Source organism: Rutidosis leptorrhynchoides, chromosome 4 (genome assembly GCF_046630445.1).
Source record: "Rutidosis leptorrhynchoides isolate AG116_Rl617_1_P2 chromosome 4, CSIRO_AGI_Rlap_v1, whole genome shotgun sequence".
Lineage (NCBI taxonomy): Eukaryota > Viridiplantae > Streptophyta > Magnoliopsida > Asterales > Asteraceae > Rutidosis > Rutidosis leptorrhynchoides.
Window position 1 is genome coordinate 540,710,707 of NC_092336.1, and position 72,089 is coordinate 540,782,795.

Sequence of the window (72,089 nt, forward strand, 5' to 3'; positions counted from 1 at the left end):
AAAGCCGATAAAATTTGTCGTGATTGTGAAATAAATCTAGCCGGAGAAACGTTTAAAATCGACTTAATACCCGTAGAATTAGGAGGTTTTGATGTAATAGTCGGCATGGACTGGATGTCCAAAATAGGAGCGGAAGTTGTTTGTGCTAAGAAGGCAATTCGTATTCCTGGTAAGGATAAAATGCCAGTGATGATTTATGGAGAGAAGGGTAATTCAAAGCTAAAACTCATTAGTTGTTTGAAGGCCAAGAAGTGTTTAGAAAAGGGATGTTACGCTATTTTAGCACATGTTAATAAAGTCGAAAAGAAAGAAAAGGGCATCAACGACGTGCCTGTGGCAAGAGATTTTCCTGAAGTTTTTCCGGAAGAGTTGCCGGGATTACCTCCATTTAGATCGGTAGAATTTCAAATAGATTTAGTACCAGGAGCTGCACCAGTGGCTCGTGCTCCATATAGACTTGCACCGTCCGAGTTAAAAGAACTTCAAAGTCAGTTAAAAGAATTACTGGACCGTGGATTCATACGACCGAGTACTTCACCGTGGGGAGCTCCAATTTTGTTTGTTAAGAAGAAAGATGGATCTTTTAGGATGTGTATAGACTATCGTGAATTAAATAAGTTAACTATCAAGAATCGGTATCCACTACCGAGAATTGATGACTTATTTGATCAATTGCAAGGATCATGTGTTTATTCAAAAATCGACTTAAGATCGGGCTATCATCAACTACGCGTCAAAGAAGAGGATATTCCGAAAACTGCTTTTCGGACACGTTATGGTCATTACGAATTTTTGGTTATGCCGTTTGGATTGACGAATGCGCCAGCTGTATTCATGGACCTCATGAATCGAGTTTGTAGTCCGTATTTAGATAAGTTTGTTATCGTTTTCATTGATGATATTCTTATCTATTCCAAGAGTGAGCAAGAGCATGAAGAGCATTTAAGGTTGATACTGGAGTTGTTGAGAAAAGAACAACTTTATGCTAAATTTTCTAAGTGTGCTTTCTGGTTGAAAGAAGTGCAATTTCTTGGTCACGTTGTTAATAGCGAAGGAATTCAGGTTGATCCAGCAAAAACTGAAGCTATTGAAAAATGGGAGACTCCTAAGACACCAACGCAGATACGTCAATTTTTGGGTTTAGCCGGTTATTATAGAAGGTTTATTCAAGATTTTTCCCGAATAGCTAAGCCGCTGACAACATTAACGCAAAAAGGGAAGAAATACGAATGGACCTCGGAGCAGGAGAACGCATTTCAATTACTGAAGAAGAAGTTAACTACAGCGCCTATTTTATCGTTACCTGAAGGAAATGATGATTTTGAAATATATTGTGACGCTTCGCGACAAGGTTTTGGTTGTGTTCTTATGCAACGAAAGAAAGTTATTGCATTCGCATCCCGACAATTGAAGATTCACGAGCGAAATTATACGACGCATGATCTAGAATTAGGAGCAGTCGTGTTTGCATTGAAGATGTGGAGACACTACTTGTATGGGGTTAAATTCACTGTGTTTACTGATCATAAAAGCCTTCAACATATTTTTGACCAGAAACAATTGAACATGAGGCAACGTAGGTGGGTCGAGTTAATAAACGACTATGATTGTGAAATTCGTTATCATCCCGGGAAGGCGAACGTGGTGGCCGATGCTCTAAGCAGAAAGGAACGAGAACCAATTCGAGTACGAGCGATGAACATAGAAATTCGCATGAATCTCAACTCACAAATCAAAGAAGTTCAACGAGAAGCACTTACTAAAGAAAATATAGGAAATGAAATAATGAAGAAGTATGAGAAGCAACTCGTTATGCGGGAAGATGGAATTCGATATTTTGCAAATCGTATTTGGGTACCGAAGTTGGGTGGATTAAGGAAGTTGATATTGAACGAGGCACATAAGACAAGATATTCGATACATCCTGGAGTTGGAAAGATGTACCAAGATCTTAAGACGCATTATTGGTGGCCTAATTTGAAGATAGACGTTGCAACATATGTTGGGGAGTGTTTAACTTGTTCTAAGGTCAAAGCAGAACACCAGAAGCCGTCAGGGTTACTTCAACAACCAGAAATCCCAGAATGGAAATGGGATGGTATTACCATGGATTTCATCACGAAGTTACCAAAGACTGCCTGGGGATACGACACCATTTGGGTGATTGTTGATCGTCTCACCAAGTCTGCACATTTCTTGCCTATAAAGGAAACGGATAGAATGGAGAAACTATTACGATTGTATATAAAGGAAGTTGTTTCAAGGCATGGGATACCTATTTCCATTATATCCGATCGTGATAGTAGATTTACCTCAAAGTTTTGGCAATCACTACAGGAGGCATTAGGAACTCGTTTGGATATGAGTACCGCATATCATCCGCAGACCGACGGGCAGAGTGAAAGAACAATTCAGACTCTTGAAGACATGCTCAGGGCATGTGTGATCGATTTTGGAAACGGTTGGGATAAATATCTACCGTTAGCAGAATTCTCGTATAATAATAGTTATCATGCGAGCATTGGAGCTGCGCCATTCGAAGCATTGTATGGAAGGAAGTGTAGATCTCCTATCTGTTGGAATGAAGTAGGAGATCGACAATTAACTGGTCCCGAGATCATACATGAAACGACTGAGAAGATAGTGCAAATCAAGGAGAGATTAAAAACAGCCCGCAGTCGCCAAAAGAGCTACGCCGATGTCCGAAGGAAACCATTAAAGTTTCAGGTCGGGGACATGGTTATGCTAAAGGTGTCACCTTGGAAAGGTGTAATACGTTTCGGCAAAAGGGGTAAACTGAACCCAAGATACGTAGGCCCGTTTAAGATCATCGAACGCATTGGACCGGTAGCTTATCGACTCGAGTTACCACAACAACTCGCCGGAGTACATAATACCTTTCACGTCTCAAACCTTAAGAAGTGTCTTGCAAAGGAAGACCTCACCATTCCTCTTGAGGAAATCCATGTCGACGAGAAACTACAATTCGTCGAAGAACCAATCGAAATCATGGACCGTGAAGTTAAACAGCTCAAACAGAGCAATATACCGATTGTTAAGGTTCGTTGGAATGCTAGAAGAGGTCCCGAGTTTACTTGGGAACGAGAGGATCAGATGAAGCAAAAGTATCCACACTTGTTTCTCGATGACGCAAAATAGGTACAATTTTAAAATTTCGGGACGAAATTTATTTAACGGGGAGGTAATGTAACGACCCGCACTTTTTCGATCATTCTATACTTATAAGATTAATATTTACATAAATTAAACCTTGCCAACATGATAAGCAATCCAAATTGTTGAGACTTATGTTTCCGAAAAGAGTTTTACACAACGTTTGACCGTCTAGTTTGACCGATGATATCACGAACTATACAATATATAATAATTATACGTTTGTGTATATATATGTATATATACATATTTAACATGATTAATGAATGTTTTAATACCTCATTTTATATTAATAACAACAAGTTATATGTGTATTTTGAAACTACTAACTTAAGTTTTCAAAACGATAACTATACGTAACGTTATTTGACATAAATACTTAAGACATATAATGTTTATACATATATTGTATAAGAAATGTATTTAATCACTTTTAAAGACTTAAATACATAAAACCATATAAGTGTATTCACAAAAGATAGTTATATTTGAATCCTCATTCCATTTTTCACAAAATTTCTATACGTATACCTAGAGTATTTGTACTCGTATCATACCAAGCTCCTATACGTATTTACTAATAGTAAATACACATCAAATCACCACCAAACCTACTCTTGTTACTGCCCTTAGAGCTAGGTAATTGAACTTGGATACAAATAAGGCTAGATACATGAAATTATAACTTGAAACTTTGTCCATACCCCCCCTTGTATCACGTTTTTAAGAGCATCAAGGGATCCATCATTTGATTCATTTTTACTTCCATTTTCTTAACAAAAACACACACTTGTTCTTACTCTTTAAACTCCATAACAATCCAGCAAGAAACCTTAAAGATCTAGCCATAAAAACCTTAGTTAAACACCATAAGAAAACCATACAAAAACACTTCAAGAAAACCCTCCAAGAACACCAACTTACTTCCAATCTTTCACCCACTTCCATCACCCTTTTGATTCTAGCTTCTTACTTCTCTTTTACAGCAACTTCATCCAAGGAACTTGAGGTAGAATATATGTTCATAACCTTATTCGATTCATATATATATAGCTATCATATTTTGTGGTATACAAGTTTAACAACAAGAACATAGTTTGAATGTTTTCAAACTTGTTTGCAAACTAAATAGATCCTTCTAACTTAACTTTTAAAATACTTCAAGACCTGTAATATAACTTATGTATATGCTAATTTAACAAGGTAAAACTTGGTTTTTCAAAGTATAGGTATTTTTAGAAAAATGGTCATTAAATGATTTTGTTGTAACGAAAATGATTAACTTCATAAGTTTCACTAAAGTTTGACCTATGCCGTGTGATTTTGAATACAAACTAAGGTATTTACAGTTCATAGTCTTAAAGAGGGACTCGATCCAAGGAGATGGCAAGTTGAATCAACGAAAACGGACTTGTAACGAAGAAACTATGACCGAAACAAAATTGGTTATCCAAGGCTTAAATGACTTCGGGATTCATTGGAAAAATTTACATAAAATCACATACTTCTAAGATAACATGATATTTTATATATATGTACTCATAATTCAATTTCATATGGTTCAGGATCACCCGTAAGCAACACGAGAAGATTAATCATAAGATCCCATGATTGTACGCAACACGTCATTTGACAACACCGGTACCATGGGTCAAGATTAATCTCGACCAATACATTTATGATGGGGTTTTACGGGAGTTTTATTTATTTCGTTGGGGGTTGTATTTATTCATTGCGGGTATATTAAACATCTAAAAATGAACCATTAAAAATTGAATTGCTAACCTCGGACTGCTAACTTCGGACTAAGGAAATATTCAAAGTATTAAAAGTATAACAAGTATATATATATAACGTTTGTTTAAAATGAAAACATATTGATATATTATATATGGATAGGTTCGTGATATCAACCGGAAGACCGAGTCAAATTATTTATATCATCAAGACAAAAGTGAGTATATAGTCCCACTTTTAAACTCTAAATATTTCGGGATGAGAATACATGTATTTTATGTTTTACGATATGGACACAAGTAACTGAAAAATATATTCTACGTTGAGTTGTACCACTGGCATACTTCCCTGTAGCTTGGTAACTAATATTTACAGCGGTATTGTAAACGCGAATCCTGTTGATAGATCTATCGGGCCTGACAACCCCAACCGGACTGGACGACCAGTATTCAACGGTTGCACAGTACTTCGTTTTGTGACTACACTTGGTACGGTGTAGTAAGATTTCATATTAAAGGGAATATGCGACGTGAAAATGTTAAGTATGGTTACCGAGTGCTCAACCACTTAGAATACTTTTATTAAACTGTTTATATACGAAATCTTGTGGTCTATATATATATATTGCTGCCGGCATTAAACCTATATCTCACCAACTTTATGTTGACCTTTTTAAAACATGTCTATTCTCAGGTGATTTCTAAAGCTTCCGCTGTATCATGTTGGATCTAACCAGGATCTTGCGTACGCATGTTTGTGTCAAAAATAAAACTGCATATCCAAGATGTTGTACTGTAAAATATGCTAGAAACCGTGTTGTTGTCATCATTTGTAAAGTTTGTAAGTCGAAGATTATCGCTAAACGTTAATCTTCTTTTTATTGTCTTAAGTTTGTAACGAAAATAATGGTTATGGTTTGTAATGTATAATATATGCAGTTTTCTTTCAAAAATGTCTCATATAGAGGTCAATACCTCGCAATGAAATCATACGTTATCTAACGCGTTCTTATGGTTAAGGACGGGTTATGACAAGTTAGAAGGATTAACTTTTGTTTGCGAACAAGTTTAGAATTAACTAAACTATGTTCTAGTGATTACAAGTTTAAACCTTCTAATAAGATAGCTTTATATGTATGAATCGAATGATGTTATGAACATCATTACTACCTTAAGTTCCTTGGATAAACCTACTGGAAAAGAGAAAAATGGATCTAGCTTCAATGGATCCTTGGATGGCTCGAAGTTCTTGAAGCAGAATCATGACACGAAAACAAGTTCAAGTAAGATCATCACTTGAAATAAGATTGTTATAGTTATAGAAATTGAACCAAAGTTTGAATATGATTATTACCTTGTATTAGAATGATAACCTACTGTAAGAAACAAAGATTTCTTGAGGTTGGATGATCACCTTACAAGATTGGAAGTGAGCTAGCAAACTTGAAAGTATTCTTGATTTTATGAAACTAGAACTTTTGGAATTTATGAAGAACACTTAGAACTTGAAGATAGAACTTGAGAGAGATCAATTAGATGAAGAAAATTGAAGAATGAAAGTGTTTGTAGGTGTTTTTGGTCGTTGGTGTATGGATTAGATATAAAGGATATGTAATTTTGTTTTCATGTAAATAAGTCATGAATGATTACTCATATTTTTGTAATTTTATGAGATATTTCATGCTAGTTGCCAAATGATGGTTCCCACATGTGTTAGGTGACTCACATGGGCTGCTAAGAGCTGATCATTGGAGTGTATATACCAATAGTACATACATCTAAAAGCTGTGTATTGTACGAGTACAAATACGGGTGCATACGAGTAGAATTGTTGATGAAACTAAACGAGGATGTAATTGTAAGCATTTTTGTTAAGTAGAAGTATTTTGATAAGTGTATTGAAGTCTTTCAAAAGTGTATAAATACATATTAAAACACTACATGTATATACATTTTAACTGAGTCGTTAAGTCATCGTTAGTCGTTACATGTAAGTGTTGTTTTGAAACCTTTAGGTTAACGATCTTGTTAAATGTTGTTAACCCAATGTTTATAATATCAAATGAGATTTTAAATTATTATATTATCATGATATTATCATGTATGAATATCTCTTAATATGATATATATACATTAAATGTATTTACAACGATAATCGTTACATATATGTCTCGTTTAAAAATCATTAAGTTAGTAGTCTTGTTTTTACATATGTAGTTCATTGTTAATATACTTAATGATATGTTTACTTATCATAGTATCATGTTAACTATATATATATCCATATATATGTCATCATATAGTTTTTACAAGTTTTAACGTTCGTGAATCACCGGTCAACTTGGGTGGTCAATTGTCTATATGAAACATATTTTAATTAATCAAGTCTTAACAAGTTTGATTGCTTAACATGTTGGAAACATTTAATCATGTAAATATCAATCTCAATTAATATATATAAACATGGAAAAGTTCGGGTCACTACAACAACTTCCTGACCTAAATCAAGAAGCGCGTTTCTTTTTCGGAAGACTTTACTTCCTTTTAATGATGGAATTGATTCATCGTGTAGATCCATCTCTTCTTTTCTTTCATCGGGTAAAACAGTTTAGTTTAGTCCAAAGCAAAAGTATTTTCAGTTATTTGTTACAGAAATATGTGACATATGTTTAAAATATCTTGGTAAATTTTCCCACACTTGGCTTTTATTTTCCTTTTTATTGTCCTCTATTCCATTTTAAATGAATTTTAACATTTTAGTTTGTTTCTCAATTTATGTCCTTTCCGAGGTAACAATAATTTCGGTGTTAAAACCTAGTTTTATTGTTCATAAATATGTATAAACATGATTTTGAGTTCATTTAATTGAAAATTTTGAAAAATTTTACTAGAATTGGGTAGTCAGTATATAAGACTAGGGCTGTTCTTTATTATTAGAGAGCACTAGATTCTAATACAACTACTACTTTACTAGTATTTCTAATGGTAACCAAGTGTATAAAGTAAAAATTTTAAAATCCGAAAGAATTTAACCCCTTCCCACACTTAAGATCTTGCAATGCCCTCATTTGCAAGAAATCAGTAACAATTTAAATTATTGAGGGTGATTTGTGTGAAAATGATTAAATTTTACCAAAGTTTCCAAACATATTGGCGTTTGTTTGTTGAATGATAAATGGTGCATATCATTTGTTCATTCCGTCTTGTTGTTATATCATATTTATTTTGCATCTTGTCATCAAAATTAGTTGCTTTTGCTGAACTTAATGCCAGTCTTTGAAAATGCGTTGTTTTACCCTGTTGTGTACATAAGATAAACTGCAAACATATATACATATTTTTGAAGTTTGGTATATTACCCCACATTCAAACATTATTAAAATCTAAAAATAAAAATTTGTAAATTATAAAAACTAATACAATTCCAACATAAGTATTAAATGTATCAACATTACAAATTATAAAACAAATAAAATTAAGTAGACTAGGGATGATACTGATACCAGTAGGGGTTCCATGCATAACCATATGTGTTATAAAATGCTTCGGCTGGGTTATACGTAGGATACGGTGGTTGGATCTCTATAGACCAGGGAGGAAATACGGGCGATGGAGTAGGAATATAGTTTCTACCTACATGTTGGCAATGAGCTATGATTTGGTTTTGAAGAACTTGCCAATCTTCAAATGCTCGATGTCTAGCATTTTCATACTCTTGTGAAGCTATAAACCTTTACATTTCTGTCATTTCATTTCCTCCTCCCACATTACCTGGCTGTTGGTTTCTCTCAACCTGTGGATGTCTACCATGGTATTGTACTGCGGCGTTATTTCGCCTCTTCAAAACTTTCGCACCATGGTATACATTTAATCCTATTGTATCGCGGGGTTCTGGTTCTTCGACTAATAATCCACCCCGACTTATATCCACACCGAGATATTCAGCAATCAAAGTAATAAATATACCACCTCCTATTATGCTATGCGGTCTCATCCCCCTAACCATAGCTGATAAATAATAACCCACACAATAAGGTATACTTACAGTGCTTTGTGGGTCTCGAATACACATGTGGTAAAACAAATCCTGTTCATTTACCTTTTCCTTATTCTTACCTCGTTGTGTAATCGAATTGGCTAAAAACCTATGAATTACTCTTAACTCTGCTCTATCTATATCCAAATAAGAGTAATTTCCCCCTTTAAATCGGGTATGGCTAGTCATTTGACTCCATACACCATGCGTATCAAAATTTTTGTCTATCTTTCTACCATTTAGTATCAACCCTCTACAATCGGCAGATGCTAACTCCTCAGGCGTATATATACGTAAAGCCTGAGCCATGTCTAGTAAAGACATGTGGCGCATCGAACCTCCTAACAAAAATCTAATAAAAGATCGATCGGTTAAACTAACTACCCGATCATTTATTTCTATACTACACAATAATTCTTCACACCATACTTTATATACAGGTCTACGCATGTTGAATAAACGCACCCAATCGTTAAAAGTAGAATTACCATACCTTGGTGTAAGTAATTCCCTAATTGGCCCGGCTAATTTTACAGCTTCTAACGGTGCCCATTCTATTACCCTAGGTACTTCAACAGCTTTAGAATGAAGAGTATGCAAACCCCTTTGGTATTTTGGATAATCTATCCAACGTCTGTCAAATCTCAAGTTCGGGTGCAAATCTTCCAAGTGCATATCTGAAAATGTCATGACTGGATGAGGTATATCTTGTTTGTAGTAGTTATCCACCTCCTGTTGTTCCGTATTCTCAGCAGGAGCATTGCGAGCTTGGGATGAAGATTCACCCCTTTCAGTCTGCAAAACACATCAGACACAATTTTTGTGCATCCAAATATGCATTAGTGTCAGCAAAATCATCAATCAAAATAATTACAATGACATGTTCAATTTATATCAAACATAAGCTCATTTTCATATTTTTATCAAATCTACACTTTTTCAAATAAGCATATACGAAAATGTTCACCAAGTTCATAAGCATTCAACTCAAATAACATGTCAAAATAATCATTACTAGCAATTAAACAAGTTTCAAATGGCATTATCTCTCAAAAATCAAGTTCATGAATTTTAGACTTGAAAAAGTCCACTTTAATTCTCAAAATCATGCTTAGGCTCAAAGTTTGGATCATTTAACTACCTAAACATGTTACACTACTTAATTTAGCAACAATTCATGACAAAAATTGGCCATAACCTGTTTATATCAAAAAGCCCCAAATTTGCTCAAGAACACAAACCCTAGATTACTTAAAATTTGAAGTTTAAGGCATCTAATCATGTTAAATAGCATCAATCTAGGTTATACAAGCATAATACATAAGCAATTTAAGCATAATTACACTAAAAAGTATCAAAATCGAATTGGGGAAAAAATTGCTCAAGAACACCAATTTTCGGATTAAATGGTGTTTAGGTGTAGAAATTTACCGTTTTTCTTGAGTAATTCCTTCTCAACATGATTTTAGTAAAAGATTTGATGAAAAACGGTGAAAAATTTCGATTTTTGGAGGTTTTAGTGTGTGTTTTTCGGGTGTTTTGTTCGCAGTTTTTGTGTGTGGTGTGTGGAATGATCAGTTCCAGCGATTTTATTTTTTTCTGTATTTTGGTCTCTCCGCGAGTCGCGGCGTTTGGCAGTTTCAAATACCGCGAGTCGCGGTGTTTGGTTTTTTTTTTTTATATATAAGCCTTAACTTATAAAACAAATATAAAATAAATTTAAAATTTTGTTTTCCTTTGTTTTAGGACGAGGTCGTTTCGGATCGATGTCCTAGTCCGTCCTTCGACAAAATTTTAAAATTTGTCTTTTTGTAGCGATTGTTTTAAAAGCTAAGATTTTTGGTTTTTTTTAATGTTTTTGGCATACTTTAATTCAATAAGTTTAAAAATAATGATAATAAAAGTTCTCGTCCCTCCCTCGGGTAAAGCAATTTCGGTTCAAAGACCTAGTCTTCAACTCACGACGAATTTTAAAAATTATATTTTTAACTTAGCAAAATAAAGTAAATTTTTGTTTTTAATTCACACCAAACTTAAATTTAAAATGCACAAAATTAAGAATTCATATAATAAAAATTAAAAATTCACACCAAACTTATATTATATTTTTGTTTTTAAACATACAAACTTATATTAAAAAGATTAATTTTTCAAATATTTACAATTTTAAATATATTAATTTTAAAAAGTTTACAATATTATTTTAATTTTTATATGTTAATTTTTTAAAACATGGTAAAATTAAAAATCTTTTTGGCTTTTATCCCACTTTAATCAATCAAATATTATCAAAAATATACGCCCCTCTTTTCGGTAAAGTAATTTCGGTTCCATGACCTAATTTAACTCATGACGAATTTTTGAAATATTTTGGGTTGATTGATTAAAGATATTTATAACTTAAGAATAAACGTTAAATTTTACAGTGATGTAATAAATTTTTGAATGATATCAATAATTTCGGTCGCCAAACCTAATTTTATTCAATACCAATTTAATACTTTATAGCGAACAAATTAGCGTTTATTATCAAAAGGTTAAAAATAAAAATAAAAAAATAAAAACTGTACAGACTTACCTGTGAGATAGTATTCTTAGTTATATGATCTATCCCATTCATAAGATAGTCGGTTTAATTGGTTTTCCATAGCTACATAGGCGTAACCTCGATCATTCAATGTTTTTTCTTCTAAACATATGAACGGTCCGTCTCTGCATAAAGTAACAAATTCGGTGTTTGAATAGGTTTGATTATTTGAACATTTACCTCCATGTGACCATTTTCCGCATTTGTGACATCTTTCTAGGTGTCGTGCTCTTCTTTTCGCTGCGGATTTTGATTTTCCTTTACCAAATTGTAACTTATTATCTTCGCATCTGGATTCTTTTCTTACTCCATCCAATCTTTCTCTGATTACTGATACTATTTCACTCAGAAGTGTGTCATTATTACGTTTAGTGATCAAAGCGTGTAGCATTAGACCATGGTTTAGTTCGCAGAAGTCTTCATTTCGTAAAAACCTAAAAAAAATAAAAATTCAGAATGGGGGGAGAAGACTAGTTCTTTAGGGTCTGCTAGGGAAAGACCATTCGGGTTCCATTTTCGAGAACTACACGAAAATAGACAATCTAACTCTAACAGAAATACATATTATCCTTTAAAGACTTGATTCTCCCCACACTTAGTTAGCTATGGTATCGAAATTGTGATTAACTTCATTGTCAACTTCCTTTGGACTATCTATGTACTGTTTAACTCTGTGACCATTAACCTTAAATTCAATCCCATTTGAATTTATTAATTCTATCATTCCGTATGGGAAAACTCTTTTGACTATGAATGGTCCAGACCATCTTGATTTCAATTTTCCAGGAAATAGCTTGAATCGTGAATTGAAAAGAAGAACTCTGTCTCCTTCTTTAAATTCTTTTAAACTTCTGATTCTTTTATCATGCCATTTCTTCGTTCTTTCCTTATAGATTAACAAATTTTCGTATGCTTCATGTCTTAATTCTTCTAATTCGTTTAGTTGACTTAATCGTAGACGTCCGGCTTCATGTAAATCAAGATTACATGTCTTCAAAGCCCAAAATGCTTTGTGTTCAATTTCTACTAGAAGATGACATGCTTTTCCGTAGACGAGTTTAAAAGGTGTGGTTCCAATTGGAGTTTTGTAGGCTGTTCTAAAAGCCCAGAGTGCATCCTCCAATTTAATGGACCATTCCTTCGGATTTGATCCTACGGTTTTTTCTAGAATACGTTTTAAAGCTCGGTTGGTATTTTCAACTTGTCCACTTGTTTGTGGATGATACGCGGTGGAGATTTTATGAGTTACTCCATATCTTTTGAGAACTTTCTCAAGTTGATTATTACAAAAATGAGTTCCCCGATCACTTATTAAAGCTTTCGGTGTTCCAAACCTTGCAAAAAGACGTTTTAAAAAGTTGACTACAACTCTTGCATCGTTAGTTGGGAGAGCTTATGCTTTCGCCCATTTAGATACATAATCAATGGCTACGAGAATATAGAGATTATTATGAGATTTTGGAAATTGACCCATAAAGTCAATACCTCAAATGTCAAATACTTCGCATACTTGAATGACATTTTGTGGCATTTCATCACGTTGACTTATTTTTCCGACCCTTTGACAAGCATCACAGGATTTGCAAAGAAGGTGTGCGTCTTTGTAAATTGTAGGCCAATAGAATCCAGCATCATAAACTTTTCTTGCTGTTAGTTGAGGCCCATAATGCCCTCCTGTTGGTCCTGTGTAACAATGGTTTAAAATTTTACTAGCTTCATCTCCGATTACACATCGGCGTATTATTCCATCTGGACAACTTTTAAATAGATGTGGATCTTCCCAGAAATAGTGTTTTATATCACTGAAGAATTTCTTTCATTTTTGGTACGATAATCCTTTTTCAAGGAATCCACATACTAAATAGTTTGCATAGTCTGCAAACCATGGAATTTCATTATAATCTATCTTCAATAGATATTCATCAGGAAAGTTGTCTTGTATGGCCGATTCATTTAGAACTTCTAATTCGGGATTTTCAAGACGAGAAAGATGATCAGCGGTGAGATTTTCTGCTCCTCTTTTTTCTCGAATTTCAATATCAAACTCTTGTAAGAGTAAGATCCAACGGATTAATCTTGGTTTGGCATCTTGTTTCGAAAATAGGTATCTAAGAGCAGAATGGTCGGTATAGACCACCGTTTTTGCTAGAACGAGATATGAACGAAATTTGTCAAAAGCAAAGACAATAGCAAGGAGTTCTTTTTCAGTAGTTGTATAGTTCATTTGTGCTCCTTGTAACGTCTTACTAGCATAATATATAGGTTGAAATCGTTTTTTAATCATTTGTCCTAAAACGGCTCCCATTGCAAAATCACTTGCATCGCACATTAGTTCAAACGGTAGATTCCAATTTGGTGTTATCATGATCGGCGCATTAGTAAGTTTCTCTTTAAGAATATTAAAAGATTTGATACATTCATCTGAAAAGATGAATGGAGCATCCTTTTCTAGGAGTTTATTCATAGGAGTGGCAATTTTAGAAAACTCTTTTATGAAACGTCGGTAAAAACCGGCATGCCCTAGAAAACTCCTAACTCCTCTAACATTGGTGGGATGTGGAAGTTTAGCAATTACATCTACTTTAGCTCTATCCACTTCAATTATTTCTTTTGAAATTTTATGTCCAAGAACGATGCCTTCTTTAACCATGAAATGGCATTTCTCCCAATTAAGTACTAGATTTGATTGTTCGCATCTAATCAGCATTCGTTCAAGATTAGCTAGACATGATTCAAATGTATCACCGAAGACTGAAAAGTCATCCATGAAAACTTCCATGCATTCTTCTATCATGTTGTGAAAAATCGCCATCATACACCTTTGAAAGGTTGCAGGGGCGTTGCAAAGTCCAAATCGCATGTGTTTGTAAGCAAAAGTACCATAAGGGCACGTGAACGTGGTTTTCTCTTAATCTTCGGGTGCTATTGGAATTTGAAAATATCCGGAAAATCCATCAAGAAAACAATAGAAACTATTTCCGGCTAGCCTTTCCAACATTTGATCAATGAAAGGTAAGGGAAAGTGATCTTTTCTGGTGACGTCATTTAATTTTCTATAATCAATACATACACGCCATCCTGTTACAGTCCTAGTAGGAATAAGCTCATTTTTTTCATTTGTAATGACAGTCATGCCACCCTTCTTAGGCACGCATTGAACTGGGCTTACCCATAGACTATCAGAAATTGGATAAATTAAACCTGCATCTAGCAGTTTAATTATTTCTTTTTTAACAACATCTTGCATATTCGGATTTAGTCTTCGTTGGCGTTGCACATACGTTTTATGACCTTCTTCCATAAGGATTTTATGTGTGCAATACGAAGGACTTATTCCTTTAATATCATGAATCTTCCATGCAATGGCTGGTTTATGAGCTTTCAACACAGAAATGAGTTGTGATTTCTCATTTGCAGTAAGAGAAGACGATATTATTACAGGTAATTCAGATTCACCATGTAAATAAGCGTATTCCAAATGGTTTGGAAGTGGCTTTAACTCTAATTTCGGTGGTTCTTCTATCGATGATTTATATCGATATCTGTCTTCTTCTTTTAGCATTTGAATTTCTTCTGTTGTTGGTTCATATCCATTAGCTATAAGTGTAGCTAACATTTCAACTTCATCAATTGGTTCAGTTCCTTCTCCTAAAGAACATTCTCCTGTTCCTTGTAATTCTGGAAATTCTTCTAACAATTCTGCATATGAATCTATAGTTTGAATATAATAACATGTATCATCTGCAGATTGCGGTTGTTGCATTGCTCTATCAACTGAAAAGGTAACACTCTCGTCCTCTATACTTAGGGTCAATTTCTTACCAAACACGTCTATCATTGCTTTAGCCGTGTTTAAGAATGGTCTTCCTAATATGAGAGGAACTTGAGAATCTTCTTCCATGTCCAGAACAACAAAATCTACTGGAAATACTAAAGTACCAACTTTAACTAGCATGTTCTCCATTATCCCTCTAGGATATTTTATTGATCGATCGGCTAGTTGTATGCTTATTCTTGTTGGTTTCAATTCTCCAAGGTCTAGTTTAGCGTATAGTGAATACGGCATTAAATTTATACTAGCACCTAAGTCTGCCAATGCTTCTATTGAACTAAGACTACCCAGAAAACATGGAATTGTGAAACTTCCTGGATCAGATAATTTTTCTGGTATCTTATTCAACAGCACTGCTGAACAATTAGCGTTCATAGTAACAGCCGAGAGTTCTTCCATTTTCTTTCTATTCGTGATCAGATCTTTCAAAAATTTAGCATATCTAGGCATTCCTGAAATCACATCAATGAAAGGAAGATTTACATTTATCTGTTTAAACATATCCAAGAATTTGGATTGCTCGGCTTCAAGTTTCTCTTTCTTCATTTTACTCGGGTAAGGAAGTGGTGGTTGGTATGGTTTAACATAAGGTTTAGCCTTAACTGTGTTATCTTCATTAACCTTTTCAACTACCGGTTCTTTTTACTTATCTTGATCAGGTTGTGGTTCTTGTGGAGTAGGAATAGCTTCATCAGAAGTTACAGGTATTTCAGGTGGTTTAAGTGTTGTACCACTTCTTGTGGTAATGGCTTTAGCTGTTTCATTCCGGGGGTTTGCATTTGTATCACTAGGTAAACTTCCCGGTATTCTTTCACCTATTAACCTTGCTAGGTTACTTACTTCTTGTTCCAAGTTTTGAATAGAAGCTTGTTGATTTCTAAATGCTTGAGCATTTTGTTCATTAGTTTGTTTTTGAGATGTGAAAAACTGCGTTTGAGTTTCAACTAGCTTCGTCATCATATCTTCTAAATTCGGCTTTTTATCATCGGTTTGTGGTGGTTTGTTTTGAAAATTAGGTCTTTGCTGGTTGTAAGTATTGTTAGATACTTGTTGATTGATAGGACCTTGTTGGTTGTTGTATGGAATATTTCGATTATAATTCTGGTTTTGATTGTAGATCGGTCTTGGCGGTTGATAATTATTCTGATAATTATTTCCAGGCCTTTGGTTTATGTATGAAATATTTTCTCTTTGTTCCATTATTAATTCAATACTGAGACAATCTTTTGTCAAATGTGGTCCTCCACACTGCTCACAACTAATTCGTATTGAGTGAATATCCTTAGTCATCTTTTCCATTCGTCTCTCGACAGCATCTATCTTTGCAGAAATGGAATCTAAGTCATAGCTAGAATCGGCTCTAGCTGCTTTAGATGATCTAACGATATCTTTTTCTTGGTGCCACTCATGTGAGTGGGAAGCAGTGTTATCAATAATTTTATAAGCATCAGTTTCGGTTTTCTTCATAATGGAACCACCAGCTGCTATATCGATGTCTTTTCTTGTAGTGATGTCGCATCCTTGGTAGAATATTTGTACTATTTGACAGGTGTCTAAACCATGTTGCAGACATCCTCTTAATAACTTTCCAAATCTTGTACATGCCTCATATAGAGTTTCATTCGGTTTCTGTGTGAACGTAACAATTTCTCCTTGAAGTCTTAAGGCTTTAGATGCCGGAAAGAATTGTTTAAGAAATTTTTCAACTAAAACGTCCCATGTATCAATCGCCCCTTCAGGTAACGATTCCAACCAATCTTTGGCTTCTCCCTTTAAAGTCCAGGGAAATAACATGAGATATATCTGTTCATCCTCAACTTCTCTTATTTTAAATAGAGTACAGATCCTATTAAAGGTACGAAGATGTTCATTTGGATCTTCCTTCGGCGCACCACTAAATTGGCATTGATTAGTCACCATGTGTAGAATTTGTCCTTTGATTTCATAATCTGGCGCATTAATGTCTAGATGAGTAATTGCATGACCTTGGCCAGTACGTTTAGCTCTCATTCGGTCTTCCATACTTAAAGGTTCTAGATTCTCCATAATTGAATTTGTTGAATCGGAATCACTAGAGGATTCTGATTTAATGGTTCGTTCCTCAACAATCTCTGTTTGAATGATTGGTGGTTCTGGAGGAAAATTTAATGGTTCAGGATCTATGAATCGTCCCTGAATATTCTCCGGATTCTCAATTGTGAGGTCGGGTTCAAAAAATGGATTATCGGAAATTTGAATTGGAGTACTTGGTCGACTGGATGACGATTCTAAAGAAAAATCAACGGCGGTAATATTTGCTAAATGTCTTGATCTAGTTACAGGTGGTGAACGTCTTGCTCGGTGCATTCACTAAATATCCTATTAGTTTTTAAAAAGGAAAGAAAAATTATATAAGTTATCCAATTAATAGACTTTTCTGATTTTGCCCACGTTTCGAATAGCCAAAAGATGCAGTAGAGGGGCAGGATTCGTTTGGTCTCAATATAATTGAGGACTGTTTGGCTCCAATAACCCGGTCCACGTACAAATCCAACTATTACTACGAACCAGAAAATTTTGATGTCTATCGATTTAACCACTTAAAATAAATTTTCGTAATTTTAAGAAATTTAGATAAGAAGTAGAAAAAAAAATCTATGTCCTAAAACTAGAATAGCGAGAAATAAGAAAGAAAAAGAGTGCGTCGAAAAAGAAAAAGAAAAGGGTTGAAAAATAAAAGGCGTCGGAAAATAAGAAATAAAAAGAAATGACTTATAGAACTTAAAAACACTCGACTAACCCAACCTTATTACTATCACTAACTTAAAATTATAATCGCAAATTGAGATTACTAATTGGAATGATAATTGATACATAGGTAAAAGGTGTCTAAAAATATTAAAGCTTACAAGTAAAACTATATCCCAAATGGCAATAACTTAAAAAAAAAGCACTAAAATTTAAAAAGGCGTCGCAAAATTCTAAAGCACCTAGATCTTAGTCTAAAGAAAAAGCACTTAAGGGATTTTACGACAAAGCCTAAAAATCTATAAATAAAAATAACTATGGCAAAAATTAAGTTTAAAACTAAAAACTATCGAAAAACACAAATATTACGCTAAAACAATTAAAAAGGGACAAAATATAAAAATATACTAAAAGTTGTAAAAAGTACAATTTTTATAAAAATATTATTTTTATATTATTTATTTTATAAAATTATTAATTTTATAATTTAATTAAACTAAATAAAATTAAATAAAACTAAATAAACTAATTAAAACTAAATATTATAATAAAAATGCCCTAATTAGGGTTTAGAATTAATAATAATAATAATTATCCCGTAATTATTGCTGTTAGGGTTCCTGTGTACCCGTGTCAGGGCTACTCCGCGACTTGCGGTGCCCGAGGCTGGAAAACTCCGCGAGTCGCGGGGTTTTAAATTTCAGATCAAGTTGCTTCGTTTGACAGGTTCAACGTAATTTTATTTATATATATTTTTTTATTTTTCTGTTTTTAATTTAATTAAAATATTTATATAATTTAAATAAAACTTATATTTTAAAAACTAGAATAGAAATAAAAATATGTTATAATTTTATAAATAAAAATCTTAAAACTAGATTTATATATAAATTTTTTTTCGGTTTTTGATTTTATATTTTAAATAAAAACAAAATATTTAAATAAAACTTATATTTTTATAAAATAAAAATAAAGAAACTTTATCAAACTTAAATATTTAATAAACTCTTAAAAATATTATATTTTTGTTTTTCTTTTTATGTTTTCGAATATTTAAAACGTATTTTTACAAAAGCTTCTTTTTATAAAAGTAAACTAAAAATAATTTTTTTTTTTTTTTAATATTTAGTGTTGCGCTTTCGGCGTTTAAGTTCTCCGGCAGCGGCGCAAAAAATACTTGATGTCAAAGCTAAGGGGTATAAAATACTATTAAATTTTACAAGGAAATACTATTAAATACGATACAATTTTACACAAGATATTTATTTATTTAGAGAATGGATATACTTAAACCTTGCTACAACACTTATAGGCAGTGTACCTAATCGTACAGTAGTGTAGTTTTTAGTAAGTCCGGTTCGTTCCACAGGGAAAATCTTTTAATCAAAGCTTAACGCTATATTAGTTTAATTTATAAAAATACAAATATATATATAAGTAATATTATTATTATAAAGGGGGGTTTTTACCGTTTAATGACCGGTTTGTCGATTTTAAAACTTTAGTCGCAGTTAAAACCAAATGTAAAATATTAAATAAATAAAAGACTTAATTTAAAGCGTAAAGTAAATAACGATAATGAAATTGCGAATAATAAAAGTGCGATAAAATAAACTTGCGATAATTAAAAAGTACGATAATTAAAAGTGCAATTAAATACAATAACAATAAATAAAAATGCGATAATTAGAAGTGCAATTAAATATAAAATAAAGAAAATTAAATATGAAATAAAAGAATTATGCTTATTTAAACTTCCGTAATCATGATGTTTGACGTGTTGATTTTAGTTTTATGCCCATGGGTTAATTGTCCTTTGTCCTGGATTATTTAATATGTCCGTCTGGTTTTTGTCCATAACAGTCCATCAGTCATAAATATAAAGTGCGAGTGTCCTCGTCAAATTATCCTTATACCCGAAGTCAAATATTCCAACTAATTGGGGACTTAAACTGTAACAAGATTTTAATACTTTGTTTAATAATTACACCAGGATGTCGACTGAGTGTAACCCAAGGTTTTAATACTTTGTTAACAATTATGACAAGTGTCCTTGTACATAATTTCAACCCTGTTTTAATAATTCTAGTGGCTATTAATCCATTCCCGTGTCCGGTTAAATGAACGATTATTCGTACATATAAATACCCCGCCCATCGTGTTTGATTGAGTGTATATGGTTATTTATAGGGACGTCCAATTGTAAATCTCTAAATTAAAATTAACAAACTATCATTTAGTTAAACAAATATAAAGCCCATTAATAGCCCATAGTCTAATTTCCACAAGTGTCATTCTTTTGTCCAAACCCCAATTATGGTACAAAGCCCAATTACCCAATTTTAATATTTTTAGCCCAACATCATGATTACTTCGGATTAAATAAGCATAATAATAACTTAGCTACGAGAAATTAATGTAAAAAGGTTGAACATAACTTACAATGATTAAAAATAGCGTAGCATTACACGGACAGAATTTTGACTTACACCCTCACAACATTCGCTAACATACCCTTATTATTAGAATTAAAATTAAAATTAAAATTAAAATATAAATATATATATATATATATATATATATATATATATATATATATATATATATATATATATATTACGTATATTGAGAGAGAGAGATAGATTATATCATATTAAAACTCGTCGAACTGCGTTGGCTTTTATAGGAATTTGAGTCCAGGTGAACTCCACGAGTCGCATAATTTTTTGCCTTCAAACTCCGCAACTCGCGGAGTTTGAAATTACAGCTCACCCAGCTTTGGCTCTTTGTTTGCCGACGGATTTTTAATATAAATATAATATATAAATAATTTTAAGAATTATTTAAATATTATATTATATTTATGTGCATAGTTGACTCGTAATTTTTAGTCCGTTGCGTCGAGCGTTGAGAGTTTACTCATGTCCCGGTTTCGGTTTTTCGAACGTCCTTGCGTACAATTTAATATCTTGTACTTTGCGTTTTGAATCTTGTACTCTTGTAATTTCGAGACGTTTCTTATCAATAATTGGAACCACTTTGATTGTTTTTTGTACTTTTGAGCTTTTTGGACCTTTACGTCTTCAATTCGTCGAATCTGTCTTTTGTCTTCACCTTTTATTATTTAAACGAATATCACTTTTAAATAGAACAATTGCAACTAAAAGCTTGTCTTTCTTGAGGAATAATGCTATGAAATATATGTTCGTTTTTAGCATTATCGGTGCTACTGGCTAGTGGTTCACACCATACGCTTTTGAGTCATACTCGTTTATAGTGCTACCGGCTCGTGGTTCACACTCGATGCTACCGGCTCGTGGTTCACATCTTAGTTTATAGTGCTACCGGCTCGTGGTTCACACTCGATGCTACCGGCTCGTGGTTCACATCTTAGTTTATAGTGCTACCGGCTCGTGGTTCACACTCCATCCCACACATGTTATGGCACTACCGGCACGTGGTTCATACCATAACATTCACAAATAAACACGCCATATACATGAACGCATAATTATTCCACTCACCTTGTCACAAGGATGATGATTTAGCACTTCCGAGCTTCAACGCAATGTACCTAAATCATTAAGTGCACATTCAATTTCACAACTAGTGGGATTAACCACAGTACTCCCACTTGAGCATTTAATGACCCAATTTGCATTAAATGACTCAACTACTCACAACCGCCCATAAATGGCCAAGACTCGACTTTAATCACTAAGACTAGTGAATTAAAGTCTATTAACTTCAATTAACACAAAACTTAGGGTAATCCATACCCATTTCATCTAATTAGGTCAACTAGTACATTTTGACCCATTTTATCTCACTTAAACTCACAATCAAGTCAAACTTGCCTATTAACACTTCTTTCATAATTCTTAAAGTGCATTAGTGACTAACAACATCAATTGACACTTACAACCTCAAATCACTAGGCCAAAACCCTAGATTGTGGCTATTAGGGTTTCATTACAACAACATAACCCAAACTCACCCATTTTACCACCAATTTGGGTCTTACAAATCTCTAGTAACCAAAACCCTAGCCATTAACCAATTAAAACTCAAAAACTTAGAGTTAGAACTTACCGAGACTATCAACGCGTAGCTAGAGACACAAGGAACAACTTTAATTCTTGCTCATAGGTTTGATTCACAAATCTTCACCTTCAAATCTCAAGATTAAACTAAGTGGGTTTTGTGTTTTGGGAGAGAAAATGGGAAGAAAAGAGAAAAGAAAAATGAATTAAATGGATATGTGGTGGAGAGTTAATGCCCCCATCAGATCCATATGTCAATTTACCATTTTGCCCCTTAAAATCCCTTAAAATGAGCTAAGTCCGACACCAGTTCAGCAGAACTGTCGCGGCGCGGCCTTAATCATCGAGGCGCGACACATAAAGGGAAAATAGGCCCTTCTTAACCCAATCTCTGATCCAGGTTTGCTTTGTTTGTCGCGGCACGGTCCCGCCCGTCGCGGCGCGGCGTTTGCCTGAGCCTGGTCACTTCGACCATTTAACACAAAACGTGGTTCAAACAACTAGCACACCTCATTCACTCTTCCTATGCACGCCTAAGCTTCAACCTTAAGTCCCGCACGACTCAACTCCATCGCGACACGTACATATACATGTCCACACATGTATTCTCAAATATATATATATATATATATATATATATATATATATATATATATATACATATATATATATACACTCACATACATGAACCCACTCATAAACTAACACTTTGGCTCATTTAATCACATAAACGAACAAGATATAATCGTGCTAATAATTAAGTTTGTACCTTTAAATATGTACGGAAAAAACGGGGTGTTACACTTCACGATCAATATTATCTTGAATGTTATTTTTGTCGATCGTTTTCCCGCCTAAATAATAACATTCATCACGAAGTGTCTTTTCTAAATGATCATATTTTCGTGTGATCTTGATGCCTGAAAAAAAATTTAAAAAAACGAAAAAGAAAAAAAAATTTGCTTCCCCCCGCTTTCCCCCCGCTTTCCCCCGATTGGTTACTTCCCATTGATCCTGCCTATATATATATATATACACACATACATGCATACATATATACATACATACATATTTGGTGTGAATATGAATGTTTAAAACCACCGATATAAGTATTTTTATAACTCAAATAATATTAAGATTTAATTTTTTTTCGGCTGTGTTTGGCACACCAACGATTAAACTTGTGTTTTTTTTTTCCTATATAAGTTGCAATTTCAAACAAATTTGTTTGATAGATAATACCTTTAAAGGATATGAAAAAATAAGTTACTTATATATGTTATTTTAAGTGACAAGCTTATGATTGCTTAAACTTATCTTTTTTATAAGATTAATTATTGTACAACTGATAAGATTTCACGAGCTTGTAAAGAAATAAATTATAAAATATAAACTTGTTGAAATAGCTTATAGAATAAGTTCATAAGCTACTAAATGAAAAATTAGATAATTATCCTTGATATAATCATTTATAAGTATCTTTATTTTTCTTTTTGATTAATTTACATTCGTAAGTTCTAACTACTACGTCAAACAATTATAAAATATAATTAGCGTCAGTCTCAACTAGTCTGTCAAATAATTATGAAAACCAATAAGCTTCAATTTTCAACTTAAAACAATAAACTCCAACTATGACCTCTAGCTAGAATCTCTAACTACTGACTCCGGCTACATGAATCAACCAATTTCGTCAAACATGCTCAAAATAGCTTTTAAAAATAAAGTAGCGGTTTTATGAAAGATGAAATTACATTATTACACCTCTTTTGTTATATCTGTCCTTCTTTTGATTTTACATCATTAAATTCCAACTAAATTATTAAAGATTTATAGTATAAGATAAGCTTATGCATCTCACTAAACATATAAGCACCTATAAGTATGAGTTTTCGAGTACATCTATGATTTATAAATTAGTTCTGGAAATTATACCCATATTCTCGTGAAGGGAATTTAAACCTGTAATTAATTACAAACTCGGGGTTGGATCAGACGACGATTTCTCTATTGGATATCTGGTTTCTACCCTGGAGGTTAGTGGGTGGTTTTGCGGACGGATTCATTTTCGTGACGGTTTGTTGTGGCATGCGGCGGACGAGCGGTATTTGTTGTTGATTTTTGGTGGCACTGCGGCATTTGCTGTTCTCCCGGAAGATCGGAGCTTGCCGCAAATTTTTTAGTTTACGTTTATTGGTTTGTTAGGTTAGCAAGCGGTGCTCTCTCATCCGTCACCATTGTTTCGTTATTTTTATCTTGTTAGTGTAATCAATTGTAGGTATCTTATGTTTATGTTTTTCTTGGTTAGTTTTGTTAGTAAATTTAGTTTTTTCCCACCATGTTGGTGAGATCGTTTATAAAGATTAATCTCAATAGTACAAAATACAAAGGATAATTACAACAAATAATCATATTCTTTTGGATCAAGTAATCTTATGTAACATTCGTGTTACATCCATCCCACATTCGTTGAAGAGGAGAACAAAGCATGCCTTATAAGGGTGTGGAGACCTTTCCTAGCATGACGCGTTTTGGGATCACAAGCGCAGCAGATCCCATGCGAGTTAAGCGTGCTCAGGCGAGAGTACTACCAGGATGGGTAACCTTCTGGGAAAGTTCTTGTCGTGTTTGGTCGCCAAGAAAAATACTTGCGCCTTCGGGCAAAGCGGACAATATCATGCTACGGGGAACGTGTTACCTGGGATGTTACAGATGGTATCAGAGCCAGGCCCCGGACCAAACGTGCACAGCGAGGACGTTGCGTCCCATTAGGGGGAGGATTGTAACATTCGTGTTACATCCATCCCACATCGGTTGGAGAGGGGAACGAAGCATGCCTTATAAGGGTGTGGAGACCTTTCCTAGCATGACGCGTTTTGGGACCACAAGCGCAGCAGATCCCATGAGAACTCTGCAGTTAAGCGTGCTCAGGCGAGGATACTACCAGGATGGGTGACCTTCTGGAAAAGTTCTAGTCGTGTTTGGTCGCCAAGAAAAATCTGTGCGCCTTCGGGCAAAGCAGACAATATCATGCTACGGGAAACGTGTTACCTGGGATGTTACATCTTATTTGTGAAAACATATCTACCATTATCTTTATTGTTAATACCCCCGCAAGCGTAGAGGTGGTGGACTAACACGGAGCTTGGAACGAAACTGTTCAAACAATGGTCTTGGAAGACTTATAGTGAAGATATCACCAAGTTGGAGAGTGGTTGGCACAAACTTCGTGTAGAGGCGACCAAAAGCAACAAGCTCTCGTACAAAATAATAGGCAATATCTATATGTTTATACTGTTTATGAGACACCGGATTTTGAATAAGAAATAAGGCACTCTTATTATCACGAGGAATAGTAGCACATTCTAGAGTCAAAACATAAAGCTCTCGAAGAAGATGCGTGATCTACACAATTTCCTCGACAGTATTTGCAAGTGCACGATAATCCGATTCACAACTATAACGAGCAATAGTAGGGAGAAAAAGAATAACCATAAGTAGAACGCTGTGTCTCAATGTAGCGAGCCCAATTAGCATCCGAATACCCAAGAACGGAAGGCTTAATAGCTTGATGAAAAGAAAGGTCGTAAGTAATAGTGCCTTTATCATATCGGAGGATGGGTTTGACAACTTGAAGCTGATCATATGTGAGAGCATGAAGAAATTGGTTGACCTAACATAAGAAAGATCATGACGAGTAATCGTAAGATATAGAAGGGCACCCACAAGAAATCGATAAAGAGTCGAACCATGAAACAATGCTCCTTGCGTGGTAAAACTTTCGACAGTAGATAAAGGAGTACCAACTGGCTTCGTCTCAAGAAGTTTCGCACATGTCAAAATTTCATGCGCATATTTCGTTTAACTCAAGAAAAGTCCAGAATCTGTGTATAAAACCTCAAGCAGGGGCGGAGGGAGGGGGGATCAAGTGGGGTCAGCCGCCCCCGACGATCGAAATTTTTTTAGTGTATTTTTGTGTTAAATTTGACATTTTTTTCAATTTTTTACGTTTTGCCCCCATCGAAAAAAGTTTCTGGATCCGCCCCTGACCTCAAGTCCAAGAAAGTAACTCAACTTACCAAGATCTTTGATTGCGAACTCGGTGTATAATATGGTAATAAATTTGTGATAGGTAGCCGCAGAGTTTCCAGTGAGAATGATATCATCAACATAGATGAGCAAATAAAGAAGACATGCACAATGTTTGTAAACAAATAAAGATGGATCAGCCAGAGGCGGAGGGACGTTATGCTCTATAATTGACCCCATTTAAATGTTAAAAATACCATTAATCTAGGGATCGTTAAATGGAGTAAATAATTTGTATGATTAGTGACTGCATTCACATCACTCGTTCTTTCGTTTGTTTATTGATAATATAACATACATATTGTGTGCTACCACGTATTTGAAAAGGTCCATTAGAAATTTAAGCTAAACTGTATAATTTACATTTTCTTGTTAAGTGAGGTGTAAGTACACATGAGTTAAAGTATTACGAGTAGTAAATTGCCATTGGATCCACCCGACTACACACAGACCTAAGGCGCACAAGGAATGAACTACGACGTTGAATTCAAGCTCGGGGAGCCTGCTAGAGGCCATAAAGAGTATGTTTCAACCGACAAACACGAGTAGGAAGACGTGCATCAAGAAAACGCGATGGTTTTTCCATAAGTACAATCTCAGGTAATTGACCGTTAAGAAACACATTTTCGACATCAAGGTGATGTAAAGGCCACCGATTAAGAGTAGCAGCGGAAAGTACTATGTGAACAGTGGATGCCTTGACAACGGGACTGAAAGTAGTAGAGTAGTCAGTACGCGGGACTTGAGTAAAACCTTGTGCAACTGAGCGAGCCTTTAAACGATCAACCGAGCCATCCACATTATATTTAGTTCGAAAGACCCAATTGAAAGCAACAACATTACCATTTTTTGGACGTAGAGCAAGATCTCAAGTTTTATTTTGAAGCAAGGCTGCCATTTTTTCACGCATTGCCAAATCAATTGTTATTCTTTAGGATTTAGTAATCTTATCCAATTCTATTACTGTAGTTTACCCTTTCACACTACATCTCCAGATCCCGATCTCTGTCACCATCATCGCCGGCGGGTTCAAACGCCGGTGATACCTCAACCTCGCCGACCTCCCTTTCAATTCAATTCGATCCTTCCTTGCAACTTTATGGCAATTCCCTTTTCAATTAGAACCTAAACTACAATTCCAATTTCAATTTGATCCGTCATCGACTAAACGGCGGAGGCACAAACCTTCGTTCATCAATCTGATCATCATGTCTCGGAAAGAAGATCACATAAACACAGCCAAACTGGCGACTACGATCTTCCTTTCTAACTTTCCACCAAACTTTGGCATTAACGACATCAGAAACCTCTGTAAACAATTCGGCACCATTCTAGATGTCTACATCGCTGGTAAACTCACGAAACAGGGTTGCCGTTTTGCTTTTGTTCGTTTCTTACGAGTTGAATCTGTGAAAAGCCTAGAATTGAAACTTTCTGCTCTTTGGATCGGAAACTACCATTTGTATGCGGCAAAAGCAAGACACGGTCGAGAGTACATAATCAAACGCAAAGGAAAATCATCTGCGACAACTGATCGACCTTCTACTCATGCTACCAAACTTCCGTCTGCACAAGACTTCCCACCATTGAAGGGTCAGTCATATGCCGCAACTTTATCAGGTAATCAACTTCATTCAAAATCTAATACTTCTACAAAAACATTAGAAATTAATGATGATGAAATAATACGGTCTAAAGATGTGCCGATTCTCTTGTTTGCCAAGATTCGTAACCCTTGTTTAATTCCGAATTTGAAACGAATCTGGAATATTGAGGGTTTTAAGGATTTAGAAATTCAACATATTGGCGGTGCGTGGATTGAAATCATCTTTCCGTGTATAGAGGCCAAAAAATCATTCGAGTCGAATGAGTCGATCCTCTCATATATTGTAGAATTAAAACAGTTTGAAGAGGAATTCTCTGTGACTGAACGGGCCATCTGTCTAGATATCATTGGTCTTCCGGCAGGTGCATGGACGGAAGACATATTCAAAAAAGTATCACTCTTGTTTGGAGACCAAGCATTCACTTTAAGTCAGGATGACGGAGAAAAGGTGTACGTAATCACTAAGACATTGGAATACATTCATGAGATAATATCTGTAAAAGTCAAGAATAAATGGTACAAGGTACTAGTACGTGAATCAGTAACTTGGAACCCAAACATTCTGAGCTTAGAGCAAGAAGAAAAATCGGATGAAACGATTAACTCAGGTGAGGAAAACATCTTTGATGACAAAATATCAGAGGAAAGTTTCATTGACGAAACACCATTACCAAAATCACCAGCTCATAATGGTGACGAACATGAGGACAATGCGGCATGTGAAGAAAACCCTCATGGCTCAGATAACATCGAGGCCACAGAACCAATCCAAAACCAAACAGAAAATGAGAACACCCCAATAATTACCACTAATGAAAGCAACAAAGAAACCTCTAAATCCTTTTCAAAACCACCAGGGTTCGGGAATAAAAGAATAGAATCGCCTATCAATAGCAGCGAATCATCCACGGCAAGAAAAACAACATACGAGGATTTCTTGAAGATGGGAGCGAAGTTAGGCTTTGATGTTTCGAAAACATCCGGTAATCTCAAGAATGTGATTCTAAGCATGCGAGGTTTCAAAACAATTTAATGAATCTCATGTCCATAAATATAGGAGGCGGCATCTCTTTTAGCATCAAACAAAGATGGCTTAGTAAGTTATGTAATGAACACAAAATAACTGTATTAGGGGTCCAGGAAACAAAATCCATAACTCCTAACTATTCGGCTCTCAAATCCCTTTGGGGAAATTTTCATTTCAAGTTTGCCTCTTCGAGTGCAGTGGGACGCTCAGGTGGTATTATTACGATGTGGGACCCAACTACTTTTAACAGCAAACGGGTCTTATCTTTTCCAAATTTTCTTATAGTCGAAGGTATTCTAAATGAAGATCCAATTCCATGCTTTCTTATCAATATCTATGCTCCTCAGTCTAGAACGGATAAGAAAAGAATTTGGGATTATTTATCAAATTTTCTATCTTCATACTCGGGCTACTTTGTTCTTTTTGGAGATTTCAACGCCGTAAGGTTTGCTCACGAAAGATATGGATCCCAATTCAACTCTTCAGTAGCTTCGGATCTAAACGATTTCATTATTGGCTCCGGGTTAATCGACGTCCCTCTGGGTGGTCGTGATTTTACAAGATTCAACAAATCGTTTACGAAACGTGCAAAAATCGATCGGTTCTTAATCTCGAGCGGCTTCTTAAATAAATTTCCAGATGTGGTCGGTACCATCCACTCAAAATTATGGTCGGATCATTGCCCTATAACACTGAAAAGCGATGTCTTGGATTACGGACCGATCCCTTTCAAACTATTCCATTCTTGGTTTCGTTCTAAAGGCTTCGATGAGATTGTCATTAAAGCATGGAGTGATACAGGCAGCCACCTTCATTCTAATCCGCAAATTAATTTCAAGAACAAGCTCAAGCATGTTAAAGACATCCTAAAGATTTGGAATAAGGATCAAAGGAGTAGAGCACAGGAAGATAAACGGATTCTAATGGATCGCATCTTGGCGATTGACGAACAGATTGATCAAGGCGTTTTCCTAGACTCTATGGCTGAAGAACGAACTACTATCCTGTTAAATCTCCAGAAGCTAGAAAAAGAGGAAATGGAGAATATGGCACAAAAAAACAGGAAACTTTATAATAGTCTAGGAGACGAAAACTCTTCCTTTTTCCATTCGGCTTTAAATAGGAAGCGAAAAAAGATGCAGGTTTCGGGTGTCATGAACCACGGCACATGGATAACAAATCCTGCAGAAGTCAAGGCAATATTCTTTGATTTTTTTGTCGATAAATTCAAGAAGACAGACCACATTCCAATAATCTCTCCGAGTAATAATATTCTCAAAATATCTGGAGAAGATGCGATGTTTTTGATCTCTGATTTTACCGATAACGAAATCAAAAGCGCAGCGTGGTCTTGTGGTAGTGAAAAATCTCCAGGTCCGGATGGACTCTCTTTTAAATTCGTCAAACATTTCTGGGATACCATCAACAGTGACATTTTTGAGATGGCCAGAAATTTCCATGAATCATGCGCAATCCCAACCGGATGTAATGCCTCATTTTTTTCTCTAATTCCTAAGAAGAATAATCCAATCTATGCTAACGATTATCGCCCGATCAGTCTGATTGGTCTACAATACAAGATCATCGCCAAAATATTAGCAAATCGTCTCGCATCGGTCATAAGCGAGATAATTAGTCCTGAGCAAACAGCTTTCATAAAAGGAAGACAAATCTTAGACGGCCCTTTAATCATCAATGAGGTACTTGATTGGTGCAAAAGAAAAAAGAAAAAAGCAATGATATTTAAAGTGGATTTTGAAAAAGCTTTTGACTCCATTCACTGGGACTTCATATTCTCTATGTTATATTTCATGGGATTTCACCCAAAATGGGTAGCTTGGATTCGAGCATGCCTTGTATCTTCTAGAGCATCGCTTCTAATAAATGGGAGCCCCTCGGAAGAATTTTCAATCGAAAGGGGCTTGCGACAGGGAGATCCTTTATCACCTTTACTATTCATTATTGGAATGGAAGGTCTTCAAGCGGCCATTAGAGACGCTTCTAATGCAGCTCTTTACTCGGGCATCAGAGTAGGCAACAACTCTAATCAGGTTACTATCACTAATTATTTATTCGCTGACGGTGTTCTCTTTGTTGGTGAATGGAATGATGAAAACGCTTCCAATCTACTAGCCATTCTAGCTTGTTTTTTTGCTGTTTCCGGCTTAAAGATCAACCTTCTTAAATCATCACTGTTTGGTTTTGGTGTTCCTTCCAATGAAGTCAACAGGCTGGCAAACATAATGGGCTGTTCATCGGCAGAAACCCCATTCAGTTTCCTTGGCATTCCGATTGGTCAAAATATGAATCTTTCTAAAGGTTGGTCCCCTATTATCGAGAAAGTGGAAAAGCGTCTAAATTCTTGGAAAGTAAATCTACTTTCTTTTGGAGGTAGATTAACTCTAATCAAGTCGGTTCTGGGATCTCTTGGGACATACTATATGTCACTTTTTAAAGCGCCTTCAATCGTCATCAACAAAATCGAATCTCTTCGTTCCTCTTTCTTTTGGGGGGGCAAAGAAAAAGCTCGTAAAGTCCATTGGGTAAGCTGGGACAAAATACAAAATCCTATTGATAAAGGAGGGTTATCAGTTGCAAGTTTAAAATCGGCGAACCTAGCTCTAATTTATAAATGGCGATGGCGTTTAGTAAACAACCAAGACGCATGTTGGGCAAAAGTTATCTATGCAATACATGGTAAGAGCAACGGTGGAGATCTACCATGTGCCAAAAATGCTACTAGTACATGGGCGAACATTGTTAGATGTATAGACTTGATTCACGCAAGAAACTATATTTCATCAAATCGTCTACGACTCAAATTGGGCGACGGCTCGAAAGCCCTATTTTGGCATGATCCATGGATTTTCGATTCATCTCTAGCTTCACGTTATCCTCGTTTATACTCCTTGGATATGAACCGCTCAAGTAATGTGGCTTCAAGATCTTCAAACGGTTCATGGTTATGGTTTTGGCGACGCCCCCTAGAGGAGGTGTTGAAGAGAGCCAACACGCGGATCTAAGAGAGGCTCTTTCATCGATAAGCCTATCTGCATCCACAGACTACTGGACATGGGAAAATCCTCCAAACAACGTATTCGAAGTTGCTCAAGCTAGACGCGCTATCGAGAGTTCTATCATGCATAATTCCCCTTCTTTCTCCATGTGGTGCAAAACGGCTCCAATTAAAGTGAACATCTTCATTTGGCGCCTTAATCTTGACCGCCTTCCAACGATTCCGAATCTGGAGCATAGAGATGTCACAGTGGACAGAGATTGTTGTGCCCTTTGCGACGTCTCTGAAGAATCTCGGGATCATCTTTTTATAAGGTCCGATACAAGCTATCAGATTTGGTGCAGGATTGGTATTTGGCTAGACATCTCTTTCCCAATTTTGGATTCAATAGAAGATCTTTGGTCTTGGATCAATTCCCTCCCCCAGATTGGCAATAGACGGTTCATTGTTAAAGTGGCGGCTATTTCAACTCTTTGGCATATCTGGAGTCTCAGGAACGGCATCATTTTCAAGGATCACAACATCAGAAAATCTTACGTTTTTGATTATATTGTATTGTCCGCTTTTAATTGGATCTATTCGAGGTACCACAAGTCTACTTTAAATTGGACTACGTGGTTACACTCGCCTCTCTATTCCTTGTAATTTCCTTGTTCTTTTCTTAGCTCCTTGCTAAGTTTTCTTTAATATATTTTGCCGTTCTAAAAAAAAAAAAAAAACATATATATATATATATTAATATATTTATCGTTAATACCGTTTGTTAGGTTACGGCTAGGTTTTGGATTCCTTGATGTATGGATTTTTATTTTTTTGATCTTCAAGATTTGATTTTGTTAATGTTATTAAGTTTTACTTTTTTTGAAAAAAAAAAAAAAAAGAAAGAAAGAAAACTACTCCGTAATTACAAATTCCAAGCCAAACACCCCGGTCTTTCAACAGCTAAATTCCATTTAGCAACATTTTATTCCTGCAATATAAAACATAATCTAAACCAAATTTACACCTTTTTCAGGAATCAGGATGCCAAAAATCCCAAAACCCAAGATTAGTTTACAAGTCTGTATGCACCCAGTACATTTCTTAAACAATAATGTACAACTCACTACAACATCAGTACTCTGCATTTGAAGATTCAAAGTTCAAACACATAAAACAGTGTCACTCACATTCTCTCTCTCACTTATTTTTGACAAGCCATTTTCAGAAGAAAAAAAACAACTTTACTATTTCTTCTGTCTTTTTTCTCTGAACCCACCTTCAAGCTCCTTCATTTTTCTTCAGTATATGTTTATGGTTACATGGGTTGCTCTTAATGTTCATCAAGCACGAATCTTGTTGGCTAAGACTCACTCAAATCTTCAAACTCAATGTGGGTTTTTTTTTTTCCCCCATTTTTAATCTAAACTTTTTTAAACACCTTTAAAAAAAGATTTCTTTTTTACACAAACCCAATTTTTTCTTACCAAAAATCTGTTAAACCCTTCATTAATTCCTTCTAAAAAGCATTTTTTATACAGTACTTTGTGTTTGCGCGGGAATAATTCAAAATGGGGTGTGTAGCTACAAAGATGGAAGAAGAAGAAGAGGTGGTGTCTATTTGTAGAGAAAGAAAGCATTTTTTGAAGTTAGCTGTTGAAAAAAGGTATGCACTTGCAGAAGCTCATTTTAGGTATTGTCAATCTGTTTATGGTGTTTCAGCAGCTATTAAATTGTTTGTTGCAAGACATTCATCATCTTCTTCACCATTTTTAATCACCCTTCCACCACCATCTCCTAAAGAAAACAAAGTTGTTTCAAACCCTCTGTTTCTTCAACAAAACCCTTCAGAAGAACCAACCCAAAAATCTAAAGAATCCAGTGCATGTTCTTGTTCATCTTCCTCAATTTCTTCAGAAGAAAATGAAGATAAGTTTGATGAAAAGTTTCAGAGAGAGATGGATGTTGAAAGAGAACAAGAACAACAACATCAAAATGGTGGTGGTGAGTATTACTATATGGGAATGGGTATGGGTTTTGGTATGGGTATGGGTATGGGTATGGGTATGGGTATGGGTATGGGTATGGGTATGGGTATGGGTATGGGAATGGGTATGGGTAGTCAAGCTTCAAGTAATAATATACCATCAATGCCATCACCACAAAGGGAGTTTGGGTGGGACTTTTTTGACCCATTTGTGACAATGAGGCCAGAGGTTATGAGTGGGTATAATCGTAATTTTGATGATGATTTGAGGGTAGTTAGGGAAGAAGAAGGGATACCAGATTTGGAAGAAGTTGAGAGGGTGGAACAAGTGAAAAAAAACAAGGTAGTGGTGATGAAGAACGAAGAACAAGAGAAAAAACAAGAAAGTTATGGAGTTGAAACGCAAAAGAGTGGTGGTGCAACAGTGGATTGTGCTAATGTGAGCCAGGGGGAGACACAAAAGGGTGTTGGTTTAACAGTTATAGATACACCTGAAAGAGGGAGAGAGTTGTTGGAAGCATTAAAAGATATTGAAGATTATTTTATCAGGATATATGATTCTGGGAAAGCTGTATCCAAGATGTTGGAATCTAACAGGATCCAGTTACAATCTGGTTTGGAAGAAATTAAAGGTAAGGGCTTTTTCGTCTTTTTACATTGTATATGCTCAAAAGTTCTCTAATCATATTTGTCCCAAAAACTTCTTCACAGCTTGGTTTGTTTTCTCATGTGTGTAGATCTTTCTATCTGATGAAAGCTTATGTGTTCAAAGTTTACAGCTTTTTGGGTCAAGTGAACCACTCTGTTATTTTTTCTTTATTTTCACATGATGTAAAATCATTAAGTATTTTTTCTTTTTGATGAAGGTTGCTTTATTATATATTTATATCCTTTCTTCGCCGTAAAAAAAAAAAAAAAAAAAAAAAAAAAAAAAAAAAAACTGTAGAATGGTATTTATTTATAGTTTGAGAACTGTTTGGTTTGACCGTTTGACTATGAAAAGTCAAATGTTTAAAGGTGAAGGCTTTTAGATATTTTACACATACAATGGTTGAATTCCCATACATAGAGATCAAAATGAAGTACTTTTAATTGTTACATGTAAGTACTTTCATGAGAAAACAAAATGACCAAACTATAAATTAATATAAAAGAACTCATCATGAAAGTACTTTTAAGATGATATTTGATAACTAAACTACTCCACAATTAGTAAAGGTTGGGGTAGAATGGTTAGCCTTTATTGAAGTCTGATTTGAGTAGTATTTGGTTTGACTATTTAGAGACAAATGTTAAGTTCTCATCTATTTGTATATCTTCCATTTTTTGTAGGACATGTTTCTGTCTGGCCTTTTTCCTTGCTATTTTTGTTATGCACAATTATGAATATAAAAGACTAAAAAGGGTACTAGATTATATTTAAGTCCACTTTTATCAATTTTTAAAATAAATTCTTTTTACAATATGGGTTGTATGAAGCTTAGGAGTTAGGACATTTAAGATCGGCAATTTAACAATTAATTATGCATGTTTACATGTTTACATGTCATCATCCTATCTGTAAAATACATACAATATATGTAATAATATTTTTTGAAATTTCTAAAAGGATTTGATGTAAAAGCTTTGTTTCTAACAAATTTAAAAGTTACAATTGTATTAGAATAACGAAGCATATTACACATTAGGTTTTACTTATTTGCTAGTTATGTTAGTGTTTTGTTATTTATGTTTTCTTGCTTGGTCTAATATTTTGTTATTGCACCCGTAAATTTCAACTTTTTCGGTATTGCATCAATTAAGTTTATGGTTTGTCATGCTTTATGAATCGTCATTGCTTCTGTCCAGTTGTGTTATTTTTTCTCTAGTTGCTCCCTCTTTTAATGTACTCCCTCCGTCCGATATTAATAATCCACGGATAAAAAACACACAATTTAACAAATCTCATTATTACATTACACTTTTTCTTACTTTACATGTATATCCTCTTACTTTTTACCTATCTTTTTGTCTTATATGCAAAAGTTAAGGGCATAAAAAACTTTACCTTATTATTCTTATCAATTTATAGAAGTGGACTATTAATTTGGGACAATCTAAAATGGAATAATGGACTATCAATATGAGACATAGCGAGTACTATTTATGCACTTTGATTTTCAAGAGTCAACCCTGATACTTCACGAATGTGAATATGGTGTGAACTTACCAAATTCACACGTGTAAACTTACCACATTCACACGCGTGAACTTACGTGTACGGTAAACAACTCGTGCGAGACTAATTTTTTTCTTTTATTGATGTAGAAAACTCAGCAAAACTTATTCAAGCAATCACAGTGCGATCAACTTCTTATCGGTCATCATCATGTAAAAGTCTTGTAGCATCAAATTCTAAAACGGCTTCAACGTGGACCGAATTCAATAACGATCTCTTTGATGATGGAGGAGGAATGAATTCAGGAAGCCATTCGTTAACCCTAGGAAGACTATATGCTTGGGAAAAAAAGCTATATGAAGAAGTAAAGGTAATATATTTCGTCTTTTGCACTTTATTTTGAGTGCACTCTAAATTAACTATTAGAATATTAAGCGTGGTCCAGCTTGATTGTGTAGACGGACTCGGTCCATTATGCACCATGCCTAATATTCTAATATTAACTATATTCTAATATTAACTTATAATTCGTGTGGCCCGTCGCTTAGTTGAAAAGTTATGTGCATTTGAGTGCACTCTAAATTGACTTTTAGTTTGTTTGACACATAGCTTAGTAGTTTATCTTTAACCTCACGAATCAACCAATTTAGCATATTTTTCTTGTTCATTTAGTTGTGACGTTTGCATGATTCTTAGGCTGGAGACAACATTCGTAAGTTATATGAGAGAAAATGCAGCCAATTAAGGAATCAAGATGTTAAGGGAGACGAAGGAGTCACTATCGACAAAACAAGGTCCGCAGTTAAAGACTTGTACAGTCGTATCTTGGTTGCTATTCGGAGTGCGGAATCAATCTCGGAAAAAATCGATAAACTCAGAGATGAAGAATTGCAGCCTCAAATCCTTGAACTTTTACATGGGTAAGTTTCGGATATTGTTGTAACCACTAGTACATTTCAGTATACTAATCATTCATGCATCATGCACTAGTACTAGATGAAATAGTAGTAGTACAACGTAAAGAAATGGGATTAGTGCGTGTGAATGCAGTTAACTTTGGCCAAATATGTATAATGTGTATCCAATTTCATTTTGGTTTATAGTGTATATCAAACTTTCATAAATCCCTGTTGCTCACGTGTCATTTGTGTAAGGTGCCACTTGGTATCCGTACAAGTTGACACATCATGAAAAGTACTACCTGATAAAATACAATGACGATATTTGAAAGTTGGATACATAACATACTACCTTAGATTGTGGGCTAAAGTTAAGTGTATTCATATTCATATTCATATTCATATTCATCTTCATATTCATATTCATATTCATATTCATATTCATCCACTGATCCACAATAAATGAAAAAAAAACTGCAGCTTCAAATCATTAAGTTTTTACTTGGGTAAGTACCAAATACTTCTATAATCACTTGTACATTTCTGTATACTCATGAAGTTTTGCATTGTACACTAGTACTAGATGCAATATATATAAGTATGACATCATTAAAGAAATGGAATTCAGCATCAAGTGATTTAACTGTTACATGTATAAGTACTATGTACTACAATAACTGATTTGTACTGAATTATATATACAATTCAGCATACACATGAATTAGCCATAATTGCCATGAAGATAGTACATCATTAGAGTAACACAGATGTATACAACCAAATACTTATTCAATAACTACTTTTATGGTCATGCATTAGATACTTGTATTGTGTGCAATAGCAGTGGTACTCTTATGTAGTTAAAGAAATGATCTTTTGACAATTAGCATCATATTATGTGCAGAATGATGAACATGTGGAAGGTTATGTTGGAAGCATACGAAATTCAAAACAAAATCATGTTCGAAGTCAAACTGTTCACGTGTCCCACGTACGGGAAATTCTCAAACAACAATCATCGTCTCGCAACGTTGCAACTTGAGGCCGAGCTTCAGAACTGGAGGACATGTTTTCGGGATTATATTACGGCACAAAAACAATACGTTGGAGCTCTTTACAGTTGGCTATCAAAGTTCATAGTACCCGAAGTTGAATTGTACTCAAAAAGTAGAAACACGTCTCAACCTTTGCAAACCGCAAATGGCCCACCGATGCTCATGATTTGCCAAGATTGGTTTAATTTAATGGATAAATTACCGGATAAATCGGTTTATTTTGCACTGAAAAGCTTCTCAAAAGATTTACATTCTTTATGGGTTCAACAAGGAAAAGAACAAGATCAAAAGCGAAAAGTTGATAGCTTGTCGAAAGAACTCGACCGCAAAATTCTTGCTTTTCAGAAGACCGAGAATCGCGGTTTTGAACTGAAGAGTGCTAGCCTCGAGCTTTGTGAACTCGATGTTGATCAACGAGCTGATTATATTAAAGAAAGGAAAGATTATTTAGATGATTTCAGAGCCAAAGTGGAATTAGAGAGGGGAAAACATCAAAGTTGTATGCAAGAAACTCAAAGGGTAACGTTAAATGGATTCCAAACAGGGTTTTGTAGGGTTTTTGAGGCTTCGATTGAATTTGCAAAAGGGTCGCAAAAGATGTACCATGATCTTGTTTTCGCTCGGGAGAACACTGAAAAAGTTGACAACTCATCTTATATCCAAGAAGATGGGAGCAGCAGATGACATAGAAGTTCTTGATTTTAAGTTTGTTGAGTTAATTTATTGGGATAATTAATGGCTAATTTGTTTGTGACTATTGTACATTAGATTTGTGATTCTGTTCGAAGCCGCCTGCTGAGACGCATTAGTTTAGATGATTAGTTGGATTTGATTCAGGTGATCAAGAAGTTATATTATCTTCTTGTGTGGTAGTAGATTTGATTAGGGTGTGGTGTTGCTCACAGTTTTGTTGGTTAGTACTGTAATTTTCAAATTTCTTGCAATCTTTATTGGTAACATAAGTTCCAATAAGTTGTATAGAAAAATGGAGGTTTGAGTGAGCAGTTGATTGGTAAGTAGCAGTCTGTTTTTTGAGTGGAACAGGGGTTCTATTATTCATTTGCTAAGCATTTTTTGCAATCTTGTTCTATTGAAAAGTAACCATTATCGTAGCATGTATGTTACAAGAGTTTTGGAGCTTCATCCTCATCGTATTAACCAACTAGTTTTTAGCTGGTGCGATGCACAACCGTTAAAAAATCAATCAAAAGATTTAGTTATGATCAATCGTGCTCATTAAATCGTTAAGCCGGTGCGATGTACACCCAGTAAAAGTGGTTCCACAATTAGCTCTAATTTATTTTAAAGTAATAGTCGTTATTCAAGTTTAAGAGTGTAAATACAGATGTAAATAAACTGAATAAGTGACAAAGTAAGCACGTTAAAGGTCTATTTCATCAAGTATTAATAAGACTTGATGTTTTTTTAATGGTCAAAATTTGTATATATAAAAAACGCGCTCTAGCAATAATGGTTAGTTTTCGATCAAGCTTAAACCCCCATGATGAATCCATACGCCTATCGTGTGTGGTAAAACCTCTTCATGTGAGGCTAAAACGCATAGACGTCTGAAACTTCTTAGGCCTATGAAATGGGCGGGTTACCGTAAAAGAAATAATTGTTACACTACACGAGAGTCAAACCCCCGACCTCCTTTATGAAAAGTCAGGTCATCAACAATGCACCAACACCTAGCGATTCATATATACATATATACGTATATTATTCGATTATTATTATTATTATTATTATTATTATTATTATTATTATAAATTTTATTTTTATATTATTATCTTAATTATAATAATAATTATTATTAATATTATTAATAAATATAATATAATAATCTCTACTATACTTAAAATAAAACCACAATTAAATGACAAATCAACTCAACAACCACATCATAACCATCCATTAAATAATATCATTCGTTCACATCCATCCATTTTGGTTAATCACCAAATGTCACGTGATAAAAGGAGTTGAAATTTTCTTAATACCCCTGCTAATAAAAAACAAACGGGAAACTAACAGGAAATTAGGGGTCTTTTAGTTAATTCACATTTTAGTTCAGAATAAAACCCTAAATCAAGCTTCATCTTCAACTTTACATTTATCTTTCAAACCTTAAATCAACCTTCATCTTCAACCTTACATCTTCAAAATTAATTTCCTCTCGGATTTAGGGTGAAAAAACTCATTCAAAGCTCAAAAATAAAGATGGTTGCTGGAAAATCGATTTTAAATCGGATCAAAATCATGAACAATAATCTCAATTCGTCAAAATAATTTAGGATAATTGAACACTCGGGATTAAAGGTTGATGATTTCATATTTAATTAGTTGCGTTTTGTTCGTAAGGTTATATCGAGTTGGATGATGATGACGGAAAAACCTAACTCGTGACGGAAAAAAAAAAAATTAAATCCCAACAAAAAAGTGAGTGAGTTTATTTAGTAGTTAAAATAATAAAGTTAACTTTTAACCTTTCAAGTTACAACTTTTACTGTTGAACAATTACATTTTTTAGTCTTGAAGAGTTAAAGCTCTTACCCCTTAAGTATTGCATTTTTGGCTCAAATTCTGTTGGAAATGATAAATTTCTGTTGGCAAAAATGCATCTTTCAGCAGGTAAATCTTTCAACAGTTAAAACGATCATAATGTAGGTACTATTTAGTAGATATGATAATAATAATGATAATGATAATAATTTAATTTCTTAGAACAATACTCATAAGCCAATGATCTAACGTGGAAGCCCAGTCCAAAAACAATAAAACTGTGTGAGATTGTAATCTGCTTGTCTAATTCCTCAAAAGTATTTTGTATTTATACAAGGTTTCCTAACTAACACCTACCTCTAAATAAATGGAGTGGATTTGGTTGTCTAAAGCCAAATCTTACAATTAATAGTCCAGCTAATATAGACAAATGACAACAGCTAATATTGACAAATGATAGTAAATATACACGCATATGTGTATATGTGCATGAGATTATATCCGGTAATAGAGCCCCTCAGTTTGAGCGGGAGGGCGGACGGACGTTCAAACTGTCACGAAAAGCCTCGAACAATATGCGTGGAAGTCCCTTAGTAAAGATGTCGGCTATCTGAAAACGAGTTGGAACGTGTAGGACCCGAACTTGACCCCGAGCGACCTTTTCTCTAACAAAATGAATATCCATTTCAATGTGCTTTGTTCGTTGATGTTGTACGGGATTACCGGAAAGAAAAATAGCACTTGCGTTATCACAAAAAACAACCGTAGCCGTGGAGATAGGACATTGTAGCTCGAGTAGAAGATTACTTAACCAACATGATTCAGACACTACATTTGCAATTCCGCGATATTCGACCTCGGCACTTGAACGAGAAACTGTTGGTTGACGTTTGGCAGACCAAGATACTAAATTGTTGCCGAAGAAAACACAATACCCTGACGTCGAGCGACGTGTATCGGGACATCCACCCCAATCAGCGTCAGTATAAGAGACAAGAGACGAAAGGGACGTAGGAGATAATTGCAGGCCGTGAGAAATAGTCCCTCGAATGTATCTCAATATTCGACGAAGAGCTTGCGTGTGACAGTCTCTAGGGTCGTGCATATGCAAACAAATTTGTTGTACCGCAAACGAAATATCAGGTCGAGTGAACGTTAAGTATTGCAAAGCACCGGCGAGACTACGAAATTCTGTTGGTTGCGAGTATGGAGCCCCTGAATTCGAACTCAATTTTCCGTTGGTATCAACCGGTGTTTTAACTGTGTTGCATGTACCCATACCTGCGCGGTTTAATATATCTTGTGCATAAGTAGCCTGACTTAAGAATAATCCATTCGTGGTTCGTGTGACAGCAATGCCCAAAAAATAATTAAGAGAGCCCAAGTCTTTCATTGCGAATTCCTTAGAAAAGAGAGACATGAGAGTGGTACGTAACTGGGTGGATGATGTCACCAGAATGATGTCGTCCACATATAGAAGTAGGTAAGCCGTGGTAGCCCCATGATGATAAACAAACAATGAATGGTCCGACTGACTGTGTTGAAAACCGATTGAGGATGCAAACGTGGCGAAACGTTGGTACCATGCGCGTGGAGCTTGTTTCAAACCATATAGTGACCGCTTGAGAAGGCATACATGACCCGGTTTAGTTGGATCACGAAAATCGTAAGGTTGATGCATATACACTGTTTCATTTAGGGATCCATGAAGAAATGCATTTTTAACGTCCAACTGATTAATGCTCCAAGATTTGGAAAGTGCAATGGAGAGGACTAAACGAATGGTTGCGGGTTTGAAAACGGGACTAAATGTTTCATTGCAGTCAATACCAATTGTTTGCGAGCGACCATCTCCCACTAATCGTGCTTTATAACGTTCAAGAGTCCCATCTGATTTTACTTTATGTCTAAAAATCCACATACTACGTATGACATGCATCTCAGGTGACCGTGGTACAAGCACCCACGTATGATTATCCATTAAGGCACGAAATTCGTCAGTCATGGCCATGTTCCAGTTAGGGTCAGAAAGAGCATCTTTGAGTGTTCTAGGAAGTGGAGAGATAGTGGTGGTGGTAGAGAGATTAAATTGGATTTTTGGTTTGTGAATACCGGAGACACTACGAGTTATTATTGTACGAGTAGGAATTGGGACAGTAGAAGTTGGTATGGTGGGCGTATGGGAGGAGTTAGAAGGAGACAAGGGGGATTGAGTAGTAGAATTATTAGTCAGAGATGGAGGATGTGAGGTAGGAACTCCATCAGTAGAATTCGAATTCGTTGGTGGGCTAGGGGTATTATTAGTGGACCGAGATGTAGGGCTAGGTGGCAGAGAAGGGCCAGGGGGTGCACTGGGCCGAGTGTGGGAGTCCAACGAAGGTAGTGTTGGGCTGATATGTGGATGTGGACTGATTTGTGCAGGTGGGCTATTTGGTGGAGAAGGTTGGTGGGCTTGGATTGGACAAGTGTAAAAAGGGTGAATGGTACTAGTAAGTGAAGAATAATTATGTGATGAGACAGATTTTTCTTTGGCATAAGGAAATTGTGTTTCGTCAAAAATGACATTACGAGAGATGATGAACTTTTTAGCGGTTAAGTCATAGCATTTATATCCGCGGTGATTTGGAGGATAACCGAGAAAAACACACGGGGTAGAACGAGGTTGTAGTTTGTGGATAGTGGCGGAAGGAATAAGTGGGTAACATAGACAACCAAAAATACGTAAGTGGGAATACGAAGGTGTGCGACCATAGAGTATTTGAGTGGGAGATTGGAAATGCAAGAGTTTGCTAGGCATGATATTGATGAGATAGGTTGCCATGTCTAATGCATGGTGCCAAAAAGAAAGTGGAAGAGAAGCATGAGAAAGAAGAGTACGAATAATATTGTTAATGGCTCGTATTTTTCGTTCGGATTTTCCGTTTTGTGAGGAAGAGTAGGGGCAAGAGAAACGAAATGTCATACCAGTTTGATCACAAAATTGATGAAATTGTTTGTTGTTATACTCAGTTCCATTATCGCATTGGAAGGATTTTATTTGAGTGCCAAATTGAGTACGGATGTAGTTATTATATTTTACAAAGGTGGAGAAAACTTCCGATTTATTGTGTAAAGGATAGGTCCACAAAAAATTAGTATAATTATCTAAAAAGAGCACGTAATATCGATGACCCGTGGTGCTAGTTATTGGAGAGGTCCACAAATCACTATGAATAATGTCAAATGGTAATATGCTACGTGATGAGGAAGAAAGAAAAGGTAATTTTATTTGCTTTCCAAACACACAAGATTGACAAATAGAATTTAAAACTGGTTTATTACATGGAATAAACTTTTTATTGCTAAGGGAACGTAAAACTTCAATGCCCGGGTGACCAAGGCGATGATGCCAAATAGTCGGCGATGTAGCAGTAAAAGCAGAAGATGGCTTTATTTGATTCAGCAAAGATTGGGAGAGAGGGTAAAGATCGCCAGTACTGTTACATCTCAGAACTGGTGTGCCCTGCGGGAAATTCTTCACAGTAAAACCAAAAGGATCAAAATCTAATGAGACATTATTATCAATGGTAAGTTTACGAACATAAATTAAGTTTTTGATAAGATTAGGAGCATGAAGAATATTACGTAAGTAAAGGGGACGAGAGGTATTAGGTAAGGTACAGTGACCAAAACCCTTAACTGGAATTCCATGACCGTTACCAACAATAATATTTTGAGAGTGCCTCAAGGGATAATAAGATGTGAGATTACCTGTGCTATTGGTCATATGAGATGTGGCTCCGGTGTCCATGTACCATGTATCCTCAGGTGGATTAAGAGTCATCGTGTGCATAGCCTGTTCGATGTCAGTAGGATACCAATGGTTGTTGCTGGATGATGCAGAGGACAAGTGAGCCTGGTTCGTGGGCCTTGTGCCCAAAATCCCGTGATGCATATTGTTTGGAGGAGTATGCCGGTTCCAATTCGCTGTTGGGTATGGACAAGGAGGTTGAGCCCATTGGGCCGAAGGTGGCTGCTGGTAATTATAAGGGGGATAATGGTTCCACACTGGATTGGGCCCATTGTTGGACCTGCCCTGTCCACGGTTGCTACGGCCCCGATAAGAATTTGGGCCACGACCTCGGCCTCTTGGGCTGCTACTATTATACCGAAACTGAGCTGGGCCACGAGTACTGGGCGGATGTTGTTCATTAGAGACAGGAGGTTTGGGTTGCGATGTAGAAGACAACATGGCCGATTCAGACGATGAATTGTGAATAACTTGTTTTTGTTTAGGCGACTCCTCCAAGATGAGTTTCGATCGCGCTTCGTAAAATGACGGCAGATCCGTCATCTGAGTGAAATATGTACCAACGGTGTCAAAAGTATCGTTTAGCCCCGCAATTAATTGAAGAACCATGCGAGGTTCCGAAACTTTATCGCCAACATTGCCTAGTTGATCTCGGCGAGAGCTTTGATTTCCTGATAGTATGAGGAGACATCTGGATAATCATCGAGCTTAATATTCGTGAATTGACGTTGTAGATACAACGCACGTGTGTTCTTGTTGTCCTGAAACACACTTTGAATACGGGTCCATGCTTGAACAGCCGTTTGATCATCTTCCATAATGGTACCCATCAATTCATTGGAGATTGTGCCATATATCCATTGAAGGACTATAGCATCTAAACGAGACCACGAGGGATCATCGTTTGAGGTGTCTGTGGTCGTGGAAGAAGAGTCTGCAGCAGAAACAGCGGGTATGATGTGATGAATCACATCATAAGCACGACAATGTATCTTAAACAATTGAGACCAAGAATTATATTGACCATTTTTGATGTCGAGGGTGATAGGAATAATGTTTTTGATGTTGGAGATTGAAAGTGCAGGGTGATATTTTGGTGTATTAGCCATGATATTTGATTGATACAGAAGGGTAGGGTTAGCTGTGGAAAAAAAATACAGAAGGTTTAGAATAGATCGATGGAGAGAAGAAGGGGGGGAATTAGGCCTGATACCATGTGTGAGATTGTAATCTGCTTGTCTAATTCCTCAAAAGTATTTTGTATTTATACAAGGTTTCCTAACTAACACCTACCTCTAAATAAATGGAGTGGATTTGGTTGTCTAAAGCCAAATCTTACAATTAATAGTCCAGCTAATATAGATAAATGACAACAGCTAATATTGACAAATGATAGTAAATATACACGTATATGTGTATATGTGCATGAGATTATATCCGGTAATAAAAACACTACGGAGTACTTTATTACTAAAAAGTTGGATCTCGGGAGGAACATCAACTACTTATTGCTATGCTAGGACTTACGACTTTATGAGTATTCTATTAGGGACGACAATGATTACCCGATCCAGTGGATAATCATCCGATCCACTCGGTTCATGATGAATATGGATACGGATATAGATGAACCTAAATAGATATGGATACGGACATGTATAAAAAGTTTCATCCATGAATATATCCATTAGCACCCGAAATACATGTATACATACTTAATATAGATATATGCTTAAATATTTACTATTACAAATGCATATGCAGTCAGATTTACATTTTGCTTTCAATTAGTGAAAAAATAATAATATATTACAATAAAATGTCTATATCTAGCGTAATAAACATACACATTACATATATTAATCTATTTTTAATTATAAATTCACATAACGGTGTCATATCTTCGACAAATATTACACATTTTTTGGATAGATTTTAATTATGTTATGTTATATTTATTTTTACTATACTACGTTTTTCATCGCATATTAAGAAAAATTATGACATTTTTTTTAATATCCAATGGATATTCATTAACCCGCTTAATCCACTGGATATAGATATGGATGAATGAACTGAAACTAAACGGATATGGATATGGATATGGATGAACAAAAACTAAATGGATATGGATGTGGATACGGCATCACCCGATCCATACGATCCATATCCGATCCATATCCGATCCATTGTCATCCCTAATTCTACTAGTTATAGGAGTTAAATTATTATTATTATTATTATTATTATTATTATTATTATTATTATTATTATTATTATTATTATTATTATTATTATTATTATTATTATTATTATTATTATTATTATTATTATTATTATTACTATATTTCATACTTTTCAAGTGCTAACAAATAGTTGATGACTCCCGTATTATATTCAGTTGGTTATTTAAATCTTAATCACGTTAAATGGCTATAGTAAAACACTAATTATTGACCTTCAAATTATATTTTAGTCCTGCACATTTGAGGGTAATAATCTAGTTAATATAATAAATATAAAAATAATACGGAGTAGTTATAACATTACTAATATTTTAATATATTTTTTAATTATCAATAGACTTAGAAACAAAAATATCCTGATAATATTTAAAATATAAATTTGACCAAATATTTAATTAAGATATTTAGCATTGGGAAATTGGCTCAAATACACTTTTTTTAAAGTTTTATTTCAAAATACACTTTTTGTAAAAAAATTGTCTTTTTACAATATTGGGTAGACCAAAGTGTTGGTCGACCACCATATACCTAGGTCGACCACCTCATTTTTCAAAATGGTCGACCAAACTTCATTGAGGTCTCGATCGACTACCGTGTAAACATGGTCGACTAACTCTCGTGTTTTCATGGTCGACTACCCCCACAAAAATAATGCGGGCGACCCAAATGGTGGTCGACTACCCAAATCCATGTGGAATCCTGACACACATCTGAAGATTTAAACTTGAATAAGAAAATATGAATATAAAACATGGCTTGATATATTTGACTTACTAATTGTTTAATTATTTAATGAAGATGTGGCAAACAATTGTTTTAGCATGTCCAGCAACGACCAGCAGCGGCATTTGTAAAAAGAAAAAATAAAGAAAATAGAAGAATACCACTACTTGTTTGTTTCAACATGGATTTGGGTAGTCGACCACCATTTGGGTCGCCCGCGTTATTTTTTGTTGGGGTAGTCGACCATGAAAACATGAGAGGTAGTCGACCATGTTTACACGGTAATCGACCGAGAACTCAATGAAGCTTGGTCGACCACCTTGAAAAATGAGGTGGTCGACCAAGGTATATGGTGGTCGACCAACACTTTGGTCTACCCAATGGTGTAAAAAGACAATTTTTTTACAAAAAGTGTATTTTGAAATAAAACTTAAAAAGAAAGTGTATTTGAGCGAATTACCCTTTAGCATTACTTTAGTACTGATAAAACATTGGTGCATAAATATTAGCTAATCGTTAAAACAAAAACTCGGGCCTATTCCATTATAGCTGCTTATTTTTGGGTTATGTGGCGGTTCCGGAATGACATGGTTTTTCAAGACGAGGTGTTAAACAAAGGAGATTTGTTTGACCTGATTCGCTCTACTTCTTATTTTTGGTTGTTTAATAGAAGTAGAGATAAAGAAAACTATAATAATTGACTATTAAAGCCGTTGTGAATTTTTATCTGTATGTTTTGCCTTTTGCCTCCTAGTGTCTTACTAGAGGTTTAATAAAATTACATTTGGCGTTAAAAAAATTGTTCATTAAGAATTAAGATTAATGGTAGTCGAATTTCAATTTGAACGTAATAAATGTTTTATTATTCCATGATAAATAATAAATAAATAAAAAATATATAGATAAATATCGACTATAGATATTGAAATAGATTATACATATAAATATAAATAGTAGATATACATATAAATATTGATATAGATATTGATACAGTTTTTTGCTAAACACAAATTTAAATTAAGGAGTTTTTTATTTGTAGTCTTAACTCTTAAGGCTATCTTTAGATTTTTTTCCTTAAATTAATAGGCAATGTTACTTTTTATTTTCTGCTTTTTTGTTATGATTTAATTCCCATATTTATTCAGTTTTTTTATTTTAGGAAAGTAAATATTCACGTCATCACGTGAGATGTTATTTCGATCCTCCGTCGTCGAGACAACAAGTCCTTTTATTTTTAATCACAAGAATTTGAAAGAAACTTGAGATAGTGTATTTCCTACGAGTCTATCCGGTTGAAGATGTATTTAGTTTCAAAAAAGATTTAACTACTACTCATGTTGTAAACCTCCTATATTTATAGTTATTATTAGTTTTTTTTTTTAATTTATTTATTAACAATTAGTTTATTAGGTATTTCTTCATTATAACAAGATTTGGATGATTGGTAATGTTTGACTAAAGCAATGCAATTTCATATTTTTTAATCTTATTTAATCATTGTTTTTCAATCATTTTGTATTCTGTGATTTGGTATGATCATAATCGTTTGTTAAATAGGTATGTTTTCCAAAGTATGTTAAAACTAGTTAAAGACCCGCGATTTCGCGGATTTTATGAAATGATAATATTTTAAGATAAACTTCAACCATGATAATACATATAAACAATTAAACATTCTAAAAGTTCAAACGTGTAAAAACATAAAAAAAAAGCCTTGTTAAAAATAAAAATAAAGTACTCGATTTAAATTCAAAAATAGTAGTAATCAACGATTCATACTGCTAATAGGTTTGACCTATAAAGTTCCAAGTGGCAATAATGCAACTTTTTTTTTTTTTTTTTTGTCTTTCTCAACTCTTCGGTGTAGTTTTTCACATGTTCGTTAACTTTATTAATCTTTTGAGGTGTCATTAATTGTGAATAATGTCATCGTTTCGTTTGTTATCTTGTGGCATTTTTTGGATCTCCGACAAAGCTTTATCATATAATTGGTCAGCCTATATGTGACGATCGCTCCAAATCCATATGGACGAACACGTCATTCATCGATTTCATTGCGAGGTATTTGACCTCTATATGATACGTTTTATAAACATTGTATTCTTTTGAAAAGGCAAACCATTTATGAATATTTAAATCAAAGGTTTTCGACATCTGATGATTTCTACATATAGACACTCACCGTAAATAATAGTTTACAACAGTACTTTCGTTGACAATGCAGTCAAAATAAGATACATGGTGATGATTTGGTGAATGCAACGTTTTCTTGAAAAATATGCCATGTAAGACTCCATGCACATAGCTTGTCTATCATATAAGCAAACAGCGGAAGACTTCTAGAAAACCTGAGAATAAACATGCTAACAAGTATCAACACAAAGGTTGGTGAGTTCATAGTTTTAGTGTTTCGCATAATCTGTATATAAAGGTGGATCACAAGATTTTAGTTGTTTCATCCGAAATGTTTATCAAAATATTCTACAAAATTGAGCACCCTGGTAACTAAGCTTTAACGTCTATATAATAAGTACCCTTATTTTAACATACATGCAACCAACATGTACAATACACGCAATCCAACGTATATTAACTCAAATAGCATACGTCTATTTTATAGTTCAGGCTAGGGTTTCTATACCTGGAACAGACGGGGATGTCAAGCCCTATGGATCCATATACTACTACTCGCGCCCACCAGTTCTTATAACCGGCAGTTACTAGTTACCAAAGCTAAGGGATTTTCGGTTCAAACTCGGTGTAGAATTTAGTATGTTCTTGTGTCCATTGCGTTTAAAATAAATTGCATGTATTCTCAGCTCAAAAATATTTAAAGTATTTAAAAAGGGAGACTATAAACTCACGCATATAAATATTGTATATCGGTTAATAAAGCATTTGCATGTATTCTCAGCCCAAAAATGTAGAGAGTAAAAGGGATCTTATGAAACTCACCTTAGCAGCACATAAAGTTGTTCATCGTAATGTGACCGAAACTCGGTATATCAAATAATTGTAGATCTCAACCTAGAGAACATATGTTGGTCAATAAATGTCTATCAAGCTAGGTCAGGTCATAGTGTATCACAATCCTAATGCTCGAAATTGACATACAAAAGTTATTCAAAGTTGTTTCAAAAAGTCAATTTTGACAATAGTTTAACAAACAAGACGTACCTTATATAAGGATTCATTTACTCGGTTGGTAATATTCAAAAATCCATTTTATCAATCTCGTAAACAAGTTGTTTAAGTATTAATTGCAGATTCAAAAAGCAATTCCAATTAATGTCAATTATAATTCAGTTGACCATATCTTTTGATTCGTTCCTCGAAACTATTCGATATCTAAATGAAAAGTTATTGATTTTTCGTCAGCTTTCCGAAAACATGTATATCATATACCTTTTACCCGTAATATATGTATTTAATTTGTGATTTATTATAAACTGTTTAACGACAAAATTTAGCATACAAGCATGTATAAATATATACACTCGAGCACTAGTATGTATACACTATTAATTTATAAAATATAAAATATAAATGCTTACGTATTAATATTGAGATTCAATATTGTAGAAAAGTACGTAGACGTAACGGAGATGATAAACACTAACTTTGATTCACAATTATACCCCCGAACATTACCCATAACCTCCTTGGCAATAACCCATAATTTTCTTAGCTTTAATTCACTCGAAAATCATTTTTGAAATCGTTTGAACATGACCTCGTAGTAGTATTTTATGTATAATACTAATAAAAATAATATTAATACTACTGATAATAATAAGATTAATATTAATATTAATCTTTAATAATAATAATAATAATAATAATAATAATAATAATAATAATAATAATAATAATAATAATAATAATAATAATAATAATAATAATAATATAAATAATATAAATATTACGGAGTATATATCTATATCTGTGTAAGTGTGTGTGATGTTCGAGCAAAATAATTGAATTTATAGTACCTTTTCTGAAAAAGCACCCCATGCGATCGCATGAGATTTGTGCTTCAAGGCCATGCGATCGCATGGCCCTCTGATCCAGCTCACAAACTTTTAACTTTTTGTTTGTCGACATAATTTTATATAATATATATAATATATTTAATTTATATAATTAATTATATATTATATTAAATTCACATGCATAGTTGACTTGTAATTTTTGTTCCGATAAGTCGTACGTCATCACTCGACTTATGTCCCGGTTCCGGTTTTTCAAATATCCTTTCGTACGCTGAGAAAACTTGTATTTTACATTTCGTGTCACGTACCTTTGTCAAAATATAGCCTTAAATTATCCCTAAACTATACCACTCAAAGTATATCTTAAACTTTCGAGTATTTTGATCATTTACTTCTATAAATCATCGTCTCGCTATTTGTTAATATATATATATATATATATATATATATATATATATATATATATATATATATATATATATATATATATATATATATATATAATAACAATTCGTTTTTATGACCAAGTTAATATTATATTTTATTGTATTGTTAAATATATATTTTCGATATTAATAAACACGTTTTAAAATACATATCGCAAGTTATTCATATATCTAATTCCAACAGTTGATATTCCTTATTATTGTATGTGTCCAAATTACGTTATTTAAACAAACACTTTAGCATTTATTCCGAATACCGTTAAGAATGAATGATTTCCCAAATCAACGTGGACCTTACAACAGAGACCCGTAATAATATCATAATCCTTAAGGGACTCAATAATTATCTTTTAATTCAATCGTTTGGCATAATCTTTTAACTCTGTATCTAAATATATCAATCAGATAATCAAACCAATAAGTTTAATGCACAGTATCATATACTCAACACTTTATTACGTTTTCAAGTTATGGTATATATATATGTATCTATTTACCTATAATTGTTCGCGAATCGTTGAGAACAATCGAAAGGTAATTGAATAGTTCAAAAATTTTGAGATTCAACTTTACAGACTTTGCTTATCGTGTCGGAAACGTTAATGATTAAGTTTAAATTTGGTCAAAAATTTCCGGGTCATCACACTATATTTTATTGCAAATATGTATATTATATTATTTAAAAATATTAAAAGCTTAAAATGTATCGATTGTTTTACCTGATCTATAAAATTGTGCATAATACTCATCTTTTCCACTAAACTTGACATACAATTCTCAAAATTACTCATCTTTCCCACTAAACTTTACATAAAATTCTCATAATTTGACATGGTAGATTCTATCATTTCATGAAGTGATAGAATTTGATAGAGTATTTGTTAGGTTGGTTAAAAAGCAAACAATATTAGATAAACCACAAAGGGTTGTGATATCTTCAATAACATAAATAGACTTCATAATACGTTGCACATATCTAACCAGCAAAGGGTTGTAATAAGAAATGCTTATAAGTAAAAATACATACGAAGCCGAAATTAAACGATTCTTTTTATCATGGATGGAAATACTAAATCGACATATATAACTATTTCATTAGCATGAGCGTTACAAGAATTGACCCATTATATAGACCCACGAATTCGCGGAAATTTTTGAGGGATGAATCACCATTGACTTGTATGAATCACTATATCTTGTATAGTATTTGCTAGGTTTATAATAAATTGATTCAGTTGCAATATTAGTGTTACCTGACTTATAATCAATGTAAGTGTTTTGAACCTTAAAACGATACATATAAAATAAAATTCGCTTAATTGCTTTCTTTGATTTAATTTTTAGATTCTTTTTCACCTTAAACTGTAATGGAGACTTGCTAGCTTCTTGAGATGATGTCTCTGATCCTGCAGATACACATACACAATGCTGAGCGTACATCAACGAATCACAACAAAGAATGTAAGCAAGTCAAACCAACTCGACTCATAAATAATTATAGTAAAAATACATAATAATATACAAAATATACAGATTACAGATTTAATTAGTAAAACTAATGTACAGATTACAGATCATGTAGTGATCCGAACTTTTCCATGTTTATATATATTAATTGAGATTGATATTTACATGACTAAATTTTTCCAACGTGTTAAGCAATCAAACTTGTTAAGACTTGATTAAATGAAATAAGTTTCATATAGACAATTGATCACCCAAGTTGACCGGTAATTCACGAACGTTAAAACTTATAAAAACTATATGATGACATATATATGGATATATATATATATATATATATATATATATATATATATATATATATATATATAGTTAACATGATATTATGATAAGTATGTATCTCATTAGGTATTTTAACAATGAGTTATATACATAAAAAATGAGCCTATTGAAATAAGAAACTCGAAAACGATATATATAACGATTATCGTTATATCAACGTCATACTAATTACATATGAATCATTTTAAGATATTGTTACAGTATATAATCATGATAAATGATAAGTAAATATATCATTAAATGTATTAACAATGAACTACATATGTAAAAATAAGACTACTAACTTAATGATTTCGAAACGAGACATATATGTAATGATTATCGTTGTAACGACATTTAACTGTATATATATCATACTAAGATATATTATATATCATAATATCATGATAATGTAACAATTTAGAATTTCTTTAGATATAATAAACATTGGGTTAACAACATTTAACAAGACCGTTAATCTAAAGGTTTCAAAATAACATTTACATGTAACCACTAACGAAGACTTAACGACTCCATTAGAATGTATATACATGTTGTGTTTTGATATGTATTCTTAAACTTTTGAAAGACTTCAAGACACATATCAAAGTACTTCTACTTAACAAAAATGCTTACAATTACATCCTCGTTCAGTTTCATCAACAATTCTACTCGTATGCTCCTGTATTCGTACTCGTACAATACACAGCTTTTAGGTGTATGTACTATTGGTATATACACTCCAATGATCAGTTCTTAGCAGCCCATGTGAGTCACCTAATACATTTGGGAACCATCATTTAGCAACTAGCATGAAATATCTCATAAAATTACAAAAATATTAGTAATCATTCATGACTTATTTACATGTAAACAAAATTACACATCCTTTATATCTAATCCATATACCAACGACCAGAAACACCTACAAACACTTTAATTCTTCAATTTTCTTCATCTAATTGATCTCTCTCAAGTTCTATCTTCAAGTTCTAAGTGTTCTTCATAAATTCTATAAGTTCTAGTTTCATAAAATCAAGAATACTTCCAAGTTTGCTAGCTTAGTTCCAATCTTGTTAAGTGATCATCCAACCTCAAGAAATCTTTCTTCTTTACAGTAAGATATCTTTCTAATACAAGGTAATACTCATATTCAAACTTTGATTCAATTTATATAACTATAACAATCTTATTTCGAGTGATGATCTTACTTGAACTTGTTTTCGTGTCATGATTCTGCTTCAAGAACTTTCATGCCATCCAAGAATCCTTTGAAGCTAGATCTATTTGTCTCTTTTCCGGTAGGTTTATCCACAAAACTTGAGGTAGTAATAATGTTCATAACATCATTCGATTCATACATATAAAGCTATCTTATTCGAAGGTTTAAACTTGAAATCACTAGAACATAGTTTAGTTAATTCTAAACTTGTTCGCAAAAAAAAGTTAATCCTTCTAACTTGACTTTTAAAATCAACTAAACACATGTTCTATCTCTATATGATATGCTAACTTAATGATTTAAAACCTGGAAACACGATGAACACCATAAAATCGGATATACGCCGTCGTAGTGAAACCGGGGGCTGTTTTGGTTTGGATAATTAAAAACTATGATAAACTTTGATTTAAAAGTTGTTCTTCTGGGAAAATGATTTTTCATATGAACATGAAACTATATCCAAAAATCAAGGTTAAACTCAAAGTGGAAGTATGTTTTCTAAAATGGTCATCTAGACGTCGTTCTTTCGACTGAAATGACTACCTCTTATAAAAAATACTTGTAACTTATATTTCCGACTATAAACCTATACTTTTTCTATTTAGATTCATAAAATATAGTTCAATATGAAACCATAGCAATTTGATTCACTCAAAACGGATTTAAAACGAAGAAGTTATGGGTAAAATAAGATTGAATTTTTTTTTTATTGTTGTAGCTACGGAAAATATTGTAACAAATCTATACAAATCATATCCTAGCTAACTTATATTGTATTATACATGTATTCTAATATATTATGTAATCTTGGGATACCATAGACACGTATGCAAATGTTTTGACATATCATATCGACCCATGTATATATATTATTTGGAACAACCATAGACACTCTATATGCAGTAATGTTGGAGTTAGCTATACAGGGTTGAGGTTGATTCCAAAAATATATATACTTTGAGTTGTGATCTAGCCTGAGACATGTATACACTGGGTCATGGATTGATTCAAGATAATATATCGATTTATTTCTGTACATCTAATTGTGGACAACTAGTTGTAGGTTACTAACGAGGACAGCTGACTTAATAAACTTAAAACATTAAAACGTATTAAAAATGTTGTAAGTATATTTTGAACATACTTTGATATATATGTACATATTTGTTATAGGTTCGTGAATCGACCAGTGGCCAAGTCTTACTTCCCGACAAAGTAAAAATATGTGAAAGTGAGTTATAGTCCCACTTTTAAAATCTAATATTTTTGGGATGAGAATACATGCAGGTTTTATAAATGATTTACAAAATAGACACAAGTACGTGAAACTACATTCTATGGTTGAATTATCAAAATCGAATATGCCCCTTTTTATTATGTCTGGTAATCTAAGAATTAGGGAACAGACACCCTAATTGACGCGAAAAATCACATTATGAAATCGGCGAAACCTCACATCCTGTTCCTGTTGCCTTAGACCAGGGAAGATTAGAGATAGATCTATTGGGCCTAACAAACCCCATCCAAAGTACCGGATGCTTTAGTACTTTGGAATTTATATCATATCCGAAGGGTGTCCCGGAATGATGGGGATATTCTTATATATGCATCTTGTTAATGTCGGTTACCAGGTATTCACCATATGAATGATTTTTATCTCTATGTATGGGATGTGTATTGAAATATGAAATCTTGTGGTCTATTGTTACGATTTGATATATATATAGGTTAAACCTATAACTCACCAACATTTTTGTTGACGTTTAAAGCATGTTTATTCTCAGGTGAATACTAAGAGCTTCTGATGTTGCATACTAAAATAAGGATAAGATTTGGAGTCCATGATTGTATGATATTGTGTAAAAACTGCATTCAAGAAACATATGTCGCCGTAATATATTTCTATTGTAAACCATTATGAAATGGTCGTGTGTAAACAGTATATTTTAGATTATCATTATTTGATAATCTACGTAATGTTTTTAAAACCTTTATTGATAAAGTAAAGGTTATGATTATTATAAAAATGAATGCAGTCTCTGAAAAACGTCTCATATAGAGGTCAAAACCTCGCAACGAAATCAATTAATATGGAACGTTTATAATCAATATGAACGGGACATTTCAGTTGGTATCAGAGCGTTGGTCTTAGAGAACTAGAAAATTTGCATTAATGTGTCTTACCAAGTTTGTTAGGATGCATTAGTGAGTCTGGACTTCGATCGTGTTTTCTTCAAAAACGATTGCTTAACATTTTTTGTTGGAAACTATATATTATTAACATGTAAATATTATGTGATATATTAATCTCTTAACGTGTTTGATATTGTGTGATAGATGTCTACCTCTAGTACAAATCCCATTAATTCACCTAATAATAATGAAGAGTCGAATATATTTTGGGAAGATTCACAAATTCCCGAAGAGGAACAGGAAGAGGAGGAACCGGAAGAAGAGGAACCAGAAGAGGAGGAATCGGAAGAGGAGGAACCAGAAAAAGAGGTTCCAGAGGAAGAAATATTGATACCTATAGTAAATAGATTAAATAAAAGAAAATCCTCAACCAACGGACCAAAGTTAATAATGGTCAATGGTGTTTCCGCCGAAGAAGCAAAATATTGGGAAGATTACCAATTTTCCGATGAATCGGATCCCGATGAGGATTTCGATGATGTTATAGAAATTACCTCGACCCAATTTAATAAAGCGAAAGAAAATAATAAGGGAAAAGGTATAAAAATAGAGAAACTCGATCCCAAACCCGATGAACTTTATATGTATCGAAAACATCCGTATTTCCTAAAATGTAACAATGACCCGGGAACCTCTAAACCACCAGGTTTCTCTAAACCATTGTGGAAAACGACGGCTCGTATTAGAGGAACACCATATATTCCTAGAAAATTAGGAAAACGAACCAAGTCCGAAGAAGAAGAAACCAGTGATTCAGATTAGAGGGTTGTAATCATGTTGTATATTATATGTATTGTAGTGTGCTTGTACTTTTATGTTCTATGTAAAAAAAATTGCTTGTATTGTTTGTTAATTATCTTTTACGAATCTAATCCTTGTCTATTTTACAGTATAAAAACAAAATGGACATTAAGGGTAGACAACCTAATATTTTAGAAGACCTACCAGAGGATATGATTGAGGAAATCTTGTCTAGAGTCTATTAGAATTCATCAGCACATTTAGTTATGGCGAAATTAACTTGTCAAACATTTGAAAGACTTTCCAGAAATGCCTTAATTTATAAAAGGCTTTCCTTTGATAAGTGGGGTATATCACATTGGGGAGACTTTAAGTTACGCCGTGTTCTCTTTAAAGGGTTAAATGCGGGAAACCCAAATGCAATTTTACGCTACGGGTTAAGAACCTATTTTGACTCAACATATCCCAACATAGGATTTCATGAATTAGAAAGAGCTTCTAACATGCAACATAAAAAAGCATGTTATGCTTACGGGTTAGTGATGTTCGCTTCTTACCAAAGTGAGAAAAAGAACATCGGATTGCAGCTTTTAAATAAAACTTTTCCACAAGTGACGGATTCAGTAGTTGGGGGTGAGAAACAAGGTTTTTAGATTATTACGGGGCTGTTGGACATTACGAAACCCTCGCCCTTTTGACGACATTACAACATGCTGTCTAGCCAATGGTCATAACGGTTATTTTCTACAAGACCAAGGATGGGAAGTCGTCTTAGTAAAACCAGAATGCATGACTTGTTTCTGGACTTATGAATTACGTGTCTTTATTTCTTTTGCTGAACAACTTGCGTATTAACTAGATTTATCTTCAAAACTGTCCTGTATCATAGTGTAATATATTTCATGTTATATGTAATATAGCGAAGTTGTAAGTTTGAAGAATATTTGTATGTGATATATTATTATAATCAGTTTTTCATATGGAATTGTAGTAGTTGAATTGTATATTAGCTACTAAGTATGAACTTAATGGGTAGATAGTACCCGAATTTAAACTTATAAAACGCTAATATGAAGAAAAAGCTTTTATAAATGAGTTCATATTATGCTACGAGATACTATTGACTACTCTTAATATTCTGTATGATTAAATTGCTTCATTTGACTATTTTGAAGGAAATGACACCGACTACTCGACACACCTTGAATATGAGCGAAGAGGAATTTCGTGCCTTTCTTGCTTCAAACATAGCCGCAGTACATGCCACGCTACATACCAACAATAACTCTGAATCTAGCAATACAGCTAACGGTGCAAGAAATCGTGTAGGATGCTCCTACAAGGAATTCACTGCCTGCAAACCTTCAGAATTTGATGGGACCGAAGGACCAATCGGATTGAAACGGTGGACCGAGAAAGTTGAATCGGTGTTTGCCATAAGTAAGTGTGCTGAAGGAGACAAAGTGAAGTACGCTACACATACCTTCACAAGTATTGCGTTAACATGGTGGAATACCTATCTAGAGCAAGTGGGACAAGATGCTGCTTACGCGCTACCGTGGTCAGCATTCAAGCACTTGATGAACGAGAAGTACCGTCCCAGAACCGAGGTCAATAAGCTCAAGTCAGAACTTAGAGGGTTACGAACACAGGGATTAGATATTACTTCGTACAAAAGACGATTCACAGAATTGTGCCTATTGTGTCCGAGAGTGTTCGAAGATGAGGAAGAGAAGATCGACGCGTTTGTGAAAGGGTTACCGGAGAGAATCCAAGAAGATATAAGTTCACACGAGCCTGCCTCCATACAAAAGGAATGTAGAATGGCTCACAAACTAGTGAACCAGATTGAGGGAAGAATTAAAGAACAGGCGGCCGAAGAGGCCAACGTGAAGCTAGTCAAAAGAAAGTGGGAGGAAAACGGTGATAAGAGTCACCAAAACAACAACAACTATCCCAACAATCGCAACATCAATCGCAACGACAACAAACGACACAACAACAACAACAACAACTAAAACAATCATCCTAACAACAATAACAACCGCAACAACAACAACAATCAGAAGCAGCTATGCTAAAGGTGTGAAAAGTATCACTCGGGGTTCTGCACCAAATTTTGCAACAAGTGTAAAAGAAATGGTCATAGCGCGGCGAAGTGTGAGGTCTACGGACCAGGGGTTAACAGAACGAAAGGAACGAATGGTGTCGGAACGATTAATGGCGGAGCAAGTAGTGTCGGAGAAAGTTATGCCAATGTAGTTTGTTATAAATGTGGAAAACCGGGCCACATTATTAGAAATTTCCCGAACCAGGAGAACACGAATGGACAAGGCCGAGGAAGAGTTTTCAATATTAATGCGGCAGAGGCACAGGAAGACCTGGAGCTTGTTACGGGTACGTTTCTTATTGACAATAAATCCGCTTACGTTTTATTTGATTCGGGTGCGGATAGAAGCTATATGAGTAGAGATTTTTGTGCTAAATTAAGTTGTCCATTGACGCCGTTGGATAGTAAATTTTTACTCGAATTAGCAAACGGTAAATTAATTTCAGCAGATTATATATGCCGGAATCGAGAAATTAAACTGGGTAGCGAAATATTTAAGATTGATTTGATACCATTAGAGTTAGGGAGTTTTGATGTAATAGTTGGCATGGACTGGCTGAAGGAGATGAAAGCAGAGATCGTATGTTACAAAAATTTAGTGACCCGAACTTTTCCATGTTTATATATATTAATTGAGATTGATATTTACATGACTAAATGTTTCCAACGTGTTAAGCAATCAAACTTGTTAAGACTTGATTAAATGAAATAAGTTTCATATAGACAATTGATCACCCAAGTTGACCGGTGATTCACGAACGTTAAAACTTGTAAAAACTATATGATGACATATATATGGATATATATATAGTTAACATGATATTATTATAAGTATGTATCTCATTAGGTATTTTAACAATGAGTTATATACATAAAAATGAGCCTATTGAATTAAGAAACTCGAAAATGATATATATAACGATTATCGTTATATCAACGTCTTACTAATTACATATGAATCATTTTAAGATATTGTTACAGTATATAATCATGATAAATGATAAGTAAATATATCATTAAGGGTATTAACAATGAACTACATATGTAAAAATAAGACTACTAACTTAATGATTTCGAAACGAGACATATATGTAACGATTATCGTTGTAACGACATTTAACTGTATATATATCATACTAAGATATATTATATATAATAATATCATGATAATGTAACAATTTAGCATTTCTTTAGATATGATAAACATTGGGTTAACAACATTTAACAAGACCGTTAATCTAAAGGTTTCAAAACAACATTTACATGTAACGACTAACGAATACTTAACGACTCCATTAGAATGTATATACATGTTGTGTTTTGATATGTATTCTTACACTTTTGAAAGACTTCAAGACACATATCAAAGTACTTATACTTAACAAAAATGCTTACAATTACATCCTCGTTCAGTTTCATCAACAATTCTACTCGTATGCACCCGTATTCATACTCGTACAATACACATCTTTTAGGTGTATGTACTATTGGTATATACACTCCAATGATCAGCTCTTAGTAGCCCATGTAAGTCACCTAACACATGTTGGAACCATCATTTGGCAACTAGCATGAAATATCTCATAAAATTACAAAAATATTAGTAATCATTCATGACTTATTTACATGTAAACAAAATTACACATCCTTTATATCTAATCCATATACCAATGACCAAAAACACCTACAAACACTTTCATTCTTCAATTTTCTTCATCTAATTGATCTCTCTCAAGTTCTATCTTCAAGTTCTAAGTGTTCTTCATAAATTCTATAAGTTCTAGTTTCATAAAATCAAGAATACTTCCAAGTTTGCTAGCTTAGTTCCAATCTTGTTAAGTGATCATCTAACCTCAAGAAATCTTTCTTATTTACAGTAAGATATCTTTCTAATACAAGGTAATACTCATATTCAAACTTTGATTCAATTTCTATAACTATAACAATCTTATTTCGGGTGATGATCTTACTTAAACTTGTTTTCGTGTCATGATTCTGCTTCAAGAAATTTCAAGCCATCCAAGGATCCTTTGAAGCTAGATCCATTTGTATCTTTTCTAGTAGGTTTATCCACAAAACTTGAGGTAGTAATGATGTTCATAACATCATTCAATTCATACATATAAAGCTATCTTATTCGAAGGTTTAAACTTGAAATCACTAGAACATAGTTTAGTTAATTCTAAACTTGTTCGCAAACAAAAGTTAATTCTTCTAACTTGACTTTTAAAATCAACTAAACACATGTTCTATATCTATATAATATGCTAACTTTTTTATTTAAAACCTGGAAACACGATGAACACCATAAAATCGGATATACGCCGTCGTAGTGAAACCGGGGGCTGTTTTGGTTTGGATAATTAGAAACTATGATAAACTTTGATTTAAAAGTTGTTCTTCTGGGAAAATGATTTTTCATATGAACATGAAACTATATCCAAAAATCAAGGTTAAACTCAAAGTGGAAGTATGTTTTCTAAAATGGTCATCTAGACGTCGTTCTTTCGACTGAAATGACTACCTCTTACAAAAACGACTTGTAACTTATATTTCTGACTATAAACCTATAATTTTCCTATTTAGATTCATAAAATATAGTTCAATATGAAACCATAGCAATTTGATTCACTCAAAATGGATTTAAAACGAAGAAGTTATGGGTAAAACAAGATTGGATTTTTTTTTTATTGTTGTAGCTACGGGAAATATTGTAACAAATCTATACAAATCATATTCTAGCTAACTTATATTGTATTATATATGTATTCTAATATATTATGTAATCTTGGGATACCATAGACACGTATGCAAATGTTTTGACATATCATATGGACCCATGTATATATATTATTTGGAACAACCATAGACACTCTATATGCAGTAATATTGGAGTTAGCTATACAGGGTTGAGGTTGATTCCAAAATATATATACTTTGAGTTGTGATCCAGCCTGAGACATGTATACACTGGGTCGTGGATTGATTCAAGATAATATATCGATTTATTTCTGTACATCTAATTGTGGACAACTAGTTGTAGGTTACTAACGAGGACAGCTGACTTAATAAACTTAAAACATTAAAACGTATTAAAAATGTTGTAAATATATTTTGAACATACTTTGATATATATGTACATATTTGTTATAGGTTCGTGAATCGACCAGTGGCCAAGTCTTACTTCCCGACGAAGTAAAAATCTGTGAAAGTGAGTTATAGTCCCACTTTTAAAATCTAATATTTTTGGGATGAGAATACATGCAGGTTTTATAAATGATTTACAAAATAGACACAAGTACGTGAAACTACATTCTATGGTTGAATTATCGAAATCGAATATGCCCCTTTTTATTAAGTATGGTAATCTAAGAATTAGGGAACAGACACCCTAATTGACACGAATCCTAAAGATAGATCTATTGGGCCTAACAAACCCCATCCAAAGTACCGGATGCTTTAGTACTTCAAAATTTATATCATATCCGAAGGGTGTCCCGGAATGATGGGGATATTCTTATATATGCATCTTGTTAATGTCGGTTACCAGGTGTTCACCATATGAATGATTTTTTTCTCTATGTATGGGATGTGTATTGAAATATGAAATCTTGTGGCCTATTGTTACGATTTGATATATATAGATTAAACCTATAACTCACCAACATTTTTGTTGACGTTTAAAGCATGTTTATTCTCAGGTGAATACTAAGAGCTTCCGCTATTGCATACTAAAATAAGGACAAGATTTGGAGTCCATGATTGTATGATATTGTGTAAAAACTGCATTCAAGAAACATATGTCGATGTAATATATTTCTATTGTAAACCATTATGTAATGGTCGTGTGTAAACAATATATTTTAGATTATCATTATTTGATAATCTACGTAATGTTTTTAAAACCTTTATTGATAAAATAAAGGTTATGGTTGTTTTAAAAATGAATGCAGTCTTTGAAAAACGTCTCATATAGAGGTTAAAACCTCGCAACGAAATCAATTAATATGGAACGTTTGTAATCCTAACCTAAACTCTAAACAATATAATCTAAACCATAAATTCTAAACCTTACACCCTAAAAACTAAACCCCAAACTCTTTTAAATCCTTTGATTTAAAAACTAAATCTAAACTCTAACCCTAAACCCTGAGCCCTAAATCTAAGCCCTAGAATCTAAACCCTACAGCCTTAACCTAAACCCTAAATCTAAACCCAAAACCCTAGACCTAAACTCTAAACCCTAAAATATAAACTCTAAACCCTAAACCTAAAATATAAACTCTAAACCCTTAACCCTAAATATAAACCCAAAACCTAAACTCTAAACCCTACACCCTAAATCTAAACCCTAACCTAACCCCTAAAAACTCTAAACCCTAACCCTAAACCTAAAATATAAACCCAAAACCCTACACCCTAGAATCTAGACCCTAACCTAAACCATAAATCTAAACCCAAAACTCTAAACCCTAAAATCTAAACCCTAAACCCTAAATCTAAACCCTAAACCCTAACCTAAACGCCAAATCTAAACCATAAATTCTAAATCTAAACCCTAAACCTAAACTCAAAAACCTACACCCTGAATCTAAACACTGAAAACTATAAACCCTAAAATATAAACCCTAAACCCTAGGAATCTAAACCCTAAACCTAAACTCTAAACAAAGTAATTTGTAAATGGCAAAAAAAACTATTTTAAATTAAATTAGATATAAGGCAAGGAAATTAGCAAGATGAGTTGACAAATAGTTATTTGTAGCAATAATATGAAGTGTCTTACCTGATGCGTTTTATGACCCATATGTATGCTTTAATAATTCCCAACAAAGGTCTCCATGTGAAATGCCCCGTCCTCATCCATCTGGACGAAGTCATCAACATTTGATCCCAGAGCGATGATCGACTCCAAGTAATGTCCTTAAAATGAGCAAATGCACAGCGGAAGATTTCTTTCATACCTGAGAATAAACATGCTTTCAATTGTCAACCAAAAGGTTGGTGAGTTCATAGGTTTATCTTAAAACAATAAAATTCATCATTTTGATAGACCACAAAATTTAAATGCTGCATGGTACAAATGGGCCCGAATCCTATACCCACCTGTAATGTACATGCTATATCTTTTAAATACAATACATCTTTCTCGTGTACGAAACCATTTTCATAAATCATAGTAACCGTACACATATCTTGTGCACAAAAATAACATACACATAACCTGTGTACAAAATCATTCTCTCGATATATAACATTCACATCAACTGATGGAAATTATCATGTCCACATAATTCACTGGTGGCAATTATCATGTCCACATAATTCAATGGTGGCAATTATCATGTCCACATATTCAGTGGTGGCAATTATCATGTCCACATAATTCAATAATAATGCCGCAGAACTTCTGTCTGCATAATAATTCATTCGAGGAATGTTTTGCTTGTGTCTATCTCGTCAAACATTTATAAAAAACATTTCATGTATTCGCAGTTCAAAATATATTTCAAAAGTATTTAATAAAGCAGTTATAAAAATAGCGCATGTATTCTCAGTCCCAAAAATATAAAGAGTAAAAGGGAGCAAATGAAACTCACCTAATGTATTTTGTAGTAAAAATACATATGACTATACTGAACAATGCAGGGTTGGCCTCGGATTCACGAACCTATATCATTTATATATATATATATATATATATATATATATATATATATATATATATATATATATATATATATATATATATATGTATATATATATATATATATATATATATATATATATATATATATTAACACATATAATGGTAATCAAATAATTACATCTATTAATTATATAATATTTATATATTTAGTGTTGTAGTTTATATAGAATTTGCACTACATTTTGTCTATATAATATAACTTAAATTATATATTATATATATATTTATTTTGTATATATATATATATTAAAAAAATGTTAATATGTTTAATATATATTTATAGGTAATATAAATATACTTTGTGTACAAACTTTTTATTTGTTATAATATGATAATAATAATGAAAATGGTAAATTTAATAAATAAATAAAAAAAGTGGTTCTAATAATTAGTAGAATTTTCATAATAATGATATTTTAAATAATTATGTTTGTAAAAATAATATTACTAATAATAATAATAGTAATAATAATAATAATAATAATAATAATAATTATTATTATAATTATAATAATAATAATAATCATAATAATAATAACCATAGTAAAAAAATTAAATAATTGAAAGACTACCTTTATGTAATAAGCCTTAAAAAAAATTAACGCCTTTGCCCGGGCTCGAACCCGCGACCCCTAGTTTAACACACAACACCCTAACCATTGCCTTCGCGATTGTTTTACTGATTTATTCTATAACCATAATATATTTAACTCGTCTTTTTATTTCACCTTCTTCTTTAAAAGAAATACACTCGACTGGGATCAAAACCATATCTTAACCATAATCATTCATCATAATCTTCTAATTATCTTCCTAAGCTAAATCATCATCATCCCATCATATAGTGTTCATCACAGAATCATACACCTAACTATACCATCATCATCGTCAATATCCATTTTAATCACCAAATCATCATAATAATACTACCATCATCGTCTAATATAACCATTTGCAGCATCACATTTATCCTCCCATTAACATCGTTATTAGGTTGATGATTTAATGAGAGAACATCCAAAGCAGCAGCCCAATGAAAAGATGATTTGATCTTGGCCCAACAATAGGATAAGGTTTTCGGCCCAATTCTAAAACAGGATCTCGGAAGTCCAACTAGAAGTTGCAAATATACATTTGGGCTTTGTGAATTCGGTTTGATGATGCGACATGGGATATATAATATTTGTTTAGTTTGGATTTTGGTTTAAATACAGAAAAAGTAAACCGAAACATAGCAAGTGGAAGACTAAAAAAAAATGTATATCGATGATGAGGATTCAATTCGTTCGCACATGATTCAATAACCAACCACTCCAATATCTTTTGACAAGTGGGTTTAATCATCATTGATCAGTGACAGAATTTACAACAGTTTAGCTGCTTTGTTTGAGTAAAAAAAAATATCGAACATGATGGTTATGTTCAAAACAAACGAACAGTAGCAGTGGTTTAGCAACATCGATGGGGTTCAATAGTGACGGTTTGTGGTGGTGGATCACGGCCAAAGTATATGGAGAAAAGAGAGATTAGTGAGAGAGAGAAAAAGAAGAGATATGGAGAATAGTGGTGGTGGTTGTGAGGTAAAACAACAATTGATTAACAGTGAATGGTTGCTTGGTGGTTTCGGTTAGTAACAGTAACCTGTAATAATGTTAGAGTGACAAGTCCAACGATCAACAATAATGTTTTTGATGGTGTGGTCCTCGATGGTTGTTAAAGATAATCGGATGGTGGTGATTTTGAGTGGAAGGTTGAAGATGGTTGTCGAACAAGGACCGGATGAAAGAACAACATCTTGCAAAGGAACATCACCATTATTCCATGCCATAATCATCATGTTGTCATCACAACGTTCTCGTACAATATACGAAAGATAATCCTTTTCAAGTTTGATCCTTTCATCATTGTCTCCTGGTCACTGTTTTCAATTTACGTTCCATTGAAGTGAGAAATTTAAGAGATTATTTGATAAAGTAACGAGGAGCCAATCATGATCATGTTTATTTTCATAACCAGATATTGAAATGAATTCCATAAAAAAAATATATAGTTTATGAGTTCACTAGAAGGGATATATGGAACTTGAAGTTTGATCTCTTGAAACCTTTTAATGAAAGAATGGAATACGTACAATTACTGTTGGGTTTAGTGGAAGTAATTCAGTGGTTGTAGTTGTTTGATGGTTCCCTTATGTCAACTAGCTGGAGTATATAATATATAATATACTAATAATTAATAATAACCAATTTCACATGTGAAAGAAAGCAGGGAACAGCTAAGCAATTGAATTCATCCTACCGACACTTCTTACGGACTTTGTACCGGGCGAAATCAGTGGCGGATAAAAGTGTTCAGAAAAATCTCAAATTTTTATTTTAAGTTCCATTAATTATTTCGGTCATTATAATATAAAATTTAGTCATTAATTCAATAAATAAAAATTACATCAACTGTCCCTCCCATTTATGGGTAAAATATAAAAAGTGTTAAAATTAAATAATTAAATCCTAAATATACTTTTAATAAGTGTATAACTTATATAACTCATTTTCGGATCCCCGTTTATTTTAAAATTACATAAGTTCAAATTTAACCTTTTGAATGATAAACGAGTGTTATTATTGTTTCCTAAATGAATTCAAAACCATTTATTTTCGAATTACATAAATATATATTAACTAACAATTTAATTATAAATTCAAATCATTAAATCATATAATACTTTATTTAATATCTCTAATTAATGTTATATATATATATACCTATATATATATACCTATATATATATATATATATATATACCTATATATATATATACCTATATATATATATACCTATATATATATATATAGGTATATATATATTAATACAAGCAATATTATATATACCTATATATATGTATATATATATATATATGTATATATACATATTTAATTACACGCAATATTCGTGAATCGTCGAAAATATCCAAAGGTCAATTTCATACATGAACACAGTTCAAAGTTTTTGAGACTTCAATATTACAGACTTTGCTTATCGTGTCGAAACTATATAAAGATTAAGTTTAAATTTGGTCAGAAATTCCCGGATCGTCACAGTACCTACCCGTTAAAGAAATTTCGTCCCGAAATTTGAAGGTGGTTGTCATGGTTAACACTTAAAAATGTTTTCATGATGAATATGAGTTGATAAATATAATTTTATCATCATTGAGTACTAAGGATAAATCAATTCGATTACTCGAAGCGTATAAGTGAAGTTATTACAAAAGATTGAGATTGAGATTTAACTTTTGACGTAGATGTAGCGGATTTAATTGAGATTTAACTTTTGACGTAGATGCAACGGATTTCTGGGATTCAAGGAATTTAAAAGAAAATCTTGGAAATTTTTAAGATCTGATTCTTGGGGATTTAAGGAAATTAGGATCTCTTTAATAAATACGGTGATCTGTCTAGATTGCTCTATCGGATATTTCCATTATAAATTCACTTTTCTGTTCTATTAATTCTCACCATTCATATACCTTCTTTCTTAGTGCATACATCCAACAGTTTGTGAAAAATGCTTAATCCAGTTCTAATCCTTGTCCTTATCCTTACTATCGCAACAATTATTCTCCTTTTCCAACTTCCACCAGATGAATCTGCTTACTTCTACTTTGCCCTTAGGGTTATAGTACTTATAATTCTCCTGTGTCTTTATGTTGCGATAAACATTGATATACACGGTTTGTAATTTATGCGTTGTTATCGGACTTTATATCTCTCCTTATATTTCAATGTCCCTATTTCTGTTTCCTATAATCATTGTCGTCCATAGTTAATACTCCCTCCTATTTGCTGCCATTTATACTCCAATTTCTATTTTGGAGCTTTGTCCCTTCGTTTCTTCTTCTTGCAATTTGGCATCTCTTGTAATGGTCCAGAATTCGCAGATATAAGTTTCAGAATGAACATTGTTAATGTTCTAAGAAAGAAACGGTAATAGCACAATATGGCTTGTCAAATTATCAGAATTCAGGGAAAAGATAGGACTATCAAGAATATATTTTCTTAATATGTTCGAAAGTTAATCAGAATGAAAGAGTTATGTAACATGACACATGTTGACGTTATAATCTGTGAATTATCATGTTCCATTTAGAAACTCAGCATGACTTACTGTAATATAATCACGTTGATCAAGTGTCATTATATTATACTAACTCATGCATCAGTTCCCAACATTACTTCAATAACATTCATATTTTAAGCTCGAAAGTTTACAGAATATAGAAACTAACAGTTTCTATATGATGTAACACTGATATCACGAAGAGATTAATGATTTCAGATAAGAATAGTTATGAAAATATCTTCAGAAATATGAAGGACATTTATAATGAAAGATACGATGATATCTTGGAATTTCTAATATCGAAGGATGGTGAAGAAAATTTGCCCGCAAGAGTTTGGAGTCAGAAGCAAAGTATTCGCTAAAGATTTCATCAGAAACAGAATCATCAGGATTCTTAAAGTACAAGTTTAGTCCTTGGGATTTGTTTAGAGACTCCTTCGTAGTTTTCTCAATCAGTTTTTCAGTTCCAACTTTTCTGAGCTTTTCCAACATACTATTCTTTATCATCAAACTTTCGACGATTAAGGTAGTTTACGGTTGTCCACAGTTTCTGCTTTTCATTCAGCTTTTTCAACGTTCAATGTATTGATTCGTAGGCTGGGTGCTTTTCAAAATTTCAGAATGAAAGATCATAGTTCTAAGAGATAAATGTTATATGTATACTTATAACTGTTGACATAGAAACGTTACGAGATTCAAAATACTGATTGCTAATTCTCGGTAATTAGTATGACAATTCTTGTTACAAGATGTGGATGAGTACATGATGAGACTTCAATAGATAAATATATGGAGTTCATGATAAAACTTCAATAGATAAATATATTGATTTGTCGTAGAGATTTAAGCCAAGGAGCGACGAGATTGCTGGTACATCTGCTGGTAATATGGTGGAATATAAAAGGTTTCCTGGTAACAATAAAAGAGTACGCATATATATCAAGATTATGATATGGTTGTTTCGAATGAAAAGTCGAAGTTGACTTGCTGAAGCTGTGACAAAATTGGCTACCTTGAAAAGGATTTTCAAGGTTATTTTCGGTAATAACAACGCCAAAGGAGCTAGTACAGATACGTGTTAAACGTTTACTCAGGTTTCGAGTGTTTTCAAGTGCATAACTATATGCATCAATCTTTTCTCCCGTAGATGAAGTGCGGTTGGTTCATTCTCTCGTTTGAGGTGTTTTCAAGAATCATGAAAGGTTTGAACGCAGATTGTAATTGTCAAGATACAAATGAGGTTTAAGATGAAATCAAGTGGCAAACTTGAAGAATTGTTTAGTTTCATATGTTATAATCAATATTTTAATTCATTTTAATTGTCCAATATTGGTAGTCCACAGTTTATAGTCCATATTTAACAGTCCAATAATTCATATATAGCTTAATGTATAATATTCGAATTAATTAATACGTATCGTGACCCGTATACGTCTCAGACTCGATCACAACTCAAACTATATATATTATTGTAGAATCAACCTCAACCTTGTATAGCGAACTCGATCATTACAGCATATAGAGTGTCTATGGTTATTCCAAATAATATATATAGATGCGTCGATATGGTATGTCAAAACCTTGTATACGTGTCCCGATATTTAAAGTGCGTAAAAATAAATAACAGAAATTAAATGACGATAAATAAAGTGCGAGAATGTAAATTGCGAGAATGTAAATTGCGATAATTAAATTGCGATAAATAAATTGCGATAAATAAATTACGATAAATAAATGTAATACGGAATTAGCAGTTAGCTAGGATTTTGTTAGCGTGAATTCTTAACAAAATTCCTCATAGTTAATTTGTCTATTTCTAAAAAATTTTATTTTGTCAAATGTTTTCTTCATTATGCCACTTGTTGGATTCTGATAGGTCAAAATCCAAATATGAAATTGAATTAAAATGGTTATTCTGCGGTGAACGGATACGTATATCGGTGAATGTAAGTAGGATAGTAAATGATCGTTGGGTCAGATTCGAAGAATGTACAGTGTAACTTATCAATGTGAAATCTAAATATTCCTCGAGTATTACCTACCCGTTAAAATATTTTCACCGTTAACAGTTTGTACTTTAGAATTTTTAATTACAATCTTTATGGAAACATATATACATATATATTTTCTTCAGATGTAATTATAGATTTAATGAGTTAATATGATATTAAACTCATTTGATTTACCGTTGAAACAAGAATATATAATCTCTAAAACATTAGAGATTACATAATCGCCATGAAGAACGAAGATAAATGATGCAGAAAGTCATGTATGAAATGTCCCGTTCTTATTGATTAAAAACGTTCCATATTAATTGATTTCGTTGCGAGGTTTTGACCTCTATATGAGACGTTTTTCAAAGACTGCATTCATTTTTAAAACAAACCATAACCTTTATTTCATAAATAAAGGTTTAAAAAGCTTTACGTAGATTATCAAATAATGATAATCTAAAATATCCTGTTTACACACGACCATTACATAATGGTTTACAATACAAATATGTTACAACAAAATAAGTTTCTTGAATGCAGTTTTTACACAATATCATAC

At 33.5% G+C, this 72,089-nt stretch overlaps 3 protein-coding genes across 3 annotated transcripts; 1 reads left to right on the top strand and 2 right to left on the bottom strand.

Annotated features, from left to right (window-relative positions):
• Positions 1-25,592: 25,592 nt before the first annotated feature.
• On the bottom strand, positions 25,593-26,404 carry LOC139842622 (uncharacterized mitochondrial protein AtMg00810-like). Its single transcript, XM_071832742.1, has 2 exons — positions 26,186-26,404; positions 25,593-25,808 (listed from the first exon to the last, which is right to left on the bottom strand). The coding sequence occupies exons 1-2, from the start codon at positions 26,402-26,404 to the stop codon at positions 25,593-25,595; spliced, it is 435 nt and encodes a 144-aa protein (XP_071688843.1).
• Positions 26,405-33,423: 7,019 nt separating this feature from the next.
• On the top strand, positions 33,424-39,015 carry LOC139845090 (protein ALTERED PHOSPHATE STARVATION RESPONSE 1-like). The gene is made up of 5 exons (XM_071835314.1): positions 33,424-33,910; positions 33,980-34,471; positions 36,147-36,367; positions 36,694-36,917; positions 37,801-39,015. Exons 1-5 carry the CDS (start codon positions 33,424-33,426, stop codon positions 38,633-38,635), a joined length of 2,259 nt encoding a protein of 752 aa, XP_071691415.1. The 3' UTR covers positions 38,636-39,015.
• Positions 39,016-44,887: 5,872 nt separating this feature from the next.
• LOC139842623 (uncharacterized) lies at positions 44,888-45,355 on the bottom strand. Its single transcript, XM_071832743.1, has one exon. The coding sequence runs from the start codon at positions 45,353-45,355 to the stop codon at positions 44,888-44,890; it is 468 nt and encodes a 155-aa protein (XP_071688844.1).
• Between the last annotated feature and the right edge of the window lie 26,734 nt (positions 45,356-72,089).

Bases quoted from the DNA above. Each gene is read 5' to 3' on its own strand.
- LOC139842622 (XM_071832742.1), bottom strand. From the start codon at position 26,404: ATGGGGTCAATTATAGAGCATAACGTCCCTCCGCCTCTGGCTGATCCA. The intron at 25,809-26,185 runs GTCAGGGGCGGA...TTCTTATGTTAG, and splicing joins GTTACTTTCTTGGACTTGAG to GTCAACCAATTTCTTCATGC.
- LOC139845090 (XM_071835314.1), top strand. From the start codon at position 33,424: ATGGGGTGTGTAGCTACAAAGATGGAAGAAGAAGAAGAGGTGGTGTCT. The intron at 34,472-36,146 runs GTAAGGGCTTTT...TTATTGATGTAG, and splicing joins TGGTTTGGAAGAAATTAAAG to AAAACTCAGCAAAACTTATT. The intron at 36,918-37,800 runs GTAAGTTTCGGA...TATTATGTGCAG, and splicing joins ATCCTTGAACTTTTACATGG to AATGATGAACATGTGGAAGG.
- LOC139842623 (XM_071832743.1), bottom strand. From the start codon at position 45,355: ATGGCTAATACACCAAAATATCACCCTGCACTTTCAATCTCCAACATC.